At 37.1% G+C, this 72,089-nt stretch overlaps 1 protein-coding gene, 1 long non-coding RNA gene and 1 other non-coding gene across 3 annotated transcripts in view; all 3 read left to right on the forward strand.

The window, feature by feature from the left end:
• The window catches only part of SYT4 (synaptotagmin 4), a 9,840-nt gene extending 5,795 nt beyond the window's left edge, over window positions 1–4,045 (forward strand). The window contains exon 4 of the mRNA XM_043444440.1: window positions 1,381–4,045. Coding sequence (XP_043300375.1) covers window positions 1,381–1,688 — 308 coding nt within the window. The 3' untranslated portion in view covers window positions 1,689–4,045. The remainder of the gene's footprint in view (window positions 1–1,380) is intronic.
• A 23,235-nt stretch (window positions 4,046–27,280) lies between these two features.
• Window positions 27,281–50,328, forward strand: LOC122425764. Its single transcript, XR_006264992.1, has 3 exons — window positions 27,281–27,318; window positions 33,104–33,111; window positions 50,084–50,328. It is a non-coding gene; the product is annotated as an uncharacterized LOC122425764 (long non-coding RNA).
• LOC122425941 lies at window positions 28,381–28,487 on the forward strand. The gene has a single exon (XR_006265083.1). It is a non-coding gene; the product is annotated as a U6 spliceosomal RNA (small nuclear RNA).
• Window positions 50,329–72,089: the final 21,761 nt, after the last annotated feature.

Raw genomic sequence — 72,089 nt, forward strand, 5'->3', positions numbered from 1 at the left:
ACAACTAACACTGGCCTATGATTTGTATTTACCCTTTATTCACAATTACAAATGATGTGATTGTTCCTCTGTTTCTCATTTTATGGAATAAGTGTGAGCCAATGCCATTAACAAAAAGAAGAAAACTAAGTAGTTCTAAAATACAAGACTAAGTTAGTATGTGATAGATATTTGATTGAATAAAGTTGAAGCATAAAGCAGTGATAAATGCAGAAGAAAACAATAAGCTATAGGAAAAGTTCTTAATTTTAGTATTTAAAATTAACCTGTCTACCCTTACATGTCTATTATTTTTATCTTTCTTTCAATTCATTATGTATCTACTGTCTGTTTTAAGAATTAGCTTTTAGTTTTGTGACTAGCTTTCACACACACACACACACACACACACAAATACTTTGCTATATGAGAAAGAACATGTGACCTATGGGTTAAAATGATCTGAGTTCAAACCCTAACCCTTCTATTTCTTAGCATAGTAATATGGTTATGTTTCTTAAACTCTATACAAACTGGACATAGTAGTACTTACCTTGAAGGGGGTTGTGAAGACTGGATATATACATATATGTGTATATATGTATATAGATTTCATTCATATATATATAAATTCATACATATATATATATATTCATTCATATATATATAATGAAATATATACATTTCATTCAATATCACCTAGAGCTATTATTAGTTATAATTTTATAATTAAGTAATGGAAGCTGAAAACATGATCTTAAAGATATAGGTTAGGAAGTTAAAATGAACTCTTGCAACCAGAATACGGCAAAATAATGTAAGTAAATATGTGACAAAGTAGCATTACCTTAAAACCCACAGGATACATGTGACACAAGGAATATAAATACAGGGTAACAGGAAACGAACACAGTGGGTGATTAAAGGACCACAGAAAAATTAAAACTGAAAAAGGCATTGCCATTGTGAACTCTAAATTCCCATTGCCCCATTCAAAAGAGAAAGCAGAGAGGTAGAGAGACTTACCCAAAGTCAGACAGCTCAGTAAGGTTAGACACTGTTTAATGTTCTTTCCTTCTATTCCGTTTTCGGGAATGAGTTATTAGTATTCAGGATGTGTTGTTAGAACATTCTCTTTCCTCCCCCTTTATGTCATCGCTTCATCCTGCCATTACAGTTCTTTCCTATCCTCTGTTATCTCTCCTATTTTACATTCTTACTTATTTTCAACTTGTTGACAAAAGAGAATCCAAGCTTTATCCATATTTTCACTTCATTCTGACTCATTTTCATTATAATCACATTTTGTCGGTATGCGGTAATATCTAAGGACGCCGTTATCTTGAGATCAGAGTTCCTGCCTCGTTCTGCCAGTACATTGTCTGTTGTGTATCATTGCAGATCCCTATGTCAAAGTGAACCTGTACCATGCCAAAAAGAGAATCTCTAAAAAGAAGACGCATGTGAAGAAATGCACCCCCAATGCAGTGTTCAATGAACTCTTTGTCTTTGACATTCCTTGTGAGGGTCTAGAAGAGATAAGCGTTGAATTTCTGGTTTTGGATTCTGAAAGGGGATCCCGAAATGAGGTGATTGGGCGGTTGGTCCTGGGAGCAGCAGCAGAAGGGGCCAGTGGAGAGCACTGGAAAGAGATCTGTGACTATCCCAGGAGGCAAATCGCCAAGTGGCACGCGCTCTGTGATGGTTAGCACCCGAGCTGTGATGAATTGGAACTTAACGATTTTTACTAGGCAAGGAGAAATTTTCCTTTTTTTCCCTGACACGTGAGTGCAAACTTTTTGTTGCTGTTGTTAGAAATGGATTGAATTAACAGAAAGTAACTGTAAATGTGTATCATGATCATTTCCCCTTTGTTAGAAAATCTGGATAAATTTTCATAAGATATTCAATTTCCCCTGCAGGTTACTTGAGCATTTTAGGAATACTGCTCTGTAGTCTCAAATTATGGATGTGGCGATGAGCTCATTGAAACACGTCACTAAAAATCAATGTGATTATTAGGATTTAGAAATTAAAAGCATGCTTTCTCTTATGAAAATTCACCCATTGTTCATCAAGTGGAGAAATAAATTTTTCTTTAAACCCAAAGATATTAAACAAATATTCTAGATTGCTTTACTAATTATTGATATGTCATTTACAAATAGTTTTCCTGATTATAAAAGTATATGATTATTGTTCTTTGGTTTGTAATAATTTGATACAGCTTTATCATAAGAGAGGTAACTTAGGTTTGTTGGGAATAAAAAAAAAAAGCAGTAAACAAAATGAGATGAGAAATCATTTTATTAAAGGGCTGAGTTGAGGACACTGTAGCCAAAATATGATTTCCTCCCTCTGTGATTACATGTGAGTCAAATGTAAAATATAGTCTCACACAAGACCCATGGCCTTGCATTATTCTCTGCTTGTGACAAGACTCAATGTGGCCTAAAAAAGCCCTATATATTTTTGTGAAGTTGTTGAGTTGGCTAATGAGTAAAGAAATAAACTTCAGCTAGAAATCCAGTTAGAAATGCAGTTTTCCTAGAGGAAATATGTATAGTTTATAAGTGTACATTCAAGTGTATCCCTTGAACATAGAGAGGTCATGGGTGACCAAGGCTTCATTTGCTTGTTCTCTCCCAGAGAGGACTAAGTCATTATTTGAAAAGAAATGAAGACAAAAAGTCATAAAGTTTCAGTCATTGCTAGATAGAAAATTTTACTTTAACCAACAAATTATAGAAAACAGTCATATGGCAAGCCTAATATACTTTACATATGTTCACACATAACATATTTATGCTGCCAAATTAACACAGTAGACTATGTTTCACTATCTTTTCTAGGCTAATTTGTCTTGAGCTCTTGTCTGTGGACCAGTTTATAAACTTGTATCTTGTACTGCTTTCCAGTGCCAGGGCTCTGTGATTACTTGGAGAGAATTTACTTGAGGTAATATCACTGTATTTGAGTGTTTAGAAAGCAAGAGTGAAACTCAGGTACAGTTGAATTTTAAATATGCAAGTTAGAAATGAAGTCTACTGAAAACTCTACATTTTGAGTCAGGTTTTGTGTCAGCGCTCCAGCAGTTTTTGAGAATGTGTTTGACATCACAGTGCTTGTAAAATCTATGACAATACATTTTCCAAACAACCTATACATACTTTTTATGATTATGCTGAAAGTAGGAAATATTTTACACTCTGTATACAAAAAGTGAAATCAACCTCTCTTTTGAGCTTTAAGATGATTTTGGAATTAAACGAGATTATTCTCCAATCACTGTTTTCGTGCCATCACAAAGTCACGTCATAGCATCTTGGTCCACTCAACATTTCTGTGAAATAAATTGTAGTCAGTATATGGTTTGGGTAAATCATATGGCCTTTTTATGTTTGTATATTTGGTATCATGAGCCAAGAAATAGAATATATTTTGAAGCCCTGAAACATTAAAAAAAGTAAACCCTAAGTATCCTTCACAGTTGCCAGAAGTTAATGATGGTACCAAGAGAAGTATGGTCATTGGAGGAGGGACAATAAAGCCAACAGCAGATAATTACAAGATGACAATAACTAATTTGTAAATAGTTTTTAGTTTTTTTTTTTTTAATTAAAGTGTTTTTCATTGTGAAAAGTCAAGTAAAACTATTTGCAATTATTGTTAAGTAAAAAAAAGAAGAAAAACTAGAACAGGACTGAAGTAGGCAGAGGCATAGTGATCGCATTATCTTCTGAAAATCCTGTTTTATATGGTATGACAATATCAGTGTGATCTTGAATTCTGTTACAAATTCTGCACTGTATTAAACATATAAATTAATTGTTTGTCTTATTAGCCAATCTAACCACTCTAGTGGGGAGATGTCCATGTTTGAAGAACTGTGTAACTTAGTAACTGATTTGTTCTGATGTTGTAACTTAATAGAAGTGGTTTGGAAGGAAGCATGGTGTATGAGATGGTGTCTATTCTTTTGTGCCAGCTCTGTATGATGTTTGTAAGATCATGTTTATAAAACATGAATAAATGGCTGCTTTTGCCCAACGCATTTCAACTCAAACTTTTCTGTCAGTGGATTCTCTTCTTTCTAAGTTCTCAAGTTTCACTAACAGATCATCTGGCACAGATTAAGGAACATAATGATTTGGCACCAAGATCTCCACATATCTTGCTGTATTTTGGTTAATCTTCATAAAACTCATTCAGGACAGATACCATTATCCATCTACAGGAGTAAAACCTGAAGCTAAAGGAGCTTTGGCAGTTGACTCAAGTTCACATGAATGGTATGTGAAAAGATTTCATCATATTCCTCATTCTTCTCTCTATGGCAGGCCAATCTCCTCCAGGAATCCTCATAAATTGGCTCTGTTATATTCTTAAAATTGTTCATGCCCACATTCTTTAACTATTTATTTATGTGTTTTGTTCCTTTTATCATTTTCTATCACAATTTTTAATTTTAACCCTTCTTTTACTGTCTTTTATGATTTTATTTCTCACTTTAGTCTCTTTCATTACCTGCTTTGTTTTGGGGCTTCCCAAGTGGTGCTCTTTACCACTTCCCAGGTGCTAAAGAACCCACGTGCTAATGCAGGAGACACAAGAGACTTGGATTTGATCCCTGGGTCTGGAAGATCCCCTGGAGGAGGGCACAGCAACCCACTCCAGTATTCTTGCCTGGAAAATCCCATGGACAGAGGAGCCTGTGTGGCTATAGTCCATATGGTCGCATAGAGTAGGACATGACGAAAGTGACTTAGCACACATTTTATATTACTATTTTTTATTTTCTTTTTAATTTTTCCTATATCTTTGCATTGGATAGATTTATTTAGTAAAATGGTACTGAAATAGAAGTCTTTATCTCTTCCAAAGAAAGGTAGGAAAAAACCTGAGGACATATACAACGCTTCCTTTAGACACCAGCTAAAGTAAATGGAGCTGTGGGATTAATCACAAGGAGGATCAGCCATTTTTTTTTTTTTTAAACAGAACTAGTCTATATGGAGGTGTTCTATATTATCATACTTGGATAAACAGCTTTGTAAATGTAATGCAACCAAAACCTGCTGCCATTATATTTTTGTTCTAAAGCACATTAATTGTATTGAATGTGCCCATATGTGTCAAAAGACTTAGTTGGTAATTACATCTAAGTGCTCAAATATATTTTAGGCCTACTTAGCAAAAGCAGCCAGGGCCACTGAGGAGATTTTCCATGGAATTAGTCATTAGAGAAATGCTGATTAAAACCACAGTGTGATATCAAACACACCTTATTAGAGTGTCTAAAATCAAAGAGTTTGAACATGCCGAGTGTTGGTGAGAATTTTTTTGAGATTTTAGCAGGTTTTTAATAGAAGTTGATAATCTGATTCTAAAATTGATACAAATATACAAGTATCTAGAATAAATGAAACAACTTTGAAATAAAGAGCAAATGGTACAGGGCGATGGTGGCCTCATAGAACAAGTTGGGGAGCTTTCCTTCCTCTGCTACTTTCTGAAAGAGTCTGAACAGGATAGGTAGGTGTTAGCTCTTTTCTAAACTTTAGGTAGAATTTGCCTGTGAAACCATCTGGCCCTGTGCTTCTGTTTGTTGGAAGATATTTTACCATACTTAAAGATTTTTGTGCTTGTGGTTTGTCTGTTCATATTTTCTCTTTTTTTTCATGGTTCACTTTTGGAAGGTTACACTTTTCTAAGGATTTGTCCATTAATTCCAAGTTGTCAATGTTATTGGCATACAGTTGCTCATAGTAGTCTCATGATTCTTTGCATTTCTGTGTTGTCCATTGTATCTTCTTTTTCACTGCTAATTTTATTGATTTGAGTCTCTTCCTTTTATTTCTTGATGAGTCTAGCTAATGGTTTGTCAGTTTTATCTATCCAGAGAAACAGCTTTTATTTTTATTGATCTTTGCTATCAGTTCAGTTCAGTCACACAGTTGTGTCTAACACTTTGTGACCCCGTGAACTGCAGCATACCAGGCTTCCCTGTCTGTCACCAACTCCCAGAGCATGCTCAAACTCATGTCCATTGAGTCAGTGATGCCATCCAACCATCTCATCCTCTGTCATCCCCTTCTCCTTCTGCCTTCAAATTTTCCAGCATCAGGGTCTTTTCCAATGAGTCAGTACTTCGCAACAGGTGGCCAAAGTATTCGAGCTTCAGCTTCAGCATCAGTCCTTCCAATGAATATTCAGGACTGATTTCCTTTAGGACTGACTGGTTTGATCTCCTTGCAGTCCAAGGGACTCTCAAGAGTCTTCTCCAACACCACAGTTCAAAAGCATCAGTTCTTCAACGCTCACTGTCACATCCATACATGACTACTGGAAAAACTATAACTTTGACTAGATGGACCATTGTCGGCAAAGCAATGTCTCTGCTTTTTAATATGCTGTCTAGGTTTGTCTTAACTTTTCTTCCAAGGAGTAAGTGTCTTTTAATTTCATGACTTCAGTCACCATCCACAGTGATTTTGGAGCCCAAGAAATTAATGTCTGTCACTGTTTCCCTTATTTCCCCACATGTTTTGCCATGAAGTGATGGGGCCCTGGTTGCCATGATCTTAGTTATTTGAATGTTGAGTTTTAAGCCAGTCTTTTCACTCTTCTTTTTCAGTTTTTATCAAGCGGCTCTTTAGTTGCTCTTCGATTTCTGCCATAAGGATGGTGTCATCTGCATATCTGAGGTTATTGATATTTCTCCCAGCAATCTTGATTCTAGCTTGTGCTTCATTCAGCCTGGCATTTCACATGATGTATTCTGCATAGAAATTTAATAAGCAGGGTGATAATATACACCTTGATGTACTCATTTCCCAGTTTGGAACCAGTATGTTTTTCTATATCTGGTTCCAACTGTTGCTTCTTGGCCTGCATACAGATATCTCTGAAGGAAGGTAAGGTGCTCTGGTATTCCCATCTCTTTCAGAGTTTTCTAGAGTTCGTTGTGATCTACACAGTCAAAGGTTTTGGTGTAGTCAATAAAGCAGAAGTACATGTTTGTCTGAAATTCTTTTGCTTTTTTCTATGACTTTTGCTATAGTCTACTTCATTTGTTTTCATATTTTTGCTCTGATCTTTATGTTTTTGTATTTGTTTTTTTTTTTTTTTTTTACTTTTGCTAACTTTAAGGGGCTTTTTGTTGTTTTTCTTCTTTCTAGTTGCTTTAGGTATAAGGTTAGGTTGTTTATTTGATGTTTCTCTTGTATCTTGCAGTAGTCTTGTTTTGCTGTTAATTTCCCTCTTAACACTGCTTTTACTGCATAATATAGGTTTTGAATTGTCATATTTTCATTATCACTTTTTCTAGGTATATTTTTAGTTCTTTTTTGATTTTTTCAGTGGTCTGTTCATTATTCAGAAGTATGCTTTTTAGGCTTCATGTGTTTGTGTTTTTTATAGCTTTTTTTCCCCTTGTAGTTGATATATAATCTAATAGCATTGTGATCAGAAAAGGTGGTTGAAATGATATAAATTTTCAAAAATTTACCAAGGCTTGATTCTTGGCCCAAGATGGGATCTATCCTGAAGAATGTTCCATGTGCATTTGAAAAAAAAATCTATTGTTTTTGTGTGAAAGACCCTGTAGATATCAGTTAGGTCCAACTGGTCCAATGTACTGTTTTAAGCTTGTATTTCCTTGTTAATTTTCTGTCTGCATGATCTGTCTATTGGTGTGAGTAGGGTATTAAAATCCCTCAATATTATTGTGTTACTATTGATTCCCCTTTATTAGTCGTTAGCATTTGTCTTATGTATTGAGGTGCTCCTATATTGGATGCATATATATTTATAATTGTATATCTTCTTCTTGGATTGATCCCTTGATCATTATGTAGTCTCCTTTGTCTTTTATAATGGTCTTTATTTTGAAGTCTATTTTATCTGATGAGTATTGCTACTCCTGCTTTCTTTGGTCTCTGTTTGCATGGAACATCTTTTTCCAGTCCCTCTGTATGTGTGTCCTATGTTTGAAGTGGATCTCTTGTTCATAGAATATAGCAGTCTTATTTTGTATCCATTCAGCCAATATATGTCTGACAAAGTAGAAAGATGTGCATTTATCATCTCCTGCAAGAACCCCAAAATTGCAATTACCTGCTGCACAAACATTGACAGGAGAATGTTGGAACCCACCAAAAGAAGATAAGCCTCTTAGTCTCATCCACCAGAGGGCAGACAAAATGAAAAACACAATCACAGAAACTAATCAAAATGATCACATGGATCACAGCTTTGCATAACAATGTAACAATAAACCATGCCATGTAGAGCCACCCAAGGTGGACAGATCATGGTGCACAGTTCTGATAAAATTCTGTCCATGAGAGAAGGAATGGAAAACCACTTCAGCATTCTTGCCTTAAGAACCCTGTGAACAGCATGAAAAGGCAAAATGATATAAAATTGAAAGATGAACCCCCAGGTCTGTAGGTGTCCAATATGACACTGGAGAAGACAAGAGAGATAGCTCCAGAAGGAATGAAGAGGCCAAGCCAGAGTGAAAATGATGTCCAGCTGTGGATGTGTCTGGTGGTAAAAGTCAAACTGAGTGCTGTAAAGAACAATATTGCATAGGAACCTGGAATATTAGGTTCATGAATCAAGGTAAATTAGAAGTGGTCAAATAGGAGCTGGTAAGAGTGACCATCAGCGGTTTAGGAATCAGTGAACTAAAATGGATGGGAAAGGATGAATTTAATTCAGATGACCATTATATCTACAACTGTGGGAAAGAATCCCTTAGAAGAAATGGAGTAGGCCTTGCAATCAACAAAACAGTATAAAATGCAGTACTTGGGTGCAATCTCAAAAATAACAGAATGATCTTGATACGTTTCCAAGGCAAACCACTCAATGTGACAGTAATCCTAGTCTATGCCCCAACCACTAAGGCTGAAAAAGTTGAAGTTGAATGGTTCTATGAAGCACTATAAGATCTTCTAGAACTAACATCAAAAAAGAAAAAAAATAGAAAATAAAAAGATGTCCATTGCACCAGAGGGGATTGGAAGGCAAAAGTAGGAAGTCAAGAGATACCTGGAGTAACAGGCAAGTTTGGCCTTGGAGTGAAAAATGAAGCAGAGCAAAGGCTAACAGAGTTTACCAAGAGAACAAACTGGTCATAGCAGACAATTTCTTCCAATAACACAAGAGATGACTCTACACGTGGATATCACCAGATGGTCAATACTGAAATTAGTTTGATTATATTCTTTGCAGACAAGAATGAAGATGCTATATGCAGTCAGCAAAAACAACACATGGAGTTGACTGTGTCTCAGATCATGAGCTCTTTGCTGAAAAATTCAGACTTAAATTTAGAAAGTAGGGAAAACCACTAGCTCATTCAGGTATGATCTAAATCAAATCCCTTATGATTACTGATTGGAAGTAACAAATAGACTCAAGGGATTAGATCTGATAGACAAATGCCTGAAGAACTATGGACAGAGGTTCATAACTTTTTACAGGAAGGGGTGATAAAAACCATCTCCCTAAAAAATAAATGCACAAATGCAAAATGGTTGTCTGAGGAAGCCTTACAAATAGCAGAGAAAAGAAGAGACGAGAAAGACAAAGGAGAAAAGGAAAGATACATCTGTCTGAATGCAGAGTTGCAAAGAATAGCAAGGAGAGATGAGAAAGCCTTCTTAAGTGAACAGTGAAAGAGAGAGAGAGAGAGAAACAATAGAGTGGGAAAGACTAGTGATCTCTTCAAGAAAATTTTAGATACCAGTGGAACATTTCATGCAAAGATAGGCACAATAAAGGACAGAAACAGTATGAATCTAACAGAAGCAGAAGATAGTAAGAAGAAGTTGGAAGAATATACAGAAAAACTGTACAAAGAAAGGTCTTAATGACCCAGATAACTGTGATGGTGTGATCACTCACCTAGAGCACTCATCAGGAAGCGTGAAGTTAAGCGGGCCATAAGAAACATTGCTATAAACAAACCTAGTGGAGATGACAGAATTCCAGCTGAGATACTTCAAATCCTAAAAAATGATGCTATTAAAGTGCTGCACTCAATATGCCACGAAATTTGGAAAACTCAGCAAAGTCCACAGGATTGGAAAATATCAGTTATCAATCCAATCCCGAAGGAAAGCAATGTCAAAGAATATTCAAACTCTTGCACAATTACCCTCTCTTCACATGCTAGCACAGAAATGCTCAAAATTGTTCAAGCTAGGCTTCAACAGTACATGAACTGAGAAATTCCAGATGTAAAAGTTGGATTTAGAAAAGACAGAGGATCCAGAGATAAAGATGTCAACATCTGTTGGGTCATAGAAAAAGCAAGGGAATTCCAGAAAAAACAACTTGTGTTTCACTGACTACACTAAAGCCTTTGATTGTGTAGATCAAAGCTAACTGTGGAAAATTCTGAAAGAGATGGTAATATTAGGCCACCTTCCTTGCCTCCTTAGAAAACTGTATTCAGGTCAAGAACCAACAGATACAACAAGACCTGGAAGAATGAACTGGCTTAAAATTCAGAAAAGAGTACATCAGAACTGTATGTTGTCTCCCTGATTATTTAACTTATCATGTGAAATGCAGGGCTAGATGAAGCTCAGTCTGGAATCAAGATTGCCAAGAGAAATATCAATAACTTCAGACATGCAGATGATACCACCTTAATGGCAGAAAGCAGAGAGGAACTGAAGAACCTCTTGGTGAAGGTGAAAGAAGAGAGTGAAAAAGCTGACCAGAAACTCAACATTAAAAAAACTAAGGTCATGACATCCAGCCCCACAACTTCATGGCAAATAGATGGAGGAAAAAAATGGAAATAGCAGCAGACTATTTCTTTCAGCTCCAAAATCACTGTAGATGATGACTGCAGCCATGAAATTAAAAGACACTTGCTCTTTGGAAGAAAAGATATGACAAACCTAGACAGTGTATTTTAAAAAAAGTAGAGATGTTACTTGAAGACAAAAGTCTGTCTAGTCAAAGCTATGGTTTTCCCTGTAGTCATGTATGGATGTGAGAGCTGGGCCATAAAGAAGATTTAACACCAAAGAATTGATGCTTTTGAACTGTAATATTGGAGAATACTCTTGAAAGTCCCTGGCCAGCAAATGTATCAAACCAGTCAATCCTAAAGGAAATCAAGCATGAATATTCATTGGAAAGACTGATGCTAGACCTGAAGTTATAGAAACTTTAGCCACCTGAAGCAAAGAGCTGACCCATTGGAAAAGACCTTGATGTTTGGAAAGATTGAAGGAAGTAGGAGAAGGAGATGACAGAGGATGAGATGGCTGGATGGCATCACTGACTCAATGCATATGAGTTTGAGCAAACTCTGGGAGATAATGGACAGGGAAGCCTGGCATGCTGCAGTTCGGTTCAGTTCAGTTCAGTTCAGTTGCTCAGTCATGTCTGACTTTTTAAAACCCCATGAACTGCAGCACGCCAGACATCCCTGTTCATCACCAGCTCCCAGAGTCTACCCAAACCTATGTCCATTGAGTCAGTGATACCATCCAATCTCATCCATCCTCTGTCGTCCCCTTCTCCTCCTCCCCTCAATCTTTCCCAGCATCGGGGTCTTTTCAAATGAGTCAGCTCTTCACATCAGGTGGCCAAAGTATTGGATTTTCAGCTTCAACATCAGTCCTTCCAATGAACACCCAGGAATGATCTGTTTTAGGATGGACTGGTTGGATCTCCTTGCAGTCCAAGGGACTCTCAAGAGTGTTCTCCAACACCATAGTTCAAAAGCATCAATTCTTCAGCGCTCAGCTTTCTTCACAGTCCAACTCTCACATCCATCCATGACCACTGGAGAAACCATAGCCTTGACCAGACAGACCTTTGCTGACGAAGTAATGTCTCTGCTTTTTAACATGCTATCTAGGTTGGTCATAACTTTCCTCCCAAGGAGTAAGTGTCTTTTAATTTCATGGCTGCAATTACCATCTGCAGTGATTTTGGAGTCCAGAAAAATAAAGTCAGCCACTGTTTCCACTGTTTCCCCATCTATTTCCCATGAGGTGATGGGACCGGATGCTATGATCTTAGTGTTCTGAATGCTGCAGTTCATGTGGTCCCAAATAGTTGGACACGACTGAGTGACTAAACAACAAATGTGTTTCATTGGAGCTTTTAGCCTATTTATGTTTAAGGTAATTTTTGGTAAGTATGATCCCATCACCATTTACTTTCTTGTTCTGGGTTTGTTTTTATAGGCCTTTGCTGTGTTTCCTGTGTAGAGAAATTTCTTTAGCATTTGTTCAAGAGCTGATTTGGTTCAGGTGAATTCTCTTAACTTTTGCTTGTCAGTAACACTTGATTTCTCCTCAAATCTGAAAATGGTCCTAGGTGGATAGAGTATTTTTGGTTATAGGTTTTTCCTTTTCCTCATTTTATAAATATTCCTGGCATTTCCTTTTGGCTGAAATGTTTCTGTTGAAACATCAGGTGTTAGCCTTAGGAGCATCCCCTTGCATATGTTGCTTTTCCTCTCCTGCTTTTATCATTTGTTCTTTGCATTTAATTTTTGTTAGTTTGATTAATATGTGTCTTGGTGAGTTACTCTGGATTTATCCTGTATTAGACTCTGGGCTTTCTGGACTTTGGTGGCTATTTCCTTTCCCATTTTAGGGAAGTTTTTGGTTATCTCCTCAAATATCTTTTCTTGCCCTTTCCTTTTGTCTTTTTCTGGAACTTCTATAATTTGAATGTTGGGTGTTTTATGTTGTCCCAGAGGTCTCTGAGACTGTCCTCATTTCTTTTTATCCTTTTTCCTTTGTTCTTCTCTGCTTCAGTTACTTCCTGCATTCTATCTTTTAGCTCATTTATCCATTCTTCTGCCTCAGTTACTCTACTGTTTGTTTCCTCTGGAACATTTTTTATTCTCAGTTATTATACTGTTCATTATTGACCATTTATTCTTTAATTCTTCCAAATCCTTGTCAAGTTTTTCTTGTACATCTCTATTCATGCTTCTAGTTTATTTATCCATGACTTCATTTTGTTTGAAAGATTTTGGAGCATCTTTACTATTGTTGGCATCACAAATAGTTGCATACGACTGAGTGACTAACACTTTCACACTTCCTACTGTCATTATTCTGAGTTATTTTCCAGGTAGACTCCTTATTCCTCCTTGTTTGTCTGGTCTGGTGGGCTTTACCATGTTCCTTCACCTGCTGCATATTTCTCTATCTTTTCATTTTGTTTATTTTTTTGTCCTTGGGTCTCCCTTCTGCAGGCTGGGTTGTAGTTCCTCTTAGTTGTGGAGAATGCATGGAGTCTCCATGGAGTCTCCATGGGAGGGGTTTGACCAGGGCCTTGTGAAGATTTCTTGGTTGGGGGTATGTGTTCCTGTGTCCTGGTGGGTGGAGCTGGATCTCATCTCTCTGAAGGGCAGTGCTGTGTCCAATAGTATGTCTTGGGGGTGTCTGTGGGTTTGGTATGGCTTTGGGCTGCCTGTCTGCTAATGTGCAGAGTTGTGTTCCTGTTTTGCTGAAGGGCTGGTGTGAGGGATATTGCACTGGGGCTTGCTGGCTCTTGCATGAGCTTGGTCTAAGTGTAAAAATGGAGGCCTTTTTGCAGGCTCCCCTCTATTAATGTTCCATGGAGTTTGGAGTTCACTGACGGCCCAGAGTCCTGGGGTTGAGTCTCCTGCCTCTGGAGTTCAATCCTCACCTCTTACAGTAGCATTAAGATTTCTCAGGCCACACATCACATAAGACAAAACCACTAGATTATTAGTGAAACAATTCTCACCATCCAGGAAAACCCAAAGATATTCACGGAATTATATAGACAACAGAAGAGGAAGAAAGGAGAAAGAGGAGAAAAGGGAGAATTGAAAGAGAAGAAAGTAATCAAGTCAATTGTCAAATCCCTAACTGAATATGGGTACTAAAATTAGACTCTCAAAGATACAAAATTAATAACAAAATATCAGAAAGGAAAAATTAAAAACCTAGAATAAAAGTTAATCTCTTAAAAGTACAATGTCAAAACAAAATGTTGAACACAAAAATTAAAATATGGAATTTATTAAAAAAATAAGGTGTCTTTAAAAAAAAAAAGGAAAATGTAGTATTAAAACATAAAAATGAAAGGAGTAATAATGGGCCATATTAGGGCAATAGGAAAAAAAGGAGGGGAGGGGAAGTTAAAACATAAAATTAAAAATAATAAAAATTAAAATAGGGGGTGGTGAGAGAGTCATTTCCTAGACAGGTTGATAAGAAGTCCAGGGGTCCCCAAGGAGAGAGGGGTCTGGAATTCTCAAGGAAGAAGAAAGGACAAACTTTCCCCCTCCACATTCCTTAGGATTATATAACAATAATGTATTCTGTTTGAGGACTGTCTCCGGAAAAAAACCTCCTGGTTAATCCTGTTATCTTAAAATGTAAATTATGCGAGTAGGTCTAGTGAGGTCTTTACAAGCTCCAGACATTCTTTTGATTCATTCTAATAACTAATTGGAGAGTATATAACTCCATTGCTAACACTAACAAGGGGGTACTCTTTCTGCCCCCTTCTGATGTCTGTCAGAAGCTTTCTCTATCCCTTTTATACTTTAATAAAACTCTATTGCACAAAAGCGCTGAGCAATCAAGCCTCATCTCTGGCCCTGGATTGAATTCTTCTCCTCTGGAGGCCAAGAATCCTGGCATCTTTTCATGGTTCAGCAGCAACCTTTCAGCAGGAGCTATTTACAGGGTGGTAGTGAAAGGACTGTCCATATGGTTCCTCCTCTTTCAGTCAATTTGCCTACTTAGAAGGTCCTCCAATATATCTCAGAAGATCTCTGGACACGTTGTGGGCAGTGTGGGGTCGGTTCACACTTATATCTTTCCTTGTTCCAGCTTGTGCTTGCTCTCAAAATCTACAGTATCCCCTAAAGCACACAGTGTCGTGTTAATTACAGGATTTTGATCTCCTGCACCTGTCATTTTTGGAGTGGTTCTCCCTTCTTTTCTTTGCTCAAGCTTGCACTTTGATTTTTGACCCAACTCTGCTTGTACTGGTGGCTCAGATGGTAAAGAATCTGCCAGCAAAGTGGGAGACCTGGGTTCGATTCCTGGGTTTGGAAGGTGCCCTGGGGGAGGGCATGGCAACCCACTCCAGTATTCATGCCTGGAGAATGCCATGGACAGAGGAGCCTGGTGGGCTACAGTCTGTGAGGTCACAAAGAGCTGGACACAGCTGAGCAACTAACACTTTCACTTTCTGCTTTTAAGTCTCTCTCCAGTGTTTGATCACCTTCAAGACATGAGGGGGTGAAAGTGGCTGCTTCTTAGGGCTCATTTGCTCAATTATGCTGTGGAGAGGGAGGGATACTACAAATGTCACTGGCACGTGTGGGAAGCATTCTCCATGTCTGGGCCATACAGGGTGGTCGCCACAGCCCAAACCGGGCCACACACCTCCCAAGGGAGTGGGTTCCCATTTGTGAGGCCCTTGGCAGAGACAGGCCACTTGGGCTCCAAGCTCCCGTGTGGGGGTTGCCAGTCTTAGGCAGTTTATGCACTTCCCTGGTGGAACTGTCTTGGGCTGTGACACACTTTTCAGATTTGAGTCACTCAGAATCCTAGGAAGATGTGGGTAGTAACACACAGCCCCTCATGGCTTGATGGTAGCTGCATCCTTGCCTTCTGCCTCCACCAGCTGCATGCCTACTTCTCTGCCTCTTGGGCTATAGACCATAGCCAGCTTGCCCCATTTCATTATTCACTAGTGCATGGTCCTTTGTTCTGTGAGCTCACCAGAAGGTAGAGTGTGGCATTAGATCCTTCCTCATGGGAGCAATCCTTTGTTTCTCTGGTTGTTCCAGGATTTTCCCTGTTCTGTCTGTACAGTGTCACATTAGCCCTCTCAGAGTATCTTCACAGTATTTAATCCTCATCCTTTCCCTGAGGACTGACACCCGCAGCTCAAGTCTCCTCACTGAACCCCCACTCACTGTGGGCTGACGTGAGCATGTGAGTTGCTTCTTGGCTGAAAATTGCCATTATTCACAATGTCTCTGGTGAATTTCCCCCATTTTGTCTCATTGTACTTCTTCTGATGTTCCTAAGCTTCCCCCGACCCTATCTGTGAAGGGATTTCCTATTATGTAGAAGCTTCTACTTCAGGGATCCCTCCCCAGGACAGGGCTCCACATTTTGAAATACTTTTTCTCCCTTTTTGTCTATATCTTTTGCCCTACCTTATTCCAGGGAGTTTGATTTACCTTTCTGGACATTTGGGTTCCTCTACCAGCTTTCAAAAATTGTTCTGTGGGAATTGTTCCACATTCAGATGATTTTTGATGTGTTTGTCGGGGAGAAGGTGGTCTCCCTATCCTATTCCTCCTCCATCTTGAAGCCACCACCGTTGGTGAGAATTTGAAAGAATTAGTTGGTTCCTACACTGCTCATTGAAATATAAAATGCATATCTTCTTTGAGAAGCAGTTTTTTAAGTAGTCAGTTTCCTTTATTTTTTTGTCTTTTTAATTTTTTTAATTAATTAATTTATTTATTTTACTTTACAGTATTGTATTGGTTTGGCCATACATTGACTTGAATCAACCATGAGTGTATATGTATTCCCCATCCTGAACCTCCCTCCCACCTCCCTCACCATTCCATCCTTCTGGGTCATCAGTTTCTTAAAAGTTAAATATACAACTGCCAAATGACCCAGTCATTCCACTTCCAGGTATTTACCTAAGAAAGAAGAAATAATGTGTTTGCACAGAGACTCACATATTAATTTTTGTAGAAGCTTTTTTTGTAACAACCCCAAATTGGATTCAATCTAATTGTTCAGCAACAGGTGAATGAATAAATAGTGTTGTATCCACACAATAGAATGTTACTGCACAATAAAAATGAATGAACAATTGATACATGCAATACCATATATGAATCTTAAGAACCTAGTTATTTCCCCCATGGAGTCCTCAGCAATGTAGAGTGTATAATGTATGATTTAACTAATAGGAAATGTCTGAAAAGACAAACTTATCTGTAGTGATAAAAGGCAGATCAGTGTTTGCTTGGGATTTTAAGAGGTAATCTGGACTTGTAAGAGTGAAAGACATTAAAAGAGAATAGGGAGAAATTTGAGGGATGATGAATGTGTTCATTTTCTTCATTGTAGTAATGTTTCCATAAGTATATACTTATATAAAAATTGTACAGTTTACTATATTTCTCAGTTATAATTCAATAAAACTGTTAAAAATGTGTAAGATAGAACTCATTAATAACTTTAAGAAAAAGAAATAGCAATATTATTGTTATTACCAGCAATAGGTTTCTGAAAATTAGTATTTGACATGTTTTGAGATCATTTTTTTTTCCATAATGTGCATTTCCTCAGGAATATGTAGTTGGAGAACTGCTTTTAAAGTCTTTGTGGTGTTTTCTGTCTAGTCATACTGCTTACTCATTAATTTAAACAGATTTAAAATTTTTCTTCTGTTTTTAGGAACTTGATTTTTGAGTTTAACTTTGCTTATAGTTACATAAAATATTATATTTTATAAAGATATATTTATAAAATAAAACAATTAACAAAAGCTTATCTATTCGTACATGCCATAATTTCCTCTTCTCCCATACATAATGAATTTTAAACTTTGGGTTAATTCTTCCAGTTTTTAATATATACAAATATGTACATGCATTCACATTTTTCTGTTTATCAGATGAACAAAAACAAGCTAGCAATCAGTAGCCAGACTCAAAAAAAAAAAAAAAAGAGAGAGAGAGAATTACAATTGAAAGCTATAATGAGAACATGATTAACTTAACAACATAAAATGATCACATATAATTGGGGGGGGGGTGGTCAAGCAGAGTGATGTGGTAAGTGGAAGTGCATACATGCACATGTTTTCATCCACCCAGCCTGAGAAACATCTTTTACTATTGTGATTATGTAACTATTACTCTCATAATACCATTGTATCATGATTGTTCAACAGAAAAATAATAGAACTCTATATCACCAAAACTAGGATTTAATAGAAAAACCTGCAATCACTTTTTAAAACCCAGATACATATCAGAATTATCCTGAAATTTTTTGAAAACTATAAATGCCCAATTTAAAGCAGAAGTTGCTTATTTCTGAAATTTTTCATTTAATATTTTTGAACTGTGCTTGACAAAGGGTAATTGAAATAGAAGAAAGTGAAATGGAAGGTAAAGAGATCCATTGTAATCCATAATACATTAGAAGCTATATGCATATAGTAGACATCTTAAACATTTTCAAATTAATTTTGTGGTGAATTGTGTTTTACCATTTGTTTCTTAGCATTGGATTTACACTCCCAACTTTTAGTATTAAGCTAGTACTAAAGTGACTCTACATTCCTTTATAAGACATTATCTGAGGTCAAGGAACGTAATTTAAAAGCAACTAAGAGAAATGTATATTTAGGTCTTCCACTCATTTTTTGATTAGGTTGTTTGTTGTAGTGATATTAAGTTGCATGAGCTGTTTGTAAATTTTGGAAAATAATCCTTTGTTTTTCATTCTTTGAGAATATTTTCTCCCACTTTGTGGGTTGACTTTCCTTTTGTTTATGGTTTCCTTTGATGTGCAAAAACTTTTGAGAGTAAGTAGATCTCATTTATTTATTTAAATTTCCATTACTCTGGGAGATGAAACAGATCATGCTGCGATTTATGTCAGAGAGTATTCTGTCTATGCTTTACTCTGGGAATTTTATAATATCTGGTAATTAGGTAATTACCTAATTAGATAATTACCTAATATAATAAGATTAGGTGTTTAATCCATTTCAAGTTTATTTTTGAATTCGGTGTTAAAAATGTTCTAATTTAATTTTTGCATGTAGCTGTCCTATTTTCCAAGCACTGCACTTTGAAGAGACTGTCTTTCCACCATTGTATTGTTCTACCTGCTTTGTTGTATATGAGTGGCATAGTCCCCCTTCCCTGCCTCCAGGTTTTCTGTCCTGTTCCATTGGTTTATATGTCTGTTTTTGTGCAAGTAGCATACTGTTTTGGTGATTATAGCTTTATAGTGTAGTCTTTAGTCAGGGAGCCTGATTGCTCCAGCTCTGTTTTTCTTTCTCAGGATTGCTTTGCCTATTCAGGTTCCTTTGGGTCTTCAAGAAAATTTTAAGATTTGTTTTGTTTTAGTTCTGTGAAAAATGCCATTAGCAATTTGATAGTAATTGCATTTGTTCTGTAGATTGCCTTGAACAGTATAGTCATTTTGACAATACTGATTCTTCCTATTCAAGAACATGGCATATCATTCTATCTGTTTGTGTCATCTTCAATTTCTTTCATTAGTATCTTATAGTTTTTGGAGTACAGGTGTTTTGTCTCTTTAGGTAGGTTTATTCCCAGGTATTTTATTCTGTTTGATGCAATAGCAAATGTAATTGTTTGAATTTCTCTTTCTGATCTTTTGTTGTTGATGTATAGAGATGCAACAGATTACTGTGTGTTGATAAAGAGAAATATTGTATGATATCATTTACATGTAAAATCTAAACACAAATGACACAAATGAACTTTATTTACAAAACAAAAACAGACTCACAGAATTAGAGAACAAACTATGTTTACTGGGGGGAGGAGTAGGGAGAGGGAATAGTTATGGAGCTTGGGATTGATATGTATATTATATCAATGTGTATATGTATATCATATCAAACACTGCTATATTTAAAATGGATAACTAAAAGCGATCTATTACGTAGCAAAGGGAACTCTGCTCTATATTCTGTAACAACCTAAATAGGAAAATAAACTGAAAAAGAATAGATACATGAATATGTAAAACTGAATCACTTTGCTTAGTACACCTGAAACTAATACAACATTGCTAATCAACTGTACTGCAATATAAATTAAAAAGTTAAAAGGATAAAAATAAAAGCAACTAAGACATGGATATGGCTTGAACATTTACTGTGAATGATTTGAAATTCTAATACTGAGATCTTACAGCACACATGAAATATGACCCACTGAAGTGCTAAGGTTTATCTAAGCAAAACACTTTAAGAGCATGGAATTACCAAAGTACCTACTTAGGTGGCCTGTGCAAAGTCCTTTGGACAGCAACTCAGAAATCAGAGCAAGCAAGTGGATCCCCAGGCCTCAAATGTTAGCATGGCTCAGGCAAAGGCCAAAGAACACTGAAAGTATTGCTTCAGTCTCTGCTACATTCATAGGTCACTTATAATTCAACAGACTATCCATGAAAGCTAATGGCTTTTGTGAAATAATTTAGTTATCAACCCCAAATTGCTCCCCTGACCTAGGTTGCAGATAATACTGACAACGTGAGTGATACTACTGTTCTATTACCTCTAGTACTAAAATGTAGCACCTTGGAATTACTTGTCTAAAGTTTATATTCCCTTTTCAAGGGGAATCTTTTGGTAATAGGCCTTGCTGTATCCCTAATATCTGTTCATGGTAGAAGGTAACTCAAACATTTATTAGATTGAAATTGAAAATTTAATAATATAATGTGTCTCCTAACTTATAGCATCTCACTTAATGTGCAGCATAATCCAAAATGTGAGTAATATTCCTCTAGTTCAATTGATGATAAAGATAAATTTCAGATTTTGATCTCATTTAAAAGCACACAGTTGAAATCGGATGGAATTTCAGTTTAGTTCAGTTCAGTTGCTCAGTCGTGTCCGACTCTTTGTGATCCCATGAATTGCAGCATGCCAGGCCTCCCTGTCCATCACCAACTCCCAGAGTTTACTCAAACTCATGTCCATTGAGTCAGTGATGCCATCCAGCCATCACATCCTCTGTTGTCCCCTTCTCCTCCTGCCCCCAATCCCTCCCAGCATCAGGGTCTTTTCCAATGAGTCAACTCTTCGCGTGAGGTGGCCAAAGTACTGGAGTTTCAGCTTCAGCATCAGTCCTTGCAATGAACACCCAGGACTGATCTCCTTTAGCATGGACTGGTTGGATCTCCCTGCAGTCCAAGGGACTCTCAAGAGTCATCCCCAACACCACAGTTCAAAAGCATCAATTTTTCGGCACTCAGCTTTCTTCACAGTCCAACTCTCACATCCATACATGACCACTGGAAAAACCATAGCCTTGACTAGACAAAACTTTGTTGGCAAAGTAGTGTCTCTGCTTTTTAATATGCTATCTAGGTTGGTCATAACTTTTCTTCCAAGGAGTAAACGTCTTTTAATTTCATGGCTGCAATCACCATCTGCAGTGATTTTGGAGCCCCCCAAAATAAAGTCTGACACTGTTTCCACTGTTTCCCCATCTATTTCCCATGAAGTGATGGGACCAAATGCCATGATCTTAGTTTACTGAACGTTGAGCTTTAAGCCAACTTTTTCACTCTCCTCTTTCACTTTCATTAAGAGGCTTTTTAGTTCCTCTTCACTTTCTGCCATAAGGGTGGTGTCATCGGCATATCTGAGGTTATTGATATTTCTCCGGGCAATCTGGATTCCAGCTTGTGCTTCTTCCAGCCCAGCGTTTCTCATGATGTACTCTGCATATAAGTTAAATAAGCAGGGTGACAATATAGAGCCTTGACGTACTCCTTTTCCTATTTGGAACCAGTCTGTTGTTCCATGTCCAGTTCTAACTATTGCTTCCTGACCTGCATATAGGTTGCTCAAGAGGTACCTCTTAAATACAAAGTCCCTACTGTGTGTATAGCATCACACTGACCTTTTTTAAACTGGCACAGAATCATACATTTTTCTTCTTTCACTCAGTCTTATGATAATGTCAGATCTATGGCAAATACTGAAAATACTAGGAAATATGGTTGAATTAACCCCTCAAGTTCTTTTTTTTTTCCCCCAATACAGATCATAAAACAAGTAAATAGTAACAAAAGCTTCTTCTTTTACCAAACTTTAGTCAGGCTCCTATGAACCCTCTTTTTCTAGGCCTCAACTTTAGCCTGCCAAGGCTAAATTGATTTATCAAGAATCTTCCCTCACTCTTGATATGTGATTAAACTTCTTGTCCCCCAACCCACCCCTGATATCTAACTTCTTGGCATGCCTTTAGTAAAAATCCATTAAGACAGTTAACCAAGAATCTCTCTACCCTTGGTTTCTAATGAAGTTCCCCTTGAACATATTTGATCCACTGGCCCCCTCACTTATCTGATTGATTATAAATCCCCAGTTATCATTGCCATATTCTGAGTTGAGTTCTCTATGTCCCTCCCCTTTTGCAAAAGTTTTATTAAAGTCTTTCTTGCTATGTTTAACAAGCGTTAGAATAATTTTTATTTAATAGTGGTAGAACTTGGAACTGAATATGTGTAAATTTTCCAGTAAAAGTTTTTAAGAACTACAGCTTACATCTCTGAACATTCAGGTTTAGGAGTTTGATACGGAAATGACAATTTGCTGTCATCTTGAATACCAATCCAAAGGTTCTATGTGAAAAATCATACTAAAGTGGATTATGAAGCCAAATCATGGCTTAACAGAAAACTGAAGAACTTGACTAATCTATGTACTGGGGACTATTTTCCCTAGCTTAAAGGAAATGTTTCCATTTAGTCTCTGCTAAGTAAAATTTCATGGTTTTTGATTTTGGGTTGCTAAGATGTGAATTGATTACATTGCTTTATTTAAGTCAACTTCTTCTTACATAAAATGATATTTTCTTTGTCCCTCTGTTTTATTGAGCTTCCCTGGTTGCTCACATAGTAAAGAACTCACCTGCAACGTGGGAGATCTGGGTTTGATCCCTGGGTTGGGAGGATCCCCTGGAGAAGGGATTGGCTACCCACTCCAGTATTCTGGCCTGGAGAATTTCATGGAACTTCATGGCAGGCTACAGTTCATGGGTCACAAAGAGTCAGACATGACTAAGCAACTTTCACTTTTCTGTCTTACTGGATTAAAAAAATGAAATATGAGTTTTATTTTATTATTTTTATTACTACATTATTTTTATTTTTTGAAAAGGAAAGTTTGCTTTATTCTGGATGTCAGCAACAGCGTTGGGGGAGGGCAAATGCCTGTCCAAAGGCTGACTCACACCCCAACCCTTGACAGTCAGAGAGTGAGAGTTCTACAGACAAAACAAGCGGGCTACCTGCCTAACACAGTCAGTGCTGACATTCATCTGCAGATTGGCCATCCATGGTCTGATCAATGTCGTCTTGATTATTTTGAGTACAGTTAGTCTTTATTTCCAGGGTCAGTTTTTATTTAGTCACCCTGGTTTGAATTTTTACTTCACCTGTTATTAGCCATGTGAGGATTGTTTGTTATTAAATATTTGTCTCAATTTCTTCCTCTTAAAAAAGCACGGATAATAATTCCTCCATTAAAAAGAAAATGTACAGTTTGCATGGAAGGGTAGTGGGAAGACAGAATAATTTTGTATGGTGATGGTTTTTCAGAAAACGTGTCTTTTAAGACTTTAAAAATAAATATTAGTATTTTAACTGCTTCTAGAAATCAAGTTATATTTTACAGTATGTTGTTATATTTATTTTAGTATTTAATCCTTACAACAAATTCATGAAGATGGTAAGAAAAATATCACTTTTTTTTTCGTTGTTTGTGAATTTGGCAGTTTATTAGAGGTGAACTTTTGTATATTACCAGTGGAAGCAATTAGGAATGGAAAAAAAAATAACAGGACTAGAGAAAGACAGCTCTTCAGACAGAATTTATGTTTAAGACAGGGCAGAGCCAAAACACAGAGAAAACAGCAAGAAAAGCTTTTTGAATTAGGGAAATTCCAAATGATTCATGATGGGAAATGTGCTATGAATGATGAAGAGATTACACGGAACACAGGGACAAGTAGACAATGTCAGCTGTATAAAAAAATGCTTTATTTTAAAAAAATAATACTAGAAAAATGTTTTCTTTAGGAGTAATTGAAACCACATTTTTTGGGGAGGTTAACTTACTTTATTCCTTTTGCAATAAGAGTGGTGTCGTCTGTGTATCTGAGGTTATTATTTCTCCTGGCAGTCTTGATTCCAGCTTGTGCTTCACTTAGTCCTATATCTCACATGATGTACTCTGCATATAAGCTAAATAAGCAGGGTGACAATATACAGCCTTGATGTACTCCTTTCCCAATTTGGAACCTGTCCATTGCTCCATGTCCCGTTCTAAGTGTTGCTTCTTGACTGCATACGGATTTCTCAGGAGGCAGGTAAGATGGTCTGGAATTCCTAACTCTTGAAGAATTTTCCACAGGTTGTTGTGATCCACACAGTCAAAGGCTTTGGCATAGTCATAAAGCAGAAGTAGATGGTTTTCTGGAACTGTCTCGCTTTTTCAATGATCCAATGGCTGTTGGCAGTTTGATCTCTGGTTCCTTTGCCTTTTCTAAAACCAGCTTGAACATCTGAAAGTTCTTAGTTCACATAATGTTGAAACCTCACTTGGAGGATTTTGAGCATTAGTTTGCTAGTGTGTGAGATGAGTGCAATTGTGCAGTAGTTTGAACATTCTTCAGCATTGCCTTTCTTTGGGATTGGAATGAAAACTGATCTTTTCCAGTCCTGTGGCCACTGCTGCATTTTCCAAGTTTGCTGGCATATTGAGTGCAGCACTTTCACAGCATCATCTTTTAGGATTTAAAACAGCTCAACTGGAATTCCATCACCTCCACTAACTTTGTTCATAATGATGCTTCCTAAGCCTACTTGAATTTGCATTCCAGGATATCTGACTCTAGGTGAGTGATCACACCATCTTGTGGCCATGACTGAGAGCCTGAACTGAGCTGAACTTTATTGCTATGTTATGCAGCTCTGTCTTCATTCATGCATATTAATAAATGCATGCAAAATCCTGGGTGCTTTGCATTGAATTAAGTATCAAACATGCTGTGAGGAGCAAAAGTAAAATTTTAAACTTAATCAGTTTCATAAGCCATAGAAAGAATTCTACAAATTCTGGGATATTTGTAAAGGTGAACATCACTTAGAGCATATAATTTCTTTTAAATAATCATGATGAAAGCAAACAATGCAATTTAAAAGTTATTTTGTGACAAAACATAGATTTGCACTCAGAAATATTTTTAAAAAGATAGATGTTATAGAATATTACTTTGCTAAGACTGCTGTAATAAATGCCACAACTTGAATGCCTTAAACAACTGTTATTATTATTATTATTATTTGTCTCATGATTTTGAAGGCTTGCTGTTATTATTGCTGTTCAGTCACACAGTCATGTCTGACTCTTGGAGACCTCATGGACTGCAGGGTGCCAGGCTTCCCTGTCCTTCATCATCTTCCAGAGCTAGCTCAAACTCATGTCCACTGAGTCAGTGATGCCATCCAAACATATTGTCCTCTGTTGCCCTCTTCTCCTCCTGACTTCTATCTTTCCTAGCATCAGGATCTTTTCCAATGAGTCGACTTTTTACATTGGGTGGTCAAACTATTGGAGCTTCAGTTTTGGCATCAATCCTTCCAATGAGTATTCAGAGTTGATTTTCTTTAGTACTCCTTTGATATCCATTTGATTTCCTTGCTTTTGATCTCCTTGCTGTCCAAGGTTTGATCTTCTTCCAATTCAAGGGACTCTCAAATTTATTAGGTCCCATTTGTTTATTTTTGTTTTTACTTCCGTTACCGTAGGAGGTGGGTCATAGGAGATCTTGCTTTGATTTCTGTCATTGAGTGTTCTGCCTATGTTTTCCTCAAAGAGTTTTATAGTTTCTGGTCTTACATGCAGGTCTTTAATCTATTTTGAGTTTATATTTGTGTATGGTGTTTGGAAATGTTCTTATTTCATTCTCTTACACGTAGCTATCCAGTTTTCCCAGCACCATTTATTGAAGAGGCTGTCTTTGCCCCATTGTATAATCTTGCCTTCTGTGTCAAAAATAAGGTACACATAGGTGTGTGGATCTATCTCTGGGCTTTCTATCTTGTTTTATTGGTCTATATTTCTGTTTTTGTGCCACTACCATACTGTCTTGATGACTGTGGCTCTGTAGATAGTCTGAAGTCAGGAAGGTTTATTCCTCCAGCTCCATTCTTCTTTTTTAAGATTGTTTTGGTTTTTCATGGTCTTTTGTACAAGTTTCCATATGAATTGTGACATTTTTTTGTTCTAGTTCTGTGAAAAATGTCACTGGTAATTTGATAGGGATAGCATTGAATCTGTAAATTGCATTTGGTGTGTGTGGGTGTTAGTCACTGAGTTGTGTGAGATTCTTTGTGACTCAATGGACTGTAGCCCACCAGGCTCCTCTGTCCATGGAATTCTCCAGGCAAGAATATTGGAGTGGGTTGCTATTCCCTTCTCCAGGGATTCTCACCCACCCAGGAATTGAACCGAGGTCTCCTGTATTGCAGGCAGATTCTTTACCATCTGAGCCACCAGGGAAGACATTTGGTAGTATAGTAATTTTGGTAATATTGATTCTTCCAACCCAGGAACATGGAATATCTCTCCATCTGTTTATTGTAGTATTTGATTTCTTTCATCAGTGTCTGATACTTCTCTGCATACAGTTCTTCTTTTATCTTTGTCTCATTAGGTAGGTTTATTCCTAGATATTTTATTATTGTTGTTGTAGTGGTGAATGGGATTTATTGCTTAATTTGTCTTTCTGATTTTTCATTGTTAGTATATAGGAGTACAAGTGATTTCTTTGTATTGATTTTGTATCATGCAACTTTGCTAAATTCACTGATTAGCTCCAGTAATTTTCAGATGGTATCTGTAGGGTTTTCTACCTATAGTATCATGTCATCTGCAAAAAATGAGAGTTTATACTTCTTTTCCAATCTGGATTCCTTTTATTTCTTTTTCTTATTTAATTGTTGTAGCTAGAACTTCCAAAACTATGCTGTTAGTGGTGAGAGTGGACACCCTTGTCTTGTTCCTGTTCTTAGAAGGAATGGTTTCTATTTTTCACCATTGAGAATAATGTTTGCTGAGGGCTTGTCATATATGGCCTTTATTATGTTGAGGTAGGTTCCTTCTATGCCCACTTTCTAGAGAGTTTTTATGATAAGTGGGTGCTGATTCAAAGGCTTTTCATGCATCTATTGAGATTATCATATTGTTTTTATCTTTCAATTTGTTAATGTGATGTATCACATTGACTGATTTGTGTATATTGAGGAATACTTGTATCTCTGGAATAAATCCAACTTGATTATGGTGTATGTGATTTTAAATGTGTTGTTGAATCCTGTTCGCAAGAATTTTGTTGAAGATTTTGCATCTATGTTCATCGTGATATTGACCTGCAACTTTCTTGTGTGTGTGTGTGTGTGTGTGTGTGTGTGTGTGTGTGTTGTCTTTGCCTGGTTTTGGCATCAGGGTGATGGTGATCTCATAGAATGAGTTTGGAAATGTTCCTTGCTCTGAAATTTTTTGAAAGTGTTTTAGACAGAGACGCATTAGCTCTTCTCTAAATGTTTGACAGAATTCCCCTGTGAAGCCAACTGGCCCTGAGCTTTTGCTTTCTGGGAGATTTTTGATCACAGTTTCTATTTCAGTGCTTGTAATAGGGTGGTTAATAATTTCTATTTCTTTCTAATTCAGTCTTAGAAGGTTGAACTTTTCTAAGAATCTGACCATTTCTTCCAGGTTGCCTATTTTATTGCTATATAGTTGCTCATAACAGCCTTTTATAATCCTTTGTATATCTGCGTTGTCTGTTGTAACCTCTCCTTTTTCATTTCTAGTTTTCTTAATTTGATTCTTCTCTCTTTTTTTCTTGATGAGTCTGGCTAAAGGTTTGTTAATTTTGTTTATCTTTTCTAAGAACCAGCTTTTAGTTTTATTAATCTTTACTATTGCTTCTTTGATTCTTTTTCATTTTTTTTTCTGCTCTGGTCTTCATGATTTCTTTCTTTCTTCTAACTTTGAGAGAGTTTTGTAGTCCTTTTTCCAGCTGTTTTAGGTTTAAAGCTAGTTTGTCTGTTCGATGTTGGTCTTGCTTCTTGGAACAACAGACTGGTTCCAAAATGGGAAAGGAGTCCGTCAAGGCTGTATATTGTCACCCTGCTTATTTAACTTATATGCAGAATGGATCATGCCAAATGCCAGACTGGGTGAAGTACAAACAGGAATCAAGATTGCCAGGAGAAATAACAATAACCTTAATATGCAGATGACACCACCCTTATGGCAGAAAGCAAAGAAGAACTAAAGAGATGAAAGTGAAAGAGGAGAGTGAAAAAGTTGGCTTAAAACTCAACATTCAGAAAACTAAGATTGTGGAATCTGGTCCTGCCACTTCATGGCAAATAGATAGGGAAACGATGGAAACAGTGAGAGACTTTATTTTTTTGGACTCCAAAATTACTGCAGATGGTGACTGCAGCCATGAAATTAAAAGATGCTTGCTCCTTGGAAGAAAAGCTATGGCCAACCCAGACAGCATATTAAAAAGCAAAAACAGTGCTCGCTTCAGCAGCACATATACTAAAATTGGAACGATACAGAGAAGATTAGCATGGCCCCTGCGCAAGGATGACACGCAAATTCGTGAAGTGTTCCATATTTTTAAAAATTGAAGGCATTTCCCCTGAAATCAGGAACAAGACAAGGGTGCCCACTCTCACCACTACTATTCAACATAGTGTTGGAAGTTCTGGCTACAGCAATCAGAGCAGAAAAAGAAGTAAAAGGAATCCAGATAGGAAAAGAAGAAGTAAAACTCTCACTGTTTGCAGATGACATGATCCTCTATATAGAAAACCCTAAAGACTCTACCAGAAAATTACTAGAGCTAATCAATGAATATAGTAAAGTTGCAGGATATAAAATTAACACACAGGAATCCCTTGCATTCCTATATACTAACAATGAAAAAACAGAAAGAGAAATTAAGGAAACAATACCATTCACCATTGCAACAAAAAGAATAAAATACTTAGGAGTATATCTACCTAAAGAAACAAAGGACCTATACATAGAAAACTATAAAACACTGATGAAAGAAATCAAAGAGGACACAAACAGATGGAGAAACATACCGTGTTCATGGATTGGAAGAATCAATATTGTCAAAATGGCTATTCTACCCAAAGCAATCTATAGATTCAATGCAATCCCTATCAAGCTACCAACGGTATTTTTCACAGAACTAGACCAAAGAATTTCACAATTTGTATGGAAATACAAAAAACCTCGAATAGCCAAAGTAATCTTGAGAAAGAAGAATGGAACTGGAGGAATCAACCTGCCTGACTTCAGACTCTACTACAAAGCCACAGTCATCAAGACAGTATGGTACTGGCACAAAGACAGAAATATAGATCAATGGAACAGAATAGAAAGCCCAGAGATAAATCCACGAACCTATGGACACCTTATCTTTGACAAAGGAGGCAAGGATATACAATGGAAAAAAGACAACCTCTTTAACAAGTGGTGCTGGGAAAACTGGTCAACCACTTGTAAAAGAATGAAACTAGAACACTTTCTAACACCATACACAAAAATAAACTCAAAATGGATTAAAGATCTAAATGTAAGACCAGAAACTATAAAACTCCTAGAGGAGAACATAGGCAAAACACTCTCCGACATAAATCACAGCAAGATCCTCTATGACCCACCTCCCAGAATATTGGAAATAAAAGCAAAACTAAACAAATGGGACCTAATGAAACTTAAAAGCTTTTGCACTACAAAGGAAACTATAAGTAAGGTGAAAAGACAGCCCTCAGATTGGGAGAAAATAATAGCAAATGAAGAAACAGACAAAGGATTAATCTCAAAAATATACAAGCAACTCCTGCAGCTCAATTCCAGAAAAATAAATGACCCAATCAAAAAATGGGCCAAAGAACTAAACAGACATTTCTCCAAAGAAGACATACAGATGGCTAACAAACACATGAAAAGATGCTCAACATCACTCATTATCAGAGAAATGCAAATCAAAACCACAATGAGGTACCATTACACGCCAGTCAGGATGGCTGCTATCCAAAAGTCTACAAGCAATAAATGCTGGAGAGGGTGTGGAGAAAAGGGAACCCTCTTACACTGTTGGTGGGAATGCAAACTAGTACAGCCGCTATGGAAAACAGTGTGGAGATTTCTTAAAAAACTGGAAATAGAACTGCCATATGACCCAGCAATCCCACTTCTGGGCATACACACTGAGGAAACCAGATCTGAAAGAGACACGTGCACCCCAATGTTCATCGCAGCACTGTTTATAATAGCCAGGACATGGAAGCAACCTAGATGCCCATCAGCAGATGAATGGATAAGGAAGCTGTGGTACATATACACCATGGAATATTACTCAGCCATTAAAAAGAATTCATTTGAATCAGTCCTAATGAGATGGATGAAGCTGGAGCCCATTATACAGAGTGAAGTAAGCCAGAAAGATAAAGAACATTACAGCATACTAACACATATATATGGAATTTAGAAAGGTGATAACGATAACCCTATATGCAAAACAGAAAAAGAGACACAGAAATACAGAACAGACTTTTGAACTTTGTGGGAGAATGTGAGGGTGGGATATTTCAAAAGAACAGCATGTATACTATCTATGGTGAAACAGATCACCAGCCCAGGTGGGATGCATGAGACAAGTGCTCGGGCCTGGTGCACTGGGAAGACCCAGAGGAATCGGGTGTTGAGGGAGGTGGGAGGGGGGATCGGGATTGGGAATACATGTAAATCCATGGCTGATTCATATCAATGTATGATAAAACCCACTGGAAAAAAAAAAAAAAAAATGGACCAATCAGCACGAGCCTGAAAAAAAAAAAAAGCAAAAACATTACTTTGCCAACAAATGTCCATCTAGTCAAAGCTGTGGTTTTTCCAGTAGTCATGTATGGATGTGAGATTTGGACTATAATGAAACCTGAGAGCCAAAGAATTGATGCTTTTGAACTGTAGTTTTGGAGAAGACTCTTGAGAGTCCCTTGGACTACAAGGAGATACAGTCAATCCTAAAGGAAATCAGTCCTGAATATTCACTGAAAGGACTAATGCTGAAGCTGAAACTCCAATACTTTGACCACCTTTTGTGAAGAACTGACTCATTTGGAAAAACCCTGATGCTGGGAAAGATTGAAGGCAGGAAGATAAGTGTGCGACAGAGGATAAGATGGTTGGATGGCATCACTGATTCAATGGACATGTGTTTGAGCAATCTCCAGGAGTTGGTGATGGACAGGAAAGCCTGATGTGCTGAAGTTCATGGGGTCACAAAGTGTTGTGCATGACTGAGTTGAACTGAACTTGTATCTTGAGGTAGGATTGGATTGCTATAAACTTTCCTCTTGGAACTGATTTTGTTACATCACATTGGTTTTGAGTTGTTTTGTTTTCATTGTCATCTCTTTCTGGTAATCTTTTTATTTCATTTTTGATGTCTTCAGTCACCTGTCCTTTATTTAGAAACATATTGTTTAATCTCCACATGTGTGTTTGTTTTACAGTTTTATTTTTTTCTTGTAGTTGATATTTAGTCTCATAGCATTGTAGTTAGAAAAGATGCTTATATGATTTCAATTTTCCGCAATTTACCAAGATTTGATTTGTGACCCAAAGTGTGGTCTATTCAAAAGAAGGTTCCATGTGCACTTGAGAAGAAAGTGTATTCTGCTTTTGGATAGAAAGTCCTATATATATATCAATGAGATCCATCTGCTCTAATATGTCATTTAAGTCTTGTGTTTACTTATTAATTTTCTATTTTTATTATCTGTCCATTGGTGTAAGTGGGGTGTTAAGGTCTACTATTACTGTGTTACTGCCAGTTTCTCCTTTTATGTCTGCTAGTGTTTGTCTTATGTATTGAGGTGCTTCTATGTTGGATGCATAGATACCTACAGTTGTTATATCTTCCTCTTGGATTGATCCCTTTATCATTATGCAGTGTCCTTTCTTATCTCTTGTAATATTTTTTAAGATCTATTTTGTCTGATATGAGGATTGATACCCCAGCTTTCTTTTGATTTCCATTTGCACAGAAATGCATTTTTTCATCCTCTCACTTTCTGTCTATATGTGTCTTTAATTCTGAAGTGGGTTTCTTGTAGACAGCATGCATACGTGTTTTGTTTTTGTATCCATTCAGTCAGTCTGTATCTTTTGTTTGGAGTATTTAATCCATTTACAGGAACTAATTATTGATATATATGTTCCTATTGCCATTTTCTTAAATGTTTGGAGTTTGTTTCTGTAGATCTTTATCTTCTCTTGTATTTCCTGACTACATAAGTCCCTTTAACATTTGTTGTAAAGTTGGTTTGGTGGTACTGAATTCTCATAACTTTTGCTTGTCTGTAAATTTTTTTATTTGTCCATCAATTTTGAATGACATCCTTACTGGGTGGAGTAATCTTGCTTGTAGATTTTTCCCTTTCAGTACTTTAAATATATCCTGTCATTCCCTTTGGGCCTGCAGAATTTCTGCTGAAAGATCAGCTGTTAAATGTATAGGGTTTCCCTTGTATGTTACTGTTGCTTTTCCCTTATTGTTTTTAGTATTCTTTCTTTGTGTTTTTAATCTTTTTTATTTGATTAGTATATGTCTTGGCATGTTTTTCCTTGGGTTTATCCTATATGGGACTCTGCTTCTTGGGCTTGATTGACTATTTCCTTTCCCTTGTTGGGGAAAATTTCAACTATTATCTCTCTTCCAAATTTTTTCTCATTCATTTTCTTTTTCTCTTCTTCTTCTTGGACCTCTATATTCAAATGTTGGTGCATTTGATATTGTCCCAGAGGTCTCTGAGACTGTCCTCAGTTATTTTCATTCTTTTTACTTTATTCTGCTCTTCAGCAGTTATTTATACTATTCTATCTTTCAGCTTACTTATCCATTCTTCTCTTTCAGATATTCTTCTATTGATTCCTTCTGGAATACTTTAAATTTCAGCAATTGTGTTATTTGTCTCTGTATGTTTATTCTTTATTTCTTCTAGGTCTTTATTAGTTGAATCCTGCATTTTCTCCACTCTATTTTGGAGGTTTTTGATCATTTTTACTATCATTTTTCTGAATTCTTTTTCAGATAGTTTGCATATTCCCTCTTCATTTATTTGGACTTGTGTGTTCCTTCATTTGCACAGTATTTCTCTGCCTTTTCATTATATATATTTTTAAACTTACTGTGTTTGAGGTCTCCTTTTCCCAGGCTTCAAGGTTGAATTCTTTCTTCCTTTTGGTGTGTCCAGTGGTTTGTGTAAGCTTCATATAGGGTGTGGCTTGTGTTTGTGTCCTGGTGGGAGATGAGTTGTTTTATTTTATTTTATTTTTTCTGCAGATAGGCAGGGCTTAGTGTGGTGGTAGGTGGTAATCTTGTCTGCTGATAACTGGGTTTGTATTTTGGTTTGTTATTTGGGTTAGAAATCCTGCACAGGATGCTACTGGCAGTTTGGTCATGCTGGATCTTGTATACAGTGATTGCCTCTGTGGGAGTTCCCACTATTTGGTAGTCTCTAGGATTAGGATTTCTGCGGTAGTCTAGGCTTTTGATCTCCGGCTGGGGAATGGAGATTCCACCAGTGGTTTGTTATGGCATTAAATGGGATTAAAACAAATATAGAAAAATGAGAAAAGATGCATCCCAGACAAATTGCAATTACAAAATCAGGCAATTAATAAACAAAATAATGGAATATACACAAATATATATATATATATATCCATAAACAAAACCAAAACAGCCTCCCCCCCCCAAAGAAAAGTACAATAGATTGAACTGAGGAACAAAGGAAACAAAAAATGATATCTACCAGTTAAGACAAAACTAACTAAAGCACAAACTGGAAATCAAAACTAAAGCAAGGTGCCAACTGGGGAATAAAGCAACAAAAACAAAGAAACTAACAAATATTATTAGAAAAAGAAAGAATAGAAATGCATAGTAAATAGAGGTGGATAAAGAAGATTTATAAATATTAAAGACTAATTGCAACAGGAATAAAACAGTAGGAAAAGCAAACAAAAGAGTAAATGTAGAAAAAATTATAATAAATTTGAAATATTTTTTAATTAAAATTGAAAAAAGAAAAGAAAAAAGCAAGAAAACCCCACAGACCACAAAAGACCAGCTTACATGCAGAAGCAAATAGCAAATAAAGAGTATGATTAAAAACAAATTTTTTAAAGTTCAAATAAATTTAATACTACTAATAAAACTGACACCTACAACAACAGAAGAAGAAAAAAGGGGGAGAGAAAAGGGAGGAAAATAAAGAAAAAAAATCCAGAAGCATCTATAGAACAAGTCATAATATAAGAATAAGAAATATTTTTCTTGAGTCTCTGCTATCAGCATACTTTCCCTTGCTGGGAGTCACAGTCCACCTTGCCTCCCGAGGTTGTCCTCCAATATTGTGCTGGTCTCTGGACCTGCTGTAGGGGCAGCTCAGGCTCTAACCTGGTCCTGCTCCTGTGTGTTCTTGTTTCCAGTGTCCATAGCTGTCAGAACTGGTGCACTTTCTGTTGTGGGAGCTTTCAGTATCCTTTCATATATTCTATAGACACAGAGTCTGCAAGTAGATCATGTGGATTTACTGTGCAGCTTGTACAGCCAGTGGGAAGGTTTTAGGTCCTGCTCATTAGCCACCCTGCCCCTGGGTTTCAACTGTGCCTTTATCTCCACAATTTACCTCTGCCTGTGAGCCATCCCCCAGGGGTTTGCCCTGAGACTGCCCTGGAGGACTTGGGCTTGCCCCAGTGAGAGCCAGTTGTACAAGCCACATGAGGATAGTGAGTGCAGCACGCTCACAGCATCATCTTTTAGGATTTGAAACAGTTCACCTGGAATTCCATCACCTCCACTACCTTTGTCCATAGTGATGCTTCCTAGGGCCCACTTGACTTTGCTTTCCAGGATGTCTGGCTCTAGGTGAGTGATTACACCACTGTGGTTATCCAGGTCATTAAGACTTTTTTTTTTGGTACAGTTCTTCTGTGTTTTCTTTCCACCTTTTCTTAATCTCTTCTGCTACTGTTAGTTCCTTACCACTTCTGCCCTTTATTGCAGCCATCTTTGAATGAAGTGCTCCCTTGGTAGTTCTAATTTTCTTCAAGAGATCCTTAGTCTTCCCCATTCTATTGTTTTCCTTTTTTTTTATTTTTTATTTTTCCCATCACTGTTCACATAAGAAGCCTTTCCTATCTCTCCTTGCTATTCTTTGGGACTCTGAATTCAGATGCCACATTCGTATCAAAGGGAATTACTCATTCTATGCATTCCGCCTTTTGAACTATGTGGACAACACAATTTGTTTAATTACTCCCAATAGCCAGCCATAGGGACAGTCATGTTTGTTTAGAGACAGAGAGTTGTAAACATTATAATTCTTTCTGAAGATATATTTTGTGGGGAAAAAAATAGTAAAAAGCATTTCACTATTATTAGTATAAATAATAAAACTTTTAGTGACACAAAAAAGAAAATTCAAACATCATGTTAGTTGGCCTTTTCATTACTGAAATAAGAAAAACTAGTCATTCCAAGAACTGTGGACCAGATTTTTGCTTGAAAGTGATAGTGGATTTGCTATAAAATATGGAAAAAAAACATGTTAATAATTTTATCACATTAATTATCATAGAAATATGTGTACTGAAAAAATTATAGACGGGCAGTGTGCAAACCGTGCTGCATGAGGTAGGACTGGCAGCAGATCAAGGTTCCAACCTAACTTAACTCTTATCATAACTCTTATCATGCGTAATTAATTTTTTCTAATATTTTTAAGATTATATAATTTTGTACAACCCAAGATATCTTACTTGTATTGTGATATCATTCAGTCATTTAACAACTCTGGTCATTTTCATTTATCCACATATCTCAGAAAAGGCAGTTAAAAAAAAATAAAGAGAGAGAAATTTCAAACACCAATGTTAAAATCAGACATAATTTGGTCAATATGGATCTTTTTTTTTCCCCAGTACTTTTTTCCAGGTGCTTAATTCATCACCCTCATGCATAACAGATGAGAAGTAGAAAAATCAGTTGACTTACTGAGAGACTAACTTGGGACCTCTGCTACTATTATGTTCCCTCAGTAGTTTCTTGTAGACTGGTTGAGATCTATTTTCCCAACAGGTAGAAAAGAGATTTTCTAAACACATTGGCATAACAAGTTCCAGAGAAATAGTGCCTTTCCTTAAATAGACATTCAGCTATAAATGTTTATGCTTGTACTATTCATTCTTTAAGCTTCAATATTACCTCTTTGAAATGTCCATTTTGGAATATGCTGACATATTACTTAACATTATTTAAGGTATTTAAGAGGCATACTATATTAACATACTACAAACTGAGGTGAATGAGTGTAAATCCAACCTTGAAACTTGCACAATTCTGGTTCCTATGTGAGTGTAAATGTAGTTAAAAAGGAAGGATGCTCAAGAGGATAGTAAATTCTAAAGATAAGCTTAATATTTTTCTAAAATTATCCTGTAGGTTTGGTGTTAGAGTTTCTATTGTTGTTGTTCAGTTGTTAAGTTGTATCTGACTCTTTGTGACCCCATTGCCTGTAGCCTGTCAGGCTCCTCTGTCCTCCATTATCTCCCAAAGTTTGCTCAGATTAATGTCCACTGACTCAGTGATGCTCTCTAGCCATCTTGCCCTCTGTTGCCCCTTTCTCCATTTGCCTTCAGTCTTTCCCAGCCTCAAGGTCTTTTCCAATGAGTCAGTTCTTTGCATCAGGTGGCCAAAGTATTGGAGCTTCATCTTCAGCAAAAGTCCTTCCAATGTATATTCAGGGTTGATTTCCTTTAGAAGTGACTGGTTTGATCTCCTTGTTGTCCAAGGGACTCTCAAGAATGCTTTCCAGCACAATTTAAAAGCATAAATTCTTTGGCACTCAGCCTTCTTTATAGTCCAACTCTTATATGTGTGCATGACTACTGGAAAAACCACAGCTTTGACTATACCCATCATTGTCAGCCAAGTGATATCTCTACTTTTTAATATGCTGTCTAGGTTGTCATAGTTCTCCTTTCAAGGAGAAAGTGAAAGGTTGTTGCTGAACCCACGAAAAGACGCTGGGATTCTTGGCCTCCAGAAGAGAAGAATTCAATCCAGGGCCAGAGAGGAGGCTTGATCACTCAGAGCTTTTATGCAATAGAGTTTATTAAAGTATAAAAGGGAGAGAGGAAGCTTCTGACATATATATCAGAAGGGGGCAGAAAGAGTACCCCCTTGCTAGTCTTAGAAATGTAATTATATACTCTCAAATTATTTATTACAGTGAATCAAAAGAATGTCTGGAGGTTGTAAAGACCTCACCAGACCTACTCCCATAATTTACATTTTGAGATAACAGAATTAGCTAGAAGGTTTTTTCCAGAGACCGTCCTCAAGCAGGATACATTATTGTTATATAATCCTGAGGAATGTAGAAGGGAAAAAAAAAAAGTTTGTCCTTTCTTCCTCCTTGAGAATTCCAGACCCCTCTTTCCATGGGGACCCCTAGACTTCCTATCAACCTTCCAAGGAAATGACTCTCTCAAAAGCGCTTTTACTTTTATGGCTACAGTCACTGTCCTCAGTGTTTTTGAGCCTAAGAAAGCCAAATATGTCACTGCTTCCACCTTTTCTCTTCTATTTGCCTTGAGTTGATGGGACCAGATGCCATGATCTTGTTTTTTTTTTTTTTAATGTTGAGTTTCAAGCTATCTTTTTCACTCTCCTCTTTCACCCTCATCAAGGAGTTCTTTAGTTTCTCTTAATTTTCTGCCATCAGAGTGGTATTATCTGCATATTTGAATTTGTGCATATTTCTCCTGTCAAGCTTGATTCCAGCTTGTGATCCCTCCAGACCAGCATTTCACATGACATGCTGTGCATAAAAGTTAAATAAGCAGAATTTTTATAGAGTTGTGTTACTTCACTGTTTTGCACAAGTCTTAGCCTATGCATAACAAATGTGGTTGGACTAGTTCTGGGGGTATGAATGGAGATAGTCTACTATGTATAAAATAGATAAGCAATGAGAATATGTTATATAGCCCAGAGAATTATAGCCTATATCATGTAATAACTTGTAATGGAACACAGTCTGTAAAAATACAGAATTGCCATTTTGTACATCTGAAACTAATGTTGTACTATAAACCAACCATGTTCAATTAATAAATATTCAAACAACAAAAGAGTGGATATTTAAAGTTCAGGAAGAGAAAAAAAAAAGTGGTCCAAATGGTTAGTTATCAAAATCAACCAAGATCTCTAAAACAAATGGAGGGTGTAGTTGTGGGCAGCCTAACTCTTTATCAAGGCTTATGCTACACCAATAGAACTACCAATTGGAAACTTTTAAACTAAATAGTTTTGTGTGTCAAATTCTATTTGATACTGTCTTGAATCCATGGAGCTGTTTATATAAGGGAATATAATTTTTAAAATATACAATACTTATTTGATAGAGTTGGAGCAAAGAATCTTAAGATAGAACATCTCAAAGTAGAAAGCTGGGGAACTTGGGTTTTTAGAAAGATAGATTAACAAGCCCTACTCTTGAAATTTCTGTCTCAGTAGACTTCTGATAGGACCATACTATGTTTTAAGAACAAACAACAACAAACCAAAACCAAAATGAAACTTCAGCAGGGAGTTCTTACTATCAGCATCTTTTTTAGCAGCACTGATTTAGAGTTAATAAAGTAGTTTGATATACTTTAAACTCATCAAATCTTCAAAAAGCCCAAGTGAATTATTTAAGATCTTTGAGTCCATTTTATGGATGAGGACACTGAAACATTACATAACTTGTCCAAAGAGTGGAGCCTAAATCTTTTATTTTAAAATATCATATTCATTCCTCAGTAGCATGCTATAGAAAATATATTTTAAGGTATATTCTTTTGAGATGTGAAGAATAACCTCATTTTCTAAAGAATGAAGGTCTTTTTCACTTGGCATTTCTTTCTGAATGTGTTGTAAAGAAATTCCACTTGTATGTTTAACATCTTGTATGTTTAATTTAGCACACTCAAAACAGTAGTCACAATGAATCAGCTCCTTGTCAGCTGAAAACCTCCTACCAAAGTCTTCCACCTCCTACTAAAAGTACACTCCACTCATCTAGTTATTTACTCCCAAAATCTTGTAGTCATTTAAATGTCTTTCCATCTCTCACACACAAATGTCCATTCCCAGGTCCTTGCACAATGTCACACATTCTGAGTATTTAATCAACATCTGTTAAATAGCAGAAATCAGGTCCTCTAATGTTAAAAGCAAACTTTCTGAAATTGTGCTTAATATTTATTAGTTCTGCCTCTTTTAATCAAAATTCCTTAATTTGTATGGAAGTTCTGGGTTCTATGGAGTGAAGGAAAATAGACCTAGAGTGTAGGATTTTATTGTATCATCTATATATATATATATTTGTATATATGTTCTCCCATAGTAGATGACAGAAGCCAGTCATCTCATTGTTTCCTCAATAGGCTACCTTGTTACCAACCTCCTTATGGAATGTCTTTTGTAACATATTTAACAATGTAATAGTTGGGCATTTACAGAGCCTAAGTCCTTAACACCATCAGGAAGATTGATTGGTAAAGGGATGTGTAAAAGTAGCCGAACATTTTTGGACTGATTTTCACTTTTATCTATTTTTTCAAAATCCAGGAATCCTCAACTGAAAAGGGAAAAAAAAGCACCAGCTAGGGAAAAGAGGAAAAGAAAGAAAGAAACAAACAAATAAAAAACTGTATGCAGAACCTTCGTTCCTGAATCTTAAGCATAACATAATCTCAGAAATTGTGCCTGATCTTTGGAACACGACTGCCGTCTACTCTAAACTGACAATTTCCCCTTTGCAATGAAAGTGAAAAGGTGAACTCTGTCCTGGGTACACTAGAAGCAAAGTGGGATAACAATGAAATGCTATGCAGGAAACAGAAGAATATTCCTTTCTTTGTTGTGTGATTTGAAACAATTTTGAAGAAATAAGAATGTTATCAAGAGCATGGTACATTCCTTATAGATTTACAGATCAACAAAAAAGTTTAGGCCTGTGAGCTTAATAGTGGCTAAATGCAGAGAGTGGCCCTCTACTGTGAAGAATGGCCACTTCCTACTGTGGTATCTTGCAGTCCTGAAAGTCCCAAGAGTAGCAGAAACCTGCAAGGTTATTTAACATAATCTCGTGCTTTAAACAACATATGAGTGATAAAACTTTAAGACTTTGCAGCTATCATATAAATCTAGTTAACGTAACATCCTCACTTAAGAGATAATAGAACTGATGAGGTGTCTGGCAAATAACTGTCAGCAGTGCAACCTACAGAAAAATCAGAACATTATATACCACTTCACAGAGATAGTTTTAGCACACAGGCAATGCACAAGTAGTTTTCTAGTACTCCATGTTCAGACTGTCTGAAAAAAAAAACAAAACCTTATATATTGCCATATGCATTTCACAAGAAAAAACTATCACAAAGAAAGAACTTGGCCTTGTGGATAGTTTAGTTTAAGGTAGAGTCAGAGGTTTAGAAAAGGATTCATTTTTAAGAATCTGAATTCAGATTTCCTGGCCAGTTGAAGATCAGATGAGAATTTTTGACACTTTGTGGAAGTGAGGATTGAAGAACTCTAGAAAATAATGCAGAAAAACTAAGAAAGAAAGTATCATGTTTCATTGGCTAGTTTTGTAAAAGCTCATTTTGCTTCACCTCATCTCTAATGAGCTATTATTTTTCTGGCTACTCATTTTAAGGATGACAACTGATATTCCTCTAGGTCATAATTGGTAGTCATTGCCCTCAAGTGCTTCTGGTTCCAGTATTTTCAGTTCTCCCATATCTCTATTTCCAACCAAGAGGTCCCAAAGAACATTACTCATATGCACACGAGTGCACTGTTTTCAACACTGGCAATTTCTCCTACTCAATAGACAACTTTGCTTCTTGTGATGACGGACTCCAGTAATGCTTCAGTAAAGTTACAATGAACTTCCTGCTGCAACTTCCCTAACACTGCAGGCAGTACTTACATTGCAACCAATAACTTTTCTTTCTGTCTGAAGCTGTTACACTGGTCCAGGCCACTAGCATTTCCACTTTGAGCATTGTGCTATTTTCCAGACCCTGGAGGTCATCCTGAAAACCCTCTTTCACAGAATTTGGGAGATTTCCTTATCAATTAAATTTTCATCAAATTATTTGAGTCCTAGAGATTTTCCCTCTCATGCTGCCAAATAGAGACAATTATTTTCAGAATCCTTCCACTTTTCACTGGGCTATTTGGCTTTGGCAATGGATTACATGTGACATAATTCAGGGATAAGCTCAAAGCTACTGCCATGGAAAGTAAATTGAATAAATTCTACTCTGTAGTACTAACAATCTTCCATATACCTGACACATTACTCTTGGATTAACTTAATATGATAGATTTATCTCTCTTAGGGTGAATGGTCTCCTGTATGATTCTATGGTATCATGTAGAAAGAACACTAGCAGGACCCTTGTAAGACACCTATCTGAATCCATGCATCCCTAAATCCCAGGGTAAATAGCCCCAGCTTTGTGCTAGGTAGTTTCCTGTTGGCTGTAACACTGGGAGAGTGGGTCAAATGACCTCCATGGTTCTCCCATCATTAAAGCACTGGCCACAAATTAAATATTTGCCATAACTAGCATGGTGACATCATGAGTCATCAAAATGCCTATTTCTGAGAAACTAAAGTAGTGCTCTGTGATTTTGAAATTGCTCAGATATATAAATAAAAATAATGTGGTCATAAAGAGAGCCAGGATGTTTCAAGAGTAGCAAATATAACTTGTGTACTGATAAAATGCTTTGGAGGCAAGTGGTATGCTGAAAAAGAAATGAAAATTTATTTCAAATAAAACAAATTATTAAGCAGAAAAATATTATAAAATTTAACTGATAAGATAGAGATAAAATATGTTTCTGGCCTCCCCCCCCAAACAGGAAAAAAGTCATGCATAAAAGACTTAAGATGCAGGGTAGAATGAGTTGCATGTTATAAAACTGATATAATGTAAGATGAGACAAGAGAGAATGGGGAGAGAAATTCTAATTTAAAAAAGGCATGAATTTAGGACAACTGAAAAGTGCAAGATAACACTGAAAAGAAAACCTGGGAATAATGAGTTGAAAGTACAACTGGCAACAGACGTCAGGTAGTTTTATTTTTATTTTCAGATCAGATGGCATGCTATTCAAATTATGCATATTTATTGAAATTTATTCCATAAAATTAAAAATATGCATAATACTCTAAGAATACTAAAGAACTTTGAAAAAAAATGAATTAGCTATCATTTAATTACTGTGGGGGAAGAAATTCACGTTGCATTTTTTGAAGTGTCTGCGAACATATATCTGGTTATATTTATTGAAAAGATGCTGTTTCTAGGTATTTTAAAGCAAAAATTTCATATTATTAATGCTGTCACATTTCACCATCAGAATTATAGCTTTCCAAAACTTTTGTTCTCTGTTGTTATTATCTTTGAGCGGGTAATCTTGCTGTATTGGTGACACCATTATTACATACAAGCATCTTTCCTGTTATAAAAGTTTTTCATTCCATTACCCCCAGTTCTCATCAACTTCAGAAAATCACCTCTAATCACTTAGATAAGATTCTTAATGACTTAGAGTCAGCTTGGCATAGCTGGAAAATGTGTAGATTTTGCCAGCTGACAGCTCATATTTGGAACTTCGTCTTTCTCAGTTATTGAGCAAGTTATTCTGAAACCTGCTTTCCTCCTCTATAAAATAGTGTGATAAATACATACTGTGCCAGCCTTTATGAGAAAATCATGAAAAATCTTAGATGCTTATTAATTGGAAGAAATGAAGGTTTTAGCTCAAGATTTGAGTCTGCCTTCTGCTATACCACAATCATCAGGCCTGTCAGATACTAGCTGCCACTGGAGAAATTTCACAGCTGTTAGTTACCCTTCCATTTTTCTCATAGAGCATGTGTGCTTAAAATCAAGATCAGGAATAGATGGCACATAACTAGGGCCATTTGCCCTGCTTTGGTTTATGCTTTTATGTGGGCCTCTACACGTGAATGGGGCTTTCCTGGTAGCTCAGATGGTAAAGAATCTGCCTGCCATGTGGGAGATCTGGGTTCAATCCCTGGGTCAGGAAGACCCCCTGGAGAAGGCCACTCCAGTATTATGGCCTGGAAAATCCCATGGACAGAGGAGCCTGGTTATTTACAGTGTATAGGATCACAGAGAGTCAGACACCACCGAGCGACTTACACACACATACGCACACGCACACATACCCATACATGAGAATCACCTGGGACCATCAGTACTGTAACCAGTCTCCCTATCTGTCTTATCTCCTTTGCCTATATTTTTTCCTTTTCATATTTCAGATAAAAACTTCTAAAATTCATAGACAATATCCTTACCATATCTTTATTATGTTTTATTTTTCTTGGCTCAACATCAACACACTTACTCGTATCCTGTATTTTATGGTTTCTTTTACTATGGCCCCTCTCAGATACTAACATAGGATGTCTAGAGTCTTCTAAATTAAATCACAAACTTGTACATTTAGAGTCTGTTTAGACCATTCAATATAATTTAGTCCTGTTTCCATCTGGGAATGGATCTAAAGGGGATGTAGGCTACTGCAAGCTGAGCATTCCTACCACCTTTTCCATCTGAGAACAGCCAAACCCAAGAAATATTCACAGAGGTTGATTTGTGTCTCATCCAGCAGCCTCAGAATTTCAGATCATTTGAATAAGAAATTTTTCCAAGACCGAGATCCTGATCCTAGGGGGCTCATCAATATCTGTAATGTCAAAATGAAACTACAACTGTGATATGTCTACCATATAGACATTGGATCTAGTTTTTATTGAGACCTCAATGAAAACTTCTCTGACTTTATGTTGACTCTTTGTGATGCTATGGATTGTAGCTTGCCAGGTTTCTCTGTCCATGGGGATTCTCCAGGCAAGAATGCTGGAGTAGGCTTCCATCCCTCCTTCAGGATATCTTCCTTACTCAGGAATTAAACCTGTGTCTCTTGTGTCTCCTGTATTGACAGGTGGGTTTTTAACATTAGCACTACCTGGGAAGAACTTAATGGCATAAAATTGCTCATAAAAGCTTCTTTTGACCTTCTGTGTTACTGTAGTACTAATTGTAGATTCTCCTATTTCATTACTAACTTTATTTGGGCTATCTCTGTCTCTTTCTCTCTCTCTTATTTTTTTCCTATTTCTTTAGCTTTTTGATTGTTTTCTTTCTGTTTTCAACTTTCTCCAGGCAGTTTTTGATCATCTCTTTGATTTTTTATGTGATCCATTATTAACATGTTCTTTAGACTCTGTATGCTTGTGTTTTTCACATTTTTTTTCTTTTAGTTGATTGCTAGTCTCATACTATTGTGGTCAGAAAAGACATTTGATATTATTTCAATCTTAAACTTATTGAGACTAGTTTTCTGAACAGCCATGTTCATGATCTATTCTGGGAATGTTCCATGGTCTCTTGAATAGAATGTGTTCTTTGCTGCTGTTAGATTGAATATTCTATACATATGTATTAATTTGTCTATGATAATACATCAGTTAAGACCACTGTTTCCTTATTGATTTCCTGTGTGGATGATATGTCTATTGAAGTAGTCCCCTCTGCTATTCGGTTACTGTCAACATCTCCCTATCAACATTTTTTTTTTCTTAGCATTTGCTTTTTGAATTTAGGTGCTCCTACATTGGTTGCATTATAGTTAAATTTGTTACATCTTGTTAAAAAATCTGTTTATCACTGTGGAATGATCTTTGTCTCTTGCTGCAGTTTCTGCTTTAAAGTTTGTTAAGTATTGCTACCTCAGCCTTCTTTTTGTTTCTATTTGCATGGGATCTCTTTGTATCAGCTCCACACTTTGAAACTGTTTCCTTAAATGTGAAATGAGTCTTTTATAGGATGCATATGTATGTCTTTTAAAAAATAATCTGTTCAGCTACTCTATGTGTCTCAATTGGAGCATTTGTCCGTTAGTTCAGTTCAGTTCAGTCACCCAGTCGTGTCCGACTCTTTGCGGCCCCATGAATCGCAGCACACCAGGCCTCCCATCCATCACAAACTCCCTGAGTTTACTCAAACTCATGCCTATCAAGTCGGTGATGCCATCCAGCCATCTCATCCTCTGTCATCCCCTTCTCCTGCCCCCAATCCCTCCCAGCATCAGGGTCTTTTCCAATGAATCAACGCTTCGCATGAGGTGGCCAAAGTATTGGAGGTTCAGCTTCAGCATCAGTCCTTGCAATGAACACCCAGGACTGATCTCCTTTAGGATGGACTGGTTGGATCTCCTTGCAGTCCAAGGGACTCTCAAGAGTCTTCTCCACACCACAGTTCAAAAGCATCAATTTTCAGTGCTCAGCTTTCCTCACAGTCCAACTCTCACATCCATACATGACCACTGGAAAAACCATAGCCTTGACGAGACAGACCTTTGCTGGCAAAGTAATGTCTCTGCTTTTTAATATGTTGCCTAGGTTGGTCATAACTTTCCTTCCAAGGAGTAAGCGTCTTATAATTTCATGGCTGCAATCACCATCTGCAGTGATTTTGGAGCCCAAAAGAATAAAGTCTGACACTGTTTCTACTGTCTCCCCATCTATTTCCCATGAGGTGATGGGACCAGATGCCATGATCTTAGTTTTCTGAATGTTGAGTTTTTTTTTTTTTTTTTTTTGAATGTTGAGTTTTAAGCCAACTTTTTCACTCTCCTCTTTCACTTTCATCAAGAGGCTTTTTAGTTCCTCTTCATTTTCTGTCATAAGGGTGGTGTCCATTAACATTAGTGATAGGTATGTACTTACTTATATTTTGTTCCTTATTTTTTCTTTGTAGTTCTTTTTTGTTCCTTTCTTCTCCTTTGCTCTATTTTAGTTCTATGTTTAGATTCCTTTTTCTTTTTTTGTGTGGATCTATAATAGGTTTTTGCTTTATGGTTTACCATGATGATATATATAGTTTTAGCTTGATGAACTGTTAAGTTCCAACAAAGTCTAACCACCATACATTTAAACTCCCCCTACTGACTTTGAATGTTTTTGATTACAAGTTTGAAGTATTTTTGTTTTTTTATATCCCTTAACCACTTATTTTGGATACAGAGGATTTTACTTTTATCTTTTACCTTTCTTAAATGCTTTATAACAGATTGAATTACTATCTTTACTGGATGTTTACCCTTACCAGTGTTATTTTTCCCTTTACATTTGCCAAATTTTCCAAATTTCTAATTGTGGCTTTTTCTTTTCTGCTTATGAGAGTGTCTAAAACATTTCTTTTAAAGCTGGTTTAGTGGTGGTCAGAATCTGCCTGCAGTGCAGGAGACCCCAGTTCAATCCCTCGTTTGGTCCCGGTTCAAGACCCCAGATTGGGAACATCCCCTGGAGAAGCAGATGACAAACAAAGCACTTCAGTATTCTTTCCTAGAAAATCCCATGAACCGAGGAGCATGGTGGGCTTCAGACCTTGGGTTTGCGAAGAGTCGGGCACAACTGAGAGACTAACATTTTAGTGGTGGTGAACTATTCAGCTTTTGCTGGTTGGTAAACTCTTTATCTATTCTTCAGTCCTAAATGATAACTTTACCAGGAAGAATACCCTTGATTGTGTGTTTTTTTTTTTTTTTTCCTTTCAGTATTTTGAATGTATTATACCACTTTCTTCTGGCCAGAAAACTTTCTGCTGAAACATCAGCTGATGGTGTTATGAGAATTCCTTAGTATGTAAAGTTGCTTTTCTCTTGCTGCTTTAAAATTTTAATTTATTTTTAATTGGAGGATAACAGCAATATTGTGTTGGTTTCTGCCATACATCATCATGAATCAAACATATGTCCTCTACCCCTTGAACCACCCTCCTAACTCCCACTACATTCAACCCCTCTGGGTTGTCGCAGAGCACCAGATTTGAGCTCCCTGCACCATACAGCAAATTCCCACTGGCTAGCTATTTTACATATGGTAATGTATGTGCATGTTGCAATGCTACTCTCTCAATTCATCCCACCCACTCCTTTCCCCACTGTATCTAGAAGTCTGTTCCTTATGTTTGCTTCTCCTTTATTGTCCTGCAAATAGGTTCATCAATACCATAATTCTAGCTTCCATATATATGTGTTAATATATGATATTTGTTTTTCTCTTTCTGACTTACTTCACTCTGTGTGATAGGCTCTAGATTTATTCCTCATTAAAATGGACTGAAGTGCGTTCCTTTTTATAGCTGAGTAATATTCCATTGTATATACATATCACATCTTTTTTATCCATTCATCTATTGATGAAGCTCTAGATTGCCTTCATGTCCTAGCTATTGTAAAGAGTGTCAAGAAGAACTTTGGGGTACATGTCTTTTTCAGCTCTGATTTCCTCAGGATATATGCTCAGTAGTGGGATTGTTGGATCATATGGTAGCTCTGTTTTCAGTTTTTTTAAGGAACCTGCATACTGCTCTCCATAGTGACTGTACCAATTTATAGTCACACCAACAGTGCAAGAGGGTTCCCGTTTCTCCACACCTTCTTCAGCATTTATTGTTTGTAGATTTGTTGATACTGGCCATTCTGACTGGCATGAAGTGACATCTCATTGTAGATCTGATTTTCATTTCTCTAATAATGAGCCATGCTGAGCATTTTTTCATGTATTTATAAACCATCTGTATGTCTTCTTTAGAGAAATGTCTGTTTAGGTCTTCAGCCCACTTTTTGATTGGATTGTTTGTTTTTCTGGTATTAAGCTGCATGAGCCGACTGTATATTTTGGAGATTAATCTTTGTCAGTTCATTTATTTGCTATCATTTTCTCTCATTCTGAGGGTTGTCTTTTCACCTTGCTCATAGTTTCCTTCACTGTGCAAAAGCTTTTCAGTTTAATTAAGTCTATTTGTTTATTTTTGTTTTTAGTCCATTACTCTAGGAGGTGAATCAAAGAGGATCTTGCTATGATTTATGTCAAAGATTGTTCTCAATATGTTTTCTTCTTAGAGTTTTATAGTTTTTGGTCCTACATTAAATTCTTTAATCCATTTTTAGTTTGTTTTTGTGTATGGTGTGAGGAAGTGTTCTAACTTCAGCCTTTTCCATGTAGTTATTCAGTATTTCCAGCAACACTGGGAATTGAAGAGACTGTCATTTCTCCACTGCATATTCTTGCCTTCTTTGTCAAAGATAAGTTGCCCATAGACGCGTGGGTTTATCCACAGGCTTCCTATCTTGTTCCATTGGCCTATATTTCTGTTTTTGTGCCAGTACCATACTGTCTTGATGACTGTCACTTTGTAGTACAGTCTGAAGTCAGGAAGATTGCTTCCTCGAGTTCCATTCTTTCTCAAGATTGCTTTGGATATTAGTGGTCTTTTGTGTTTCCGTGCAAACTTTGAAATTGTTTGTTCTAGTTCTGTGAAAAATGCCATTGGTAGTTTGCTAGGGATTGCACTGAATTTATAGATTGCTCTGGTGAGTATGTTAAACCTAGGCAACATATTAAGAAGCAGAGACATTTGTTTGCCAATAAAGGTCCGTCTAGTCAAAGCTATGTTTTTTCCAGTAACCATGTATGGGTGTGAGAGTTGACACATAAAGAAAGCTGAGCCCAAAGAATTGATTCTTTTGAACTGTGGTGTTGGAGAAGACTCTTGAGAGTCCCTTGGACAGCAAGGAGATTAAACCAGTCAACCCTAAAGTAAATCAGTCCTGAATATTCATTGGAAGAACTGAAGCTGAAGCTGTAATACTTTGGCCACCTGATGTGAAAAACTGACTCATGGAAAAAGACCCTGATACTGGGAAAGATTGAAGGCAGGAGGAGAAGGGGATGACAGAAGATGAGGTGGCTGGATGGTATCATCGACTCAAAGGACATGAGTTTGAGCAAGCTCCATGAGTTGGTAATGGATAGGGAAGCCTGGCGTGCTGCAGTCCATGGGGTCCCAAACAGTCAGACATGGCTGAACAACTGAACTTGGATAGTATAGTTCTTTTTGCAATATTGATTATTTCATTACAAGAACATGGTATATCTTTCCATCTGTTTGTGTCATCTTTGATTACTCTCATTAGTTCTTTATAGTCTTCTGCATACAGATCTTTTTTCTTTTTAGGTCAATTTATTCCACAATATTTTATTCCTTTGGTTGTCATGGTGAATGGAATTGTTTCCTTAATTTTTCTTTCTGATTTTTCATTGTTAGTGCATAGAAATGTTAGGGATTTCTGGGCGTTAATTTTGTATCCTGTGACATTACTATATTCATTGACAAGCTCTAGTAATTTTCTGGTGGCATCCTTAGGGTTTTCTATGTATAGTATCATGTCCTCTGCAAACACTGAGAGTTAACTTCTTCTTTTCCAATCTGGATTCCTTTTATTTCTTTATCTTCTCTGATTGCTGTGTCTAGGACTCCAAAACTATGTTGATATATAATAGTGGTGAGAATGGGCATTCTTGTCTTTTTCCTGATTACAGAGAAAATGCTTGCAGGTTTTCACCATTGTTTGCTGTGTTTTTGTCATATATGGACTTTATTATGTTGAAGAATGTTCATTCTATGCTTACTTTCTGGAGTGAAGTGAAGTGAAAATTGCTCAGTTGTGTCCGACTCTGTGCAGTCCCTTGGACTGTAGTTCATGGAGTTCTACAGGCCAGCATGCTGGAGTGGATACCCTTTCCCTTCTCCAGGGGATCTTCCCAACCCAGGGATCGAACCCAGGTCTCCCGCATTGCAGGTGGATTCTTTACCAGCTGAGCCTCAAGGGAAGCCCACTTTCTGGAGACATTTAATCAAAATTGAGTCCTGAATTTTGTCAAAAGCTTTCTCTGCATCTATTGAGATGATCATATGATTTTTATCTTTCAGTTTGTTAATATGGTATATCACATTGATTGATTTGTCTATACTGAAGAATCTTTGCATCCCTGGGATAAAGCCCACTTGATCATGATGTATGAACTTTTAAGTGTGCTGTTGGATTCCATTTGCTGGAGTTTTGTTGAGGATTTTTGTATCTCTTGTCAACAGTGATATTGGCCTGTAATTTTCTTTTTGTGGTAGCATATTTGCCTGGTTTTGGTATCAGCCCTCATAGAATGAGTGTGAGTTTTCCTTCCTCTGCAGTTTTCTGGAGGAATTTGAGCAGGATAGATGTTAGCGCTTCTCTAAACTTTTCGAGGAATTTGCCTGTGAAGTCATCTGGCCCTGGAATTTTGTTTATTGGAAGATTTTTAGTTATAGTTTTAATTTCCGTGCTTGTGATTGGTCTGTTCACATTTTCTACTTCTTCCTGGTTCAGTTTTGGAAAGTTATACTTTTCTAAGAATTTGTCCATTTCTTCCAAGTTGTCCATTTTATTGGCATATAGTTTCTCATAGTAGTCTCTTATGATCCTTTGCATTTCTGTGTTGTCTATTGTAACTTCTCCTTTTTCATTTATAATTTTATTGATTTGAGTCTTCTCCTTTTTTTTCTTGAGTCTGGTTAACAGTTTCTCAAGTTTGTTTATCTTCTCAAAGAACCAGCTTTTATGTCGGAGAGTGTTTTGCCTATGTTCTCCTCTAGGAGTTTTATAGTTTCTGGTCTTACATTTAGATCTTTAATCTATTTTGAGTTTATTTTTGTGTATGGTGTTAGAAAGTGTTCTAGTTTCATTCTTAAACATGTATATTATCTATAGTGAAACAGATCACCAGCCCAGGTTGGATGCATGAGACAAGTGCTCGGGCCTGGTGCACTGGGAAGACCCAGAGGGATTGGGTAAAGAGGGAGGTGGGAGAGGGGATCGGGATGGGGAATACATGTAAATCCATGGCTGATTCATGTCAATGTATGACAAGACCCACTGTGGTATTGTAAAGTGATTAGCCTCCAACTAATAAAAATAAATGAAAAAAAAAAAAAAAGAACCAGCTTTTATATTTACTGATCTTTGCTATTGCCTCTTTTATATTTTTAAATTTTTTATTATTATTGTTATTTTGCTTAGATCTTTATGATTTCTTTCATTCTACTAAAGTTGAGTTTTTTTTTTTTTTTTTCTCTTTTTCTCGTAGCTTTAGGTGTAAGATTAGGTTGTGTATTTGTTATTTCTTTTACATTTGAGGTAGACTTGTATTGCAATAAACTTCCTTCTTAGCATCACTTTTATTGCATCTCATAGATTTTGAATTGTCTTGTTTTCATTGTCATTTGTTTCTAGGTGTATTTTGATTTTTTTTTTTTATTTCTTCAGTGATCTGTTTGCTATTCAGAAGTGTATTGTTAAGGCTCATGTGTTTGTTTTTATGTTTTTTTTTTTTCTTCCCCCTTACTTGATATCTAATCTTATAGTGTTATGGTCAGAAAAGATGCTTGAAATGATTTCAATTTTTTAAAAACTTGGCAAGGTTTGATTTATGACCCAAGCTGTGATCTATCCTGGAGAATGTTCCATGTACACTTGAGAAAAAAAAAAATTGTTTTTGAATGAAATGTCTTGTTAGGTCTACCTGGCCCAAGATATCATTTAAAGCTTATGTTTCCTTATTAATTTTCTATCTGAATGATCTGTCCATCAGTGTGAGTGGTGTGTTAAAGTCCCCCACTATTGTGCTACTTTTGATTTTGTCTTATGTTTTGAGGTGCTCCTATGTTGGGTGCATATATATTTATAATGACTATATCTTCTTCTTGGATTTATCCCTTGATCATTATAGTGTCCATTGTCTCTTGTAATGGTCTTTATTTTAAATTTTATTTTATGTGATATGAGTATTGCTACTTCCACTTTCTTGTGATTTCTATTTGCATGGAATATATTTTTCCAACCCCTCACTTTGAGTTTGTATCTGTTCCTAGGTCTGAGATGGGTCTCTATATACAGGGGCCTTGTTATTTTATCCGCTCAGTCAATCTGTGGCCTTTTGTTAGAACATATATTACACTTAACATTTAAAGTAATTATTGATATGTATAATCTTATCACAATTTATTTTATTGTTTTGGGGTTGTTTTATAAGGCCTTTTCTTTCTCTAGTGTTTCCTCTCTAGAGAAATTCCTTTAGTATTTGTTATAGAGCTGGTTGAGTGGTGGGGAATTCTCTTATCTTTTGCTTATGTATAAAGCTTTTGATTTCTCCTTCCAATCAGAATGTGATCCTTTCTGAGAGAGTAATCTTGGTTGTGGCTTTTTTTTTTTTTTTTTCATTTTAAGTGTATTCTGCCATTCTTTTCTCTCCTCCAGGGTTTCTGTTGAAAGATTAGCTGTTAGCCTTATGGGGATCCCCTTGTATGTTATTTGCTCCTTTTCACTTGCTACTGTTCTTATTTGTGTTTAATATTTGTTCATTTGATTAATATTTGTCTTGGCATGTTTTTCACTGGGTTTATCCTATATGGGAGTCTCTGGCCTTCTTGGGCTTGGGTGGCTATTTCATTTCCCACTTTAGGGAATTTTTCAATTATTTTTGCTGTTTTTCAGTCACTCAGCATGTCTGACTCTTTGCAACCCCACAGACTGCAGCGTGCCAGGTTTCCCTGTCCTTCTCTACCTTTTGGAGTTGGCACAAACTCATGTCTATTGAGTTGGTGATGCCATCTGACAATGTCATCCTCTGTCACACCCTTCTCTTCCTGCCTTCAATCTTTCCCAGATTAGGGTCTTTTCCAATGAGTTTGCTTTTCACATCAGGTGGCCAAAGTATTAGAGCTTCAGCTTCAGCATCAGTCCTTCCAATGAATATTCAGGGTTGACTTTCTTTAGGATTGATTGGTTTGATCTCCTTGCAGCCCAAGGGACTCTCAAGAGTATTCTGCAGCACCACAGTTCAAAAGCATCAATTCTTTAGGGATCAGACTCCTTTATGTTCCAACTCTCACATCCATACACGACTACTGGAAAAATTGTAGCTTTGACTATACTGACCTTTGTGGGCAAAGTGATGTTTCTGCATTTTATAATCTCCTAAAATATACCCTCATAGCTTGTCTTTTTTCTTGTTCTTCTGGAATCCCTATGTTTTGAATGTTAACACATTTAATATTGTGCCAGAAGTCTCTGAGACTATCCTCATTTCTTTTTATTCTTTGTTCTTTATTCTGTTCTGTTTCAGTTATTTCTACCATTCTTTCTTCCAGCTCGCTTATCCATTGTTCTGCTTCAATTATTATGCTATTATTTCCTCTAATGTATTTTTTCCATTTATTTTTATTAGTTGGAGGCTAATTACTTTACAATATTGTAGTAGTTTTTGCCATACATTAACATGAATCAGCCTTGGATTTACATGTATTCCCCATCCCGATTCCCCCTCCCACCTCCCTCTCCACCCGATCCCTCTGGGTCTTCCCAGTGCACCAGGCCTGAGCACTTGTCTCATGCATCCAGCCTGGGCTGGTGATCTGTTTCACCCTTGATAGTATACATGTTTCGATGCTGTTCTCTCTAAACATCCCACCCTCGCCTTCTCCCACGGAGTCCAAAAGTCTGTTCTGTACATCTGTGTCTCTTTTTCTGTTTTGCATATGACCCTCTAATGTATTTTTAATCTTAATTATTGTGTTGTTCATTGTTGATAGTCTCTTCTTTAATTCTCCTAGTTTCTTGTTAAACATTTATTGTATCTTGGTGTTAGTGTTGAGATGGAGGCCTTTGAGAATACTTTCACATATTAATGTTCCATGGGGTCGGGGAGTTCTCTGGTGGTTCAAAGTCCTGGACTCATGTCTCCCATTTTGGAGGTTTAGGCCCAACCCCTTACTGTAACACCAAGTCTCCACAAGTCACACAGCAAAGAAGATAAAACTCCAAAACGCATGGTGAAACTCAACACTTAGCACTCAACAGCTAAGAATACTCAAAAATATTTGCATATTTACAATGAGAAAAGAATAGCGAAAAAAGCATGAAAACAAGAGTCAAAAAGAGAGCAATCAAAGCAATAGTCAAACTTCTAAGTGAAAATGAATATTATTAGACTCACAAGAATTTAAAATAAAAAACATGGGGAAAATGCAGTTTAAGCAGTACTGTAAAATTAGGGAAAAATAAAATGAATTTATTTAAAAATAAGGTGTTTAAAAAGGAAAAAAGTAGGTTATAAAAGTAAAAAGTAAAGGAATAATAAAGAACATTAGAAAAATATGAAAAAGAAAAATGTGGGGGTAGATATATAGAGAGCAGTACTGAGAAGAATGTCCATGTAATTCCTCTGTTTTCCTGCTCCAGTGGATTTGTCTACTCAGAAAGTCCTCCAATATCTCTTGGAAGATCTCTGGACCTGTTTTGGGTAGCATGGGGTCAACTCAGACTCAGATCTTGCTTTACACTAGCTTATACTTGCTCTCAAACTCTACAGTTGCCCATAAAGTCCACAGTCTCAGGCTAATTGTGTAGATTTAATCCACTGCATCTGGAGCTGCTTTTGGTTTTGGGCCTGACTCAGCTTGTAGGTCACTCTTTGGTGTCTGTTCTCTGCCCAGACACAAGGGGATAAGAATAGCACTTATTAGGGTTCACTTGCTCAGTTGGATTTGGGAGAATGGGGATTATGGCAGACACAGTTGTGTCTGGGGAGTGCCCACTATGGTTGGGACCTGCAAGAGGTCACCATAGTCTGAGTGGGTCATGCACTTCCCCAGGGGAGTTGACCGTGCGTTGTGGGATCCTTGCGGAGCCAAGCTGCTCAGGCTTTCAGGAAGATGTGGGGGCATTGACCCACCCCAGTTCATAGCTTGGCAGTAGCTGCAAACCCTAGGGCTGAGACTATAGTGGCCCCCTGCCTTCCACCTCTGGCACTTACCCTGGCTTCTCTATCCATGGAGCTACAGACTGCAGCTTCAACATTCCCTTCAACATTCACCAAGGTGGGGTCCTGTGTTCTGTGAGCATGTGGAATCAGAGAGAACCCCTGGGAATGACCTTTTGCCTCTCTGGTGGGCCCATGCTTTCCCCATGACTCCCTCAACTGTGTTGCACTAGACCCCTCAGTATCTTCATGGCAGTCAGTCCAGTCCTCTCTCTGAGGTTTGAGTCCTGAAGCCTGAGCCTACTCACTGCCCCCAGCCCGCACTCACTGCAGGCACATGAGCTGCTTCTCAGCTGGGAAGTACTGTTCCACAACAATCTCTCTGGTGAATTTTCTCAGCTTTGCCTTCAGATCACCTGTCTCTGAACTCATCACTGCAGTTTCCTCTGAGGTTCTGAAGCTCCCCCATAACCCTGCTTGTGAGGTGAGGGGGATGGTTTCCTAGTGTGTGGAAACTTTTCCTCCTTCATGACGTCCTCCCCAGAGATCAGGTCACCATTCTGAAATCTTTTGCCTCCTTTTTTATTTTTATCTTTTGCCTTATTTCATTCTGAGGAGATTGGCTTGCCTTTTTGGAAGTCTGCAGTCCTCTGCCAGTGTTCAGAATGTGTTCTGTAGGTACTGTTCTGCATGCAGATGAGTTTTTGATGTATTTGTAGAGGGTAAGTTCTCCCTGTCTTATTCCTATGCCATCTTGAAAGCCCTCTCTTGCTGCTTTTAAGATTCTGTTTTCCTTAATTTTTGCCATTTTCATTATAAGACATTTTGGTTCAGAATTTTTTTAGTTCATCTTGTTTGGGATTGTCTGTGGTTCCTGGATGTGAATGTCTGTTTTCTTTCTCAGGTTAGGGAAATTTTCCACTATTACTGTCTCAGATAATTTCTCTACCTTTTTCTCCTACTTTTCTCCTTCTGGGATCTCTATCATGTGAATATTAGTGTGTTTGATGTTACCCAAGATTTCTCTTAAAATAGCCTTATTAAAAATCCCCATTCAGTTTGAGGGATTTTCACTAGTCTATCTTCCAACACACTGATCTATTCCTCTGGATCATCTAATCTACTGTGGATTCTTTCTAGTGTACTTTTATGTCAGTTGGATTCTTCAGGTTCCTCTTTGTATTTCTAACAATGTTGAAGTTTTCACTCTGTTCCATTCATTCTTATGAATTCTGTGAGCATCTTCATGATCATTACCTTGAATTTGTATCAGATAGATTGCTTGTGTGTGTGTGTGTGTGCTCAGTCACTTCAATCGTGTCTGACTCTTCGCAACTTTGTAGACTATAGCTTGGCAGGCTTCTCTGTCCATGGGATTCTCCAGGCAAGAATACTGAAGTGGGTTGTCATGCCCTCCTCCAGGGTATCTTCCTAACCCAGAGATTGAGCCCATGTCTCCTGGATCTCTGGTGTTGCAGATAGATTCTTTTTTTTTTTTTTTTTTTTTTATTTTTATTTTTATTTAGTTGGAGGCTAATTACTTTACAATATTGTAGTGTTTTGCCATACATTGACATGAATCAGCCATGGATTTACATGTGTTCCCCATCCCGATCCCCCCTCCCACCTCCCTCCCATCCCATCCCTCTGGGTCTTCCCAGTGCACCAGGCCCGAGCACTTGTCTCATGCATCCAACCTGGGCTGGTGATCTGTTTCACCCTTGATAGTATTGTTTCAATGCTATTCTCTCAGAACATCCCACCCTCACCTTCTCCCACAGAGTCCAAAATTCTGTTCTGTACATCTGTGTCTCTTTTTCTGTCTTGCATATAGGGTTATCATTACCATCTTTTAAAATTCCATATATATGCATTAGTATACTGTATTGGTGTTTATCTTTCTGGCTTACTTCACTCTGTATAATGGGCTCCAGTTTCATCCACCTCATTAGAACTGATTCAAATGAATTCTTTTTAATGGCTGAGTAATATTCCACGGTGTATATGTACCATAGCTTCCTTATCCATTCGTCTGCTGATGGGCATCTAGGTTGCTTCCATGTCCTGGCTATTATAAACAGTGCTGCGATGAACTGAGCCACCTGGAAAGTGCAGCTTGATTGCTTGGGCCTACTTTGTTTAGTTCTTTTTATGAGGTTGTAGCTTATTCTTTTGTTTTGAACATATCATTCTGTCTCTTCGTTTTGTGTAATTTTCTATGTTTAATTTTCTGTAATAATTAGGTCAGCTACATTTCCCAATCTTAGAGAAAAGGCTGTATACAGGAGCTATTCTGTAGGGCCCAACAGCACACTCCCCTCTGATCAACAGCACTGTGGTCCTCCCATGTGGGCTACATGAGCTCTTCTTTCCTGGTGGAACTGACTCCTGTGGGCTTGCTGGTAGGTGGAGCTGCTCCCAGTACACTGTATCACAACGTGTCTATGCTGGAGGGAAGTATAGGCATCTTGCATTGTTGCCTGTACAGTCTGAGAAGATGCCAGCTCTCTGAAGGATGGTTGCATCCCCACATGGCTTTCTACCTAGCTGAGGAAGACCTGGCAATGGTGCCAGTCTAATAAAGGGCCTGTCAGCAGCAGCAGGTCTTCTCCTCCATATAGCGGTGTGCGTGACCCAGGGGCTGGGTTCTGATGTTGATGCACTGTTGTGTAACACTGGCTGTCTACCTAGCCTGGGAGTCTCGGGGTTGCTGAAGGCCTGACAGAGGGGTAGGAAGCAGCTGTGTCCCCTGGGAAAATAAGCTAGAGAGAGAGTTACCTAATGGTTCTGGTGTTATCACAGTAGAATGAGTTTTCCAAAATGGCTGTTGCCAGCATCTCCATCTTTAGCGAGAGTTCTAGTTGCTTCCTGCCTATCCAGGAAATTCTCCAAAATTAGCAAAGGGGTTTATCCTGGCTCGTTTCAGATTACTGCCTCTGTGCTAGGACTTGGAGGTTGTGAGGTTTTGTGTGAGCCTTCTAAGAATGCAGGCTCTTTTTTTGCTTTAGCCCTCTAGCTCCCTCAAACATAAGAACAGTTGAGTTTTAAAGACAGTTGTTCTAAGGCCTTACCTTACTGATGCAGGACCCCAGGCTGGGGAGCCCAACACAGAGTTCAGATCCTTTACTTCTTGGGGGGGAGTATTATAATATTACTCCTGTTTGTGAGTCACCAACTTGAGGGTATGAATCTGCTCTTATCTCTTATCTTGTTGTAGTTCCTTCTTTTTATCTTTAGCTGTGAAAAGTCTTTTCTGATAGTTTTCAGGTTATTCTCATTGATAATTTTTTTCTGAAAGTTTGGAATGTCCTTGGGACGATAGAAGTTCAGAGTCTACCCAACTCTGCCATCTTGGCCCCACTCTGTAATATACTTGATTTGATTTAGTTCAGTTCCTATCCATTTGCTGAGCGATAAACTAAATGTTTAGTTCTGGGATATTTATAATGTATCAGTTCTCACCTGTACCAGAAGGGAAGCTAAGATGTACAGAATTAGCTAAAATGTTGTGTACATATTTTAAAGACTAGAAGAATACAATAAATAAATTTAGGCACATTGAAGAATATGAGCCATTATTTCCATTTAGGATTATTCAAAGAATACAACAGAAAAGATGAAACTAAAATAAGTTTTATGTTACTGGAGAAAATTTGAAAACTGAGATATAGCAGAGGCATTCAGCAAAGGCATTAAACCCAGTAAAAAAAAATAAGTAAAATAGAAAGAAAAGTAAAAGCACCATTAGATTAGATTGAATGCTAAGACAATTATAGAGACAAGTGAGAAACATTCTGGGAAAGGTAGATTAGAGTTAGAGCATTGAAGAGTTGGAATGCAAGGACAAGTGCTCTGGACATCATTGTGTAGATGATGGAAACATTTGAGTTTGAGCATGGAGCAGACAGAATCTAAGCAGTGCTAAGATGAACAGACTCACATTAGTTTATTGGAAAGACAGATTATGTGCAAAATAAAAATGGGTGGCTAGTGTTTTCTCCTCTCATTATAGTTATGAGTTAAAACAAGGAAATATTTACAATGTGAGAAAGAGGCTTCAGGTAGATGACTTTGTGGTATGTCTGTAATAATATATTAATTCTCATATTATTACTTAATAACACCTATCATGTAACTGTGATGTAAGATTTTTATTTTGTGTGTCTGTATCCTTCCAGTAGTCTCCATTTCTTTCTCTCTAAATTCAATACATTCCTCTAATGTCAGATCAGGATTCGCTATTCCTGTGAATCCAAAACTGGCTTTTTTAGCTCTTGTTATTTTCCACTGACTTGAATCCATTTTTCATTTGTGATCTAAAGCATGTAGATATATAATATACTTATGCTCATATATTACTTGGTTAACTTATTTTTTTATTCATCTTGAATCTCTGGTCATATCTCATATCTTTGTATGTGTTGTTCTGTAATTTACCTCCTTTTTGTTTTGAGTATATTACAGATACTCAGGAAATATGTGCAGTGGATTATGGTACTCCCTTTAGAATAATATGTATTTTCATTCTCCAGCTTTTGGAATTCAATTAATCTGCACAGGTGGAACCTGAACAGGAGTCAAAGTGGATCCAGGGGTAATTACATGCTTGTAACTAAAAAAAAATGAAGGCTTTTTGTTGTCCTGTCCTCATATTTAAGTTATTGGAATGCATATGTTTTAATCTATAAGAACTACAATAAGTCACACAATGGTTTACTTAGAAGCAAATAGACATCTCTCTCCCAACATTTAATGAACCCTGACCCATAGAGTTTGAACAAGTATCATTTCCTTGGTTTTCAGTTGGATATTTTCCCTGTATTGTAAATAATTTAAAGATAGGGCTTCCACATATTCAGTCAGTTCTTTCCATTGTTTAGAAAAAGTGAGTATATGTTTCTGATATTCCAATTAATTCATTTTAATCACAGGTCCCATTTATACCAGAGAAGCAAAGTGTGTTGTGAAGTGAGAGCGTGAGAAAATTTTGGAGATTTGATTTCGATTATAAAGGTACTATTGAATAAAACATGGGTGGTAGGGTAGAAGAAGTGGGCCCCAGAGAGAGAGAACACAAGTGACTCAAGACTCACAGAACTTGTCAATTGGAAAAGCTCTTTCTGATTTTGTTATATTGGCCCACTCCAAAATTCTTGCAATGAGAAGTGATATATGTCACAGACGCCCTTTAGGATCAAAATTGTATCTTTCATAAATGTTTTCTTCACAGATCAGTAGAAATATGCTTTGATTCATATTAGGATTTGCAGTTCAACTGCCTTTTAATTATCTAACTTTAATTATATAATTTGGAATTCAATTCTATCTTGCATTGTATCAGTTAATTTTCCACCAGAAAGTTACTTTGAACTCTTCAACGATAATATTAACTAAGAAGAGGATATTTTCACAGGTACCAATAAGTACTAATAAGTAACTCTAATCATGATGGTTTTCATTTTCTTCAATGATGCTTGATGTTAGCAGTTCTTCAGTGGTCTAATATCAGAAGTTCCTCTCAGTGGTGTAGAAGACAGAAGAGAATTTTTTTTCACTTCATATCTAGATTGAAATATTCTTGAAATAAATGACTGTTTCTCATGTACTTATAATTCTTTAATGCTTAACATTAATGTGTGTTTTTGTATGCTTTAATGCTTAGTAATAATGTGTGTGTGTGTGTGTGTGTGCATCTGCTCAATCGTGTCCGACTCTTTGCGACTCCACGTACTGTAGCCCACAAAGCTCCTCTGACCATGGAATTTTCCAGACAAGAATACTGGAATGGGTTGCCATTTCCTACTCCAGGGGATCTTCCCAACCCTGGGACTGAACCTGCAGATCTTGCATCTCCTACATTGGCAGGCAGATACTTTACCACTGATACTTTACCACCTGAGAGGCTCCGATGCTTAGTATTAATAATTGTTATTTATTGAATCTTCACTCCGTGTTCAGGACTTTAACAGCATAATCCCCATATCACTCTTCCGCTGTGCTTGGCCCCTTTGTGTTGGGGCAATAATACTGGAGTGGGCTGCACTGCCCTCCTCCATGGAATCTTCCCAACCCAGAGATAAAACCCATGTCTGCTGTGTCTCCTGTATTGCAGGCAGATTCTTCGTCACTGGGCCACTTACAAAGATAAATCTTTCCCACTTTGATTACAGATGAATACACTAATGAATAAAATAGTTGAGCAATTTGTTCAAAATCTCAAAGCTAGTATGTGGTAGAGTGGAATAAAAATTATCAGAGACTGTAAGGGTCTAAATCTTCCTACCTTTTCCTTTATATCACATACACATAGTATCTCATTCCAAAGAGAACAACTTAAATATTTATGTGGTGATAAGCATATTATATTAAGCTAAGGATCATGGGTAACAAAGGGACTCTAAAAGGAAACAGAAGGCATGATCAATTTCATAAATAATTTTGTGATAATAACTCTATATTTCATTTTTCAATATTCTCCAATGCATTCTTTAGATTCACAGTAATTCTTTTCTAAATTAATACTTTATATTAATAAATGTTATTATCTACACTTTACACCAAATGTTACTGAGCCATAGAAAAAAATAACATGGAATTCATGACTTTTGGCCTTGAAAAAAAGATTTTAGGGATTTTTAGATACAAATACATCATTTAGCAATTAATAATGATGGGTAACATTTCTTAACCGTTTACATTGTGTCCACTACTGTGTTGAGCACAATAAAGTTGTATTACATCTGTTGACTTGAAATAAATAGACTGCCATATATTTCTCTAGCAAAAACAGGTTTGCTCAGGATCAGCAAGAAATTGCATTTCAGGGTTTGCAACCATGGTGAGCCATGTGAAACCCCTTGTATTGATTGCAAGGGAAGGTAGAATCTTTTTAAAAAGGGAAAGGGAAGTTGGGAAAACTGTAGTAAACACAGTTCAAGGCTTCGCATTGGCTGAGTCCTTTCCAGGGAAGAAGAGGAGTCTTTCTTCTATTTGTTGAACTTTGCTATAATAGCAGGGCACAAAAGACCTTCCAACACTATTTAATTGAGATTTTTGTTGATTTATTAATTTATTTTTACATTTACCCCCTTTTGATCAACATCGTTCTCTGGTAAAATGGTGTTGGGGAGTTGTTACAGATATTAATACAAGAGATAATGGGACCTTAAGCACTGTAATTCTCTACTATGGGTGTTATGCCTATAAACTTATAGGGCATTAATTGACTCCTGAAAGAGGTTTTGAGGAATTATTTAAAAGTCTTTATGGGAGGTGTGCCATGAATTTTGCCAACAGTTGAAGATTTTGCCCATAAGAAAGGAAGCAGCTGATTTAACAAGGACAAATGATGAGTGTCTTCAGAATCAGCTCTAGTACAGTCACGGATGAAGCAAACAAAAGGTGTCAAAAAGTCATTTAATTCACTTAGTTGGTTACTTTGATGACTAATATTAAATTCTATAATTTGTTCCCCTTTGGAGAGAAAGAAATGGATAGGGTGGATAAACTAAGGAGAAAAGAGTGTGTACCTCTCAAAGGACCTAACAAAAGGAAATAGGTTCAGAAATAAGAAATTTATTGAAGCTAATTAGAGATCTCCACTATTTGAAATGTTTTAGTACTTTGAGGCAGGGGTTATTTTATACTAGTGGGGTTGAGCATTGAGAGTACAGCACTATTGTCAGTTATGATTGGAAGAAATTCATCCTCAATCTGGAGAGACATTTCTCCAAGCCAATTAAGAGGGAGAATTGGGAAGAACCCTTGTATTCCTCTGAGCTGCATCATTGAGATTTGGGAAGATGTTGGAAAAGCTGCTTAGAGGGCTGATGATGCCTGTAGTTATAACATTTGTAACAATTTATTTTATAATTTCCTAGATATTTGCAATAATAGAAATTAGGAGGGTTTTTATTTTATTTAGGCATCTTCATTTTCTACAGTTGAAGATTAAGAATTTTGATAGTCTTCTTTTTAGATGACTCATCTAAAGTACAAGAGAGTTGGTTTGGCAGATTAACTAGATCTTGAGTAAACAGAGTTTCCCATTACATCCTGGTACTATTTTACCATAAGGTAAAGGTCCCAGTTCAACCCATTAATAAATGTAGAATTAAAAGCTATACAGGTGCAGTAAATATCTAAAGTAACATAAGAATTTTCTCAGAAAAATGATGTGTAGTCAACTGGAATTGTCAGGAACAGATTAATCAGATTTTTGTGTAGAAGCCTGAATTTTGTTCCAATTAGCAGACTTTTTCAAAAAAGCCCAGGAATTGCTCAAAGGAATCACCTCTCAATTTTTTGAGCCTGGTTATGCAATAAGATAGCAGGCTTTTCTCCTGGTTGTAATTCTAGAGGCCTTTTGTGATTTTCTGTTAGTGGTTTTCATCCAGTACTGGGCCTGGCCTTCACTGACAAAAGAATGATTTAGTTGATATAAGTCAGAGAAACCAGGTCACTAAGTTTCAGTAACTTATATTAAATTTCTCAGCATATATATAAGGACCTTTAGATACTTTGGGAAAATCTTTGACCATGCTCACATTTCAGTTCAGAGAATATAAGAAATTAAGGTTTTAGCCTCTAAGTTCTTAGAATTCTCAAGTCTAAGACAGTTTCTGGCAACTCCAGAAGAAAAGGATGGGAGAGTTTCATTGAAAAGGGAAAGTTTAATAAAATAAATACTCTAAGAGAATTGAGCATAAAGATGAAATGTAGGAAGACAGTGATAGAGCATGGGTCTGGTCATTAGGAGTTGGGAGAGAAAGCAATACTGTGTCAGAAGTGGAGCTTAAGACATATAAGCCAAGAAAGAGGCGCCTGAGGTTTCAGGACCTGTTTTATCATCCTTTAGTCATTTGTTTGCCTCAATTAATCTTAAAATTTTATTTAGTGGAGAGACAATTTTAGGTTCTTGATAAAGCTTGTAATCCTCAAAATACCAATCAAAATAAGCATTCCACTCAGTCCTGGAGATTCTTTAGCTGTTGTAGTTCAATTTCTTCTTAAGGAAACTAAGTTGGGGAATTTTGAATTTCCCCAACATGGCCATTGATATTCTAAATTGTCTCTGATCAGATGGTTCCATTTTACTTAGAAATGTGCAAGAAGAAAGACTGAAGTTTCTAAACATAAAACCAGCTCAACTTAAGATAAAAACAAAACAAAACAAAAATCTAATTTTTAAAATGGGCAGAAAAACTGAATAGACATTTTTCCAAAGAGGAAATGCAGATGGCCAGCTAGCACATGAAGATATGTTTAACATCACTTAATCACCAATTAATGCAAATCAAAACCACAACGTGATATTACCTCACACCTGTCAAAATGACCACCATCAAAAAATATACAAAAAGCAATTGTTGGTGAGAATGTGGAGAAAGTGGAACCCTCAAGCATTGTTGGTAAGAATTTAAATGGGTGCAACCACTGTGGAAAAAACAGTATGGAGGTTTCTCAAGAAGCTAAAAATTGTACTATCATATTATCCAACATTTCCATTCCTGGGTATATATCTGAAGAAAATAAGGACATTAATTCATAAAGCTACATGAACCTGAATGCTCATAGCAGCACTATTTACAATAGGTAAAATAAGGAAGTAACCTAAATGTCCATCAACAGATACATGCATAGAGAAGAGGGGAGTGGACCAATGGCTGAAGAGCCACAGTTATTGGAGCAGCCCCTGTTCCCTTAGGAATGGTTACATGGCTTCTCAGTCACCCTTGGTTTAAACAGTCCAATCTCAAAATTAGACCTATATGCCAAATGATTACTCACATACAGAACAGGTCTTAAAAGTAAAGATGAAACTGTAAACTAGATCTTTAATAAAGTGGAAATCTTCAAATGCAAAGAGAGCATGAACTCAGATTCAAGACAAAGATATACCTTCAAACTCTAGGATGGGCAAGACAAGCAGTGAGTGACAATGGGCTCACTTGTGGATACCATACCTATTGCTGATGTATTGCTTCTCATCCTCCTGCTGATTACACCAGTTGTGTTGCTGATCCTGCTCATGATGCCAATTGTATGGCTGTTCACACTGTCTACTGAACACAGGGTAGGCAAGTTATGAGCTAAGAGGCTGGAAGGAGACTCAAGTAGCTGTAGGAATTGCAGACACATTTATTCTTTCCTGGCTGGCACAACAATCATAACACAGCCTCCCTCCTGGATGATGCAGCAGCCACATCAGTATTGTCTCCTAGGTGACGCAGCAGCCTTAGCAGAAGATACACCTATATTCTTCTCTCATGGCTGACCCAAAGGGCACACCCATGATTCAAAAGCAACGCTGCCGTTTTTTAGGTGGAGCCCATATATATGTACAGCACAAAATATCCCGTGACCAAGCAGGTACCTCGTGATGTGCATGCACAGCGTTGTAAGTGATCTTAGCAGTTACATAGTCATTATTTATGAGACGTGGGGCAAGAGAGCCTGAACATGCCATTTTGGCTGTTTTGGTCTCTTTCCACAGCTGACCAGCACTGGAACCTTCAGACATCTTCTCTGATCTCTGAACAGACCACCAAAATGTGGACCTAAAATAAATAGACTGCTAGCTACTTCTCTAGCCAAGATGAGTTTACTCAGGATCAGCAGAGAATTGCAATTTGGGGTCTGCAACAATGATGAGACCTTTCGCACAAGGTGTCATGTGGAATTCTCACATGGAAAGGGAAGGATGACTCTTTTACAGAGGTAAAGAGGAAGTTGGGAAGATTCTAGCAAACAAAGAATCCATGGTTTTTCATTGGCTGATTTCTTTCCAGGAAATAAGAGGAGACTTCCTTCTTCCCTTTGGGTTCTGTTTTCATCCAGAGTAAGAGCTACCCCTTCTGGTCTCTTGACTTTACTTGATTGGGATTTCTCTTAAATTTTTGCACATCTAATTATAATCTCATCCCTGTGAGATTGAGAATACATGAGATTAGAGGGGTTAAGGCATTAATCCAAGTTTCCTGATGAGTCAGAGGCAGAAGTGTGAGGATTTTCCTTGAATATTGGATTCAAGCCTCCTAAACCTTGTTCCTTTCTTGGATGCTTAATTACCATCCCACAATATTGACACTTTCCTCATTATAATGGTCTTGCCCCAAGGGCAGGCCCTATGCTTTAGAATGTTAAAGAAATAAACAAAAAGCTTATCTTGCCTATGCACAGCCTTTATGTCCCATGTAAAACTTTATTCTATGAAACAAACAGCCAAAGAATGATCTCAAAATACACTTCTAACCATTTTGGATATCCTGATAATGTCCTTGTGGAATTAAGGACTTTTACTGCCTTCTTCAAGATTGCAGCAGTGGAAATATGCTTTATGGTAAATTCAGTTCAGTTCATTTCAGTCCATTCACTCAGTCGTGTCCAACTGTTTGCGACCCCATGAACCACAGCACGCCAGGCCTCCAAGTCCATCACCAACTCCCAGAGTCCATCCAAACCCATGTCCATCAAGTTGGTGATGACATCCAACCATCTCATCCTCCGTCGTCCCCTTCTCCTGTCCTCAATCTTTCCCAGCATCAGGGTCTTTTCAAATGAGTCAGCTCTTTGCATCAGGTGGCCAAAGTATTGGAGTTTCAGCTTCAACATCAGTCCTTCCAATGAGCACCCAGGACTGATCTCCTTTAGGATGGACTGGTTGGGTCTCCTTCCAGTCCAAGGGACTCACAAGAGTCTTTTCCAACACCACAGTTCAAAAGCATCAATTCTTTGGTGCTCAGCTTTCTTTATAGTCCAACTTTCACATCCACACATGACCACTGGAAAAACCATAGCTTTGACTAGACCGACCTTTGTTGGCAAAGTAATGTCTCTGCTTTTTAATATGCTGTCTAGGTTGGTCATGACTTTCCTTCCAAGGAGTAAGCATCTTTTAATTTCATGGCTGCAATCACCATGTTCAGTGATTTTGGAGCCCAGAAAAATAAAGTCAGCCACTGTTTGCACTGTTTCCCCATCTATCTCCCATGAGGTGATGGGATCAGATGCCATGATCTTAGTTTTCTGAATGTTGAGCTTTAACCCAACTTTTTCACTCTCCTCTTTCACTTTCATCAAGAGGATTCCCATAGTATCTTCCATCTTACCTATTATGTAAACACATGCAGAAGTTTCTGTGTTTTTTCTCCTTTGTTGAGAACTTATCCATTCCTCTGTCTCAATTCATATGATTGGGGCCTGACTGACTTTATGCCCAGCATCATTTGAGCCATGAGTGCTCAACCAGCACATGTCACATTTATGGCCACAATAAATGTTTATGAATAAATATATAACCAAAGTTTGACTAATAATAATATTTATTGTAGAGAATAGAAAGAGGTTAATTTCTCTGCTGAGAATGCAAAGAAGGAGTAGGATAACATTTGCTGATAATTGTCTTTTCCAGTACATATGAATGGTTAAGGTGGTTGAGAAGAAAAAAATCATTAAAGCTGGCCTGAGAAACAGTGAAAGGGAGAGGTCTTTGGAATTTTTAGAAAGTTGAGTTAATATAGCCCCTTTTATCATTTTAATTAGTTTGAATTGTGTTTCTAACATTTTAATCTATAAGAGTTTCATCTAACCTACATGGACTATAAAAACCCTGCTTGGTCTTTATGTTGCCTACTTGTCAACCTTGCCTAGATCATTCTACTTACTTACTATGTTCTTCCACAACAAGCTTTCATTTTCTACAGCATGCCAAGATCTTTCCTGACTTTGCAAATGTAGCCCATCTGTCTGGAATTCCCTTTCTCTGATAGTTTACACAGATGACCACTCTCAATATTCAAGTCTCAGCTCAAATTTTAACTACTTAGACAGACTTTCCTTGGCCACTGTTTCTAAATAGACCCCTTCGACATACTGTCAATTATAGATTTTTGTCAGTCACTTTGGTGTACTTTCCTAATTTTGCATGCGTGCTATGGTTATATATAGTCTGTGTATCTAATTTTGCCTTGCTTTCCCATATCTAAAAGCCTGTGTACTCTATGGTAGAAGAAACCACATGTGACTTATTCCCTACTTTGTTAGACTGTCTCTGGTGCATAGGAGCCATTCATTTTTGGATGAATGAATTAAAAAAAAAATACACCAAAACATTTGCTGACATCATATGAAGGGAATTCTATCTGAATGAGAGAGAGAGAGAGAGAAAGAGAGAGAAAGAGGGAGAGAGAGAAATGCAGACCGAGATAGAAGATGTAAAAGTTCCTGTGAGCAAATCTGGTAGCAGTCATAAGACCAAGTAGGACTCTGTGGAGCCCTCCCAAGAACACCAGGCTTTCTGTGTCCCTCATTTCTTTTTTTGTAGGAAAAAGACTTCAGCCTTCTAGATTCTCACTGAGTTCCAAATGACAGATTTAAACAATTATCATTTGGTAAGTAAGAAAATGCAGAAACCAATAGTGCAGTGATGAGGCACTTATTACTTATTTGCTTTCTATAAGTCGAACATGTATTAAAGACTTCCCTTTCTAGTTTCTCATTCTATAGTTGCTAGAACTGATGAATTAGCAAGAACTGATAAATTAGCAAGGTTTTCTAACATTACACAGCTAGGTTGTAATAGAATCATAATAAAAACTCAGTCTTTTTACCTCATCCTAATACATTTTGTTTCAACTTTATCATAATATTTCAAGTATTTATACTAAGACTGGATATAGATGTGAATACCATGTATGGATTTTAGCTGTTTGGGAACTTAATGAACCCTCTCTTCACTAACTAAAGGACCACTGTAATAGCTGATCTCTTTCCCATCTTTCTTTATAAATCTCTTTGGATTAGCCAGAAAACTTCATTTACCTCTTATACTCACTCACAATTTAAAAAAGAAACTAGCTCTCAACTTAATTACTTTACTCTTTCCACATCTTTCTCTAAACTTTCTGTTCTCCTCTCTAACTGAATCTTTTATCAGTTTTAAGAACCACTTCTCACAGGGCATTTCAGCTGCTAATACATCCTTTATTTTTTCTTCTTCAGAACTATTGCATGTAAGAATCTTTTCCAATAATTTTAGCAAATAAGTTGTCCTTGGTTCTTAATTTGTTTTCTACTCTCAGAGACATCCTAAAAGTTGGAAAATGCTTTTTCTTTTTGTGGTAGTTTCCACAATGCTGAGTATATATACCTTGTCAACTATTTTTTTGTGTGTGCATCAACTGATGTATTTGCCTCACAATAAACCTAGTCATGCCAATTGAGTTTAAATAGCTTATGATGAATATCAGGGATAAGTCCATGTTAGGATATTCAGTTTTATACTTCAAAAGAAGTATCAATAAGCTCATCAAATCAAATTTCACATTTCTTGTAATGACATGATTGGAAACTAGAAAAAGGGACAGACAGAATCTGTCCCTGAAGACGTCAAACCCAGTAGGGTGCCTGGATGAAATTATATGGAAAGCACTAGTTAACTGTGATTGTTTGCAATGCTACAGTTTTATATTGTTTGCCATCATCGTGTTTCAAATCCAGTGGCTGCTCTTTCAATATGAGACATAATTTCTAATGTACAAATTTTAGAGACACAGACTAAAAAATTCAACACAACACAACCACAAAAAAAATCATCAATGGAGACTAAAAGGAAGTTGTGAGTAACCACAATGATAAAAATCTTCCTTCAATCAGTAAAACTATTTCATTGAGGGATCTATTATTCAATAGTTATCATTTGGAATACAAGTTTTATTGAGGCAGGAGGAAAAATTTTAATCAACAAAGATTGTAAGAAACAATTTAGCACATCTGATTAGTACCACTAATCTCAGTTCATTTCCAAGGCAAACCACTCAACTCACAGTCATCCAAGTCTATGCCCCAACCACTAATGCTGAAGAAGCTGAAGTTGAATGGTTCTATGAGGACCTACAAGACCTTCTAAAACTATCACCAAAAAAGATGTCCCTTTCATCATAGGGGACTGGAATGCAAAAGTAGAAAGTCATGAGAAACCTGGAATAACAGGCAAGTTTGGCCTCAGAGTACAAAATGAAGCAGGACAAAGTCTAACAGAGTTTCACCAAGAGAACACACTGGGCATAGCAAACACCTTGTTTCAAAAACACAAGAAATGATTCTACAAATGGAAATCACCAGTTGTTCAGTACTGAAATCAAATTGATTAAATTCTTTGCAGCCAAAGATGGAGAAGCTCTATACAGTCAAAAAAAAAAAAAAAAAAAAAAAGACCAGGAGCTGACTGTGGCTCAGATCATGAACTCCTTCTTGCCAAATTCAGACTTAAACTGAAGAAAGTAGGGGAAACCACTAGACCATACAAGTATGACCTAAATAAAATCCCTCATGATTATACAGTGAAAGTGACAAATAAATTCAAGGGATTAGATCTGATAGACAGAGTGCCTGAAGAACTATGGACAGAGGTTCATGACATTGTCCAGGAGGCAGTGATCAATATCATCCCAAGAAGGAAAAAGGCAAAATGGCTGTCTGAGGAAGCCTTACAAATCACTGAGAAAAGAAGGCATGCCAAAGGCAAAGGAGAAAAGAAAAGATATAGCCATTTGAATGCAGGGTTCCAAAGAAGAGCAAAGAAAGATAAGAAAGCCTTCCTCAGTGATCAATGAAAATAAATAGAGGAAAACAACAGAATGGAAAAGACCAGAGATCTCTTGAAGAAAATTAGAGGTACCAAAGGAACAATTCATGCAAAAATGGACACAATAAAGGACAGAAATGGTATGGATGTAGCAGAAGGAGAAATTAAGAAGAGGTGGCAAGAATACACAGAAGAGATATACAAAAAAGATCTTAATGACCCAGATAACCATGATCATGTGATTACTCACCTAGAGCCAGACATCCTGGAGTCCAAAGTTAAGTGGACCTTAAGAAGCATCAACCATGAACAAAGCTAGTGGAGGTGATGGAATTCCAGTTGAGCTGTTTCAAATCCTAAAAGATGATCCTGTGACTGTGCTGCACTCAATCTGCCAGCAAATTTGGAAAACTCAGCAATAGCCAGATAACTGAAAAAGGTCAGTATTCATTCCAATTGCAAAGAAAGGCAATGCCAAAGAATGTTCAAACTACTGCACTATTGCACTCATCTCACGCACTAGCAATGTAATGCCCAAAATTCTCCAAGCAAGACTGCAACAGTATGTGAACCATGACCATCCAAATGTTCAAGCTGGATTTAGAAAAGGCAGAGGAATCAGATATCAAAATGTCAACATCTGTTGGATCATAGAAAAAGAAAGAGTTTCAGAAAAATATATACTTCTGCTTTATTGACTATGCTGAATGCTTTGACTGTGTGCATCATAAAAAACAGTGGAAAATTCTTCATGTGATTGGAAAACCAGACCACCTTACCTGCCTCCTGAGAAATATGTATGCAAGTCAAGAAGAATCAGTTATAACCAGACATGGAAAAATGGACTGGTTCCAAATGGGAAAGGCATACATCAAGGCTGTATATTGTCACCTTGCTTATTTAACTTGTATGCAGAGTATATTATGCACAATGCCAGTCTGGATGAAGCACAAGCTGGAATAAAGATTGCAGGGAGAAATATCAATAACCTGAGATATGCAGATGACACCACCCTTATGGCAGAAAGCAAAGAACTAAAGAGCTTCTTGATGAATGTGAAAGAGGAGAGTGAAAAAGTTGGCTTAAAACTCAGCATTAAAAAAACTAAGATCATGGCATCTGGTCCCATCACTTCATGGGGGGAAACAATGGAAACAGTGAGAGACTATTTTCTTGGGCTCCAAAATCAATACAGATGGTTACTGCAGCCATGACATTAAAAGACACTTACTCCTTGGATGATAAACTATGACCAACCTAGACAGCATATTAAAAAGCAGAGACATTACTTTGCCAGCAAAGTCCGGTTTTGTCAAATCTTTGATTTTTCCAGTAGTCAGGCATGGATGTGAGATTTTGACCATAAACAAAGCTGAATGCTGAGGAATCAATGCTTTTGAACTGTGGTGTTGGAGAAGACTTTTGAGAGTCCTTTGGACTGCAAGGAGATTCAACCAGTCAGTCCTAAAGGAAAACAGTCCTGAATTGGAAACTTAACTTCTGTGGTGTTGCCTCAGAGCTGTTATATGCAGCACCCTGTCACATGTCTTGGGTAATCTTAGTGGGGTAAAATGCTTCCACAAGTGCTTATATCACAGAATGGTAAATTTTGGAGAGTGTCCCTGATTGAGCAATTTGTTAATTGCATGAGTGGGTTTCCCTATGGGGACAACTTCGAGGCCTGAGGTCTTGACTCCACCACTTCCTTGGTGGCTCAGGTGATAAAGAATCAGCCTGCAATGCAGGATACCCAAGTTTGATCCCTGGGTCAGGAAGATCCTCTGGAGAAGGAAATGGTA

Source organism: Cervus canadensis, chromosome 23 (genome assembly GCF_019320065.1).
Source record: "Cervus canadensis isolate Bull #8, Minnesota chromosome 23, ASM1932006v1, whole genome shotgun sequence".
NCBI lineage: Eukaryota > Metazoa > Chordata > Mammalia > Artiodactyla > Cervidae > Cervus > Cervus canadensis.